General features: G+C 41.4%; 1 protein-coding gene across 1 annotated transcript; it reads left to right on the top strand.

Annotated features, from left to right (window-relative positions):
• The first annotated feature begins 25790 nt into the window (after positions 1-25790).
• PIK3R4 (phosphoinositide-3-kinase regulatory subunit 4) lies at positions 25791-53028 on the top strand. The gene is made up of 19 exons (XM_009979084.2): positions 25791-26520; positions 27840-27973; positions 28149-28731; positions 31002-31136; positions 33139-33360; positions 36164-36337; positions 37484-37629; positions 39732-39935; positions 40761-40962; positions 42505-42704; positions 43490-43700; positions 45599-45764; positions 46564-46728; positions 47859-48070; positions 48351-48482; positions 49852-49952; positions 50831-50919; positions 51353-51461; positions 52411-53028. The coding sequence occupies exons 1-19, from the start codon at positions 25791-25793 to the stop codon at positions 52579-52581; spliced, it is 4086 nt and encodes a 1361-aa protein (XP_009977386.1). The 3' UTR covers positions 52582-53028.
• Positions 53029-72089: the final 19061 nt, after the last annotated feature.

Raw genomic sequence — 72089 nt, 5'->3', positions numbered from 1 at the left:
GGGAAACTGTGGACTGGGGTGATATGGACTTGCCAGTCAGGGCCCATCCTGCTGTCCGCATGGAGGGAGCAGGGCAGGCTGGAAGGGGGCAAGCCAGGCACAGCCTGGAGCCTAGGTCATTGGGCAAGTCCATGGGTGATGAGGCAGGTCCAGGGTCAGGCTAGGAAGCCAGTCTATGCGTCAGGGTCAGTGTGTGCACCAGCAGGGTCTGCAGCCAAGCAAAGGAATAGGCTGTAATGTAGATTTGTTAGGACCCAAGGAGCCAGAGCCTGAGCTTAAAACCAGATCCTGGGTGAACAGGGTGTCGGGAGAGACCTCACTGAGTCCTCCCACCTCTCTCCCTGAGACCACCAGTGCACCACAGGGCACAAGACTGGCCCTGAGCCCAGGCAGCCAAACTGTCAGAAGGGATGGGGGCTGCTCTTAGGGCCCTGACACGAGGTGAGAGACTGTCCTCGGCCATTTCTGCCAAACAGAAGGAGTATTGTTGTGTTCTTGTATCACAAGTTACAGCAGAAGAAGATCTGGGGGTTCTCTTTCTAGGTCCTACTGTGTGCCTTAAGCAATTCGTAAGAGCCCAGTCACAGTACATGTCCATTGAGACCTTCATCCTGCCCGACAAAGAGCAGAGCAGGCACACAGTGTCGCAATCTGCAAGACAAGGATTTCCTGCACCAGAAGTGGTGTCTTTAGGTGTAACAGCCCGGACAAACTTTTCATGTGTGCATTTGTCTAATTCCTCTAAGAGTCCATATAAACTGCCGGAGCCCACAGCATCCTGTAGCAATGAGTCCCCCTTCTTAGCTTTCCTTTGTCTGTTGAATTCCTTTATGAATCACTCTAAAAAGCAAAAAAATCTACGTATGTGTAGATAAATTACTGCTAAATTCTTTTGGGTAACTGAGAACAGACCTTGATCTGGTATAGCTATAGAAGTATCATTTGCTTCTAATGGTTCAATACTACTGGGTTCACAGGCAAACATAAAATTTAAGGCTTAGAGATACTAGTAAAAGGACTCTTGGGAAGAAATGATACAGTGTGTTTGGTTTTTGTAAAATCTGGCAGTCAAAATGTTGAGCTGATTAAAAAGGAAGGTAAAGGGCATGTTAGTAAAAATTGTATTGCATAGAGATACCTTCAGAGACTAAACGAGCAGAGCCATCACAGAGTCAGTGCAATTTATCACCGAGAAGACTTGGCGTTCCCACTGTAACCTAGCATTTCTATGGAGAAGGCCTTATCTTGGCTTTTCCCCCATTATGATCAATACGATACACTGAATATGCACAAATGCTGTTTCCAGACTGAGTCGAGTTTTCAGGACAGAGAAACAGCACACAATTTGTCAGTCAGAAAAGAAAATTACTGTACAAATACCATATTTCAGTTATTCAGTGCAGCATCTAACTGGGAAATGCTCACTAACTCCATGAGTTATGGAGAAAATTTGAGATGTAATGTTGCAGAAATGGGACAGATCAGGACATTAGCAGAATGACACCATCCACTGCTGGTATCAAACATAAGGACTTTTCCCTGTGTTTCTGCAACAGGAACGTGCAGGCATGGAACTAGGATACTGCGCTGTTATACCTTTGTCATGTTGCCTTTTGAAGTGCAGGAAAACATGCTTCATCTCTGAACATTTTTAATTTGCACAATGTGCATTCAATTGAAGAAGTGGTTTTCAAACAGCTCTCTCTCTGGAGAGCTCGTTGCCAAAGCCAGCTGGGTGTATATGCCCCAGGGCCCAGCTTAAGGCGTAGCATACAGCGCACTTCCAGCCTATCTTGAGTTGCTCCATGCAACTTCAAGATTTCGCTGCTCTCCAACAGCAACTTACCTTGTAAGAGAAGACACCGCTTCCCATTTCTGATGCAGAGAGCTGATGCCAGTAGCGCTCTGCTGGCTTTACAACAGTGATGAAAAAGGAAGCCTCCATTTCCCTCATGCCTCCATTTCAGGGTTTTCCTTGCAAGAGTCACCTCAAGGACTTCCCATACACAGAACAATCAACTTACTGAATGCTCTTGAGGAGCTGTGATTTTTGGGTGGGAAAATAAAGAGTTATGTTTCATGCTCTCAGAAGATCATTTCAAGATAGGGTTTCTAGTGGAGTTAGTGGTATCACTACTGGAGTTAACAGGGCATCTCGCCCTTCTCTTGCCCTCATTTTTCTATTTAAAGCCCATCTTCAGCACACGAGTCACTCTATCACTCTATAGATGCTTACAGTGCATGTGTAAGACATACTAATATTCTCCTTCCATCTGTTTTTCCAGGGCGTTCTACGAAATAACGTGATGCCATTACTCTGAGATTTACTACTGTTCCCATTTGCTTCTCATATCTATCCATTCCAGAGCACAGGAAGCTAACCTCCTGCTCTGTTGACTCAATGTAATTTCCTTTATCACCCCGTGGGAGCTAAGTCCATATCTTCTTTGTAAGTCTTTGATTCTGCTTTAAATAATGGTCTCCAGGCTGACTTTATAAAAAGTGCAATGTACTCCCTGCAGTCAATACAATGTTAGATTCTGTAAATAAATGTATTATGACACATTTAACAAAAAATTATAAACAGTGCAAGAAAATAACATTAGCCTAAACTGTCAGTTAACCACTTGGGAAGCCTATGTATAGGAAATATCTGCATTTATTTTTACTGTATCAGAATTTGATTTAAAAATACTGGGTTATTTCATTCCCTTGATTAAATGGGCACACAGAGTGCCCATTAGTGGAAATAAAATAAAGGTACTGTGAGAGACAGGATAAGGTTGTAGGGATAAAACAAGCACTTTTGGTGAAAAGGAAAGCAGTCTTTAATATCCACTTTTGTATGTCAGGCAAAGTATTTGTGTATAATTTACCCAATGCATTTGCAAGGAGTTCTCACAAGACATGAAGCTCAGGCAGCTGGAAATACAGGCCAACTCTCACTCAAGGGTGAAAGCTTCTTGTCGTGGTTTTAGGCTGATCCAGCAACTAAAACTCACACAGTCTCTCCTTCTCCAATAAAGTAGAGAGGAGAGGAAAAAAAACAAAAGGACTGAGGGTTGAGGCAAGAACAGAGGGAGCACCCACCAACCATGGTCCTGGGCAAAACAGGCAGCGCTTTTCTCAAAGCAAAACAGTTTATTAATGATTACTTAGAAGGACAAAGGGAAATAAAAACCGATTACTTGAGAGGACAGAAAGAAACAAAACCAGATCTTAAAACCGACACCTTCCCCCCCCCCCACCTTCCTTTTCCTCCCGGCTCTACCTCCTCCCCCCAGCAGCACAGGGGGCAGGGACTGGGGGAGTGCAGGTCAGTTCATTCCGTGCTGTTACTGCTGCTTCTTTCTTAAAGGAGAAGGAGTCCTTACACCCTTTTCCCCTGCTCCAATGGATCCCCTACCCACGAGGAAAAAAATCCACAAATTTCTCCAACGTGAGTCCAGCCCACTGGAAACAATCCTTCCCCACAGATTGCTCCGGTGTGGGCTTTACCACAGTCTCGGGTACTTAGGGAGCTGTAGCCACTCGCTCCGGCGTGGATCGTCACGAAGACTCCAGATGCCTTTCTGCCTTGCCGTGCCCCCAACACGACCATCCTCAGGCTCAGGCATCTTCTCCCCACGGGCTGCGAGTGGGTTGCTGCTCCACCGAGGCTGTCCTGGTTGCAGGGGGGCAGCCTGCTATCTCACCATCAGCCGCAGGGGAAACTCGGCTCCGGCACACCTCCTCCCGCTCCATCCTCACTGACCTGCTGTCGATGCAGCTGTTTCTCTCAGATCTCAGTCCTCTCCAGGTGAACTCAGCCCAGTGGGCACCCCGGGAGTGGGGTGCCCCCGAGTTCCCCAGCTGGCTCCGCCGCCGCCATTCTCCGTGGGCGGCGCCGGCCCGACGCAGGCAGCCGCCCGGCCGGGAGCCAGGGAGCGGGGGCAGTGCCCTCCTCCCTTCTCTGGTCGATCCTGGGCGAAGCACCTTTTCCGGTTCCCTTGTCCTGACTTAAATAGGGCAATTCGCAGAGGCGCCCTATTGGCTCAACCCCGAGGGGGATGGCAATCTGATCCGGTGGCCAGAACTAAGCCTAACCCGGATCCAAAACCGGGGAGGTCGCAGGGAGCAAAATCCCTCTCCTGCCACCAGAACCACCCCCCCCTCCACATCAAACCATGACATTCCACCCCTCGCCTCTGCGAATTCCATATTTAGGCACAACTTTAGTTACAGAAAGAGAACACAGAGTTACAGAAAAAGAACACAGTATCAACAACAACATTGAAGAAGAAGAAGAACACACATTTTACAAACAATCCACCCCTTGTCCCTTCACCAGTCACAACAATCAAAGTTTCCCAAGGTCCTTCTGTTTTTCAGCACTGTGAAGTCCATGTTTTGCCCGTTACCTCTCCCAGTCACTATTCTTATCTCAAATTCCTCGAGCCCCACGTTGGGCGCCAAAAAGGACTGTCGTGGTTTTAGGCTGATCCAGCAACTAAAACTCACACAGTCTCTCCTTCTCCAATAAAGTAGAGAGGAGAGGAAAAAAAACAAAAGGACTGAGGGTTGAGGCAAGAACAGAGGGAGCACCCACCAATCATGGTCCTGGGCAAAACAGGCAGCGCTTTTCTCAAAGCAAAACAGTTTATTAATGATTACTTAGAAGGACAAAGGGAAATAAAAACCGATTACTTGAGAGGACAGAAAGAAACAAAACCAGATCTTAAAACCGACACCTTCCCCCCCCCCCACCTTCCTTTTCCTCCCGGCTCTACCTCCTCCCCCCAGCAGCACAGGGGGCAGGGACTGGGGGAGTGCAGGTCAGTTCATTCTGTGCTGTTACTGCTGCTTCTTTCTTAAAGGAGAAGGAGTCCTTACACCCTTTTCCCCTGCTCCAATGGATCCCCTACCCACGAGGAAAAAAATCCACAAATTTCTCCAACGTGAGTCCAGCCCACTGGAAACAATCCTTCCCCACAGATTGCTCCGGTGTGGGCTTTACCACAGTCTCGGGTACTTAGGGAGCTGTAGCCACTCGCTCCGGCGTGGATCGTCACGAAGACTCCAGATGCCTTTCTGCCTTGCCGTGCCCCCAACACGACCATCCTCAGGCTCAGGCATCTTCTCCCCACGGGCTGCGAGTGGGTTGCTGCTCCACCGAGGCTGTCCTGGTTGCAGGGGGGCAGCCTGCTATCTCACCATCAGCCGCAGGGGAAACTCGGCTCCGGCACACCTCCTCCCCCTCCATCCTCACTGACCTGCTGTCGATGCAGCTGTTTCTCTCAGATCTCAGTCCTCTCCAGGTGAACTCAGCCCAGTGGGCACCCCGGGAGTGGGGTGCCCCCGAGTTCCCCAGCTGGCTCCGCCGCCGCCATTCTCCGTGGGCGGCGCCGGCCCGACGCAGGCAGCCGCCCGGCCGGGAGCCAGGGAGCGGGGGCAGTGCCCTCCTCCCTTCTCTGGTCGATCCTGGGCGAAGCACCTTTTCCGGTTCCCTTGTCCTGACTTAAATAGGGCAATTCGCAGAGGCGCCCTATTGGCTCAACCCCGAGGGGGATGGCAGTCTGATCCGGTGGCCAGAACTAAGCCTAACCCGGATCCAAAACCGGGGAGGTCGCAGGGAGCAAAATCCCTCTCCTGCCACCAGAACCACCCCCCCCCTCCACATCAAACCATGACACTTCTTTAAGTCTCGTCACGGCCGCTATGATGAAGTGAACATTAGTGTTCTATAAAGTGGATTTTGCCACCACTAATTCATTGCATCCTGATCACAGAATAGCCATATATAAAAACATGCTCTGTCCACTGGCCTAGATTCTAACTTTCAACTATTAAAGGCTGAATAACCTCGGGTAACTGAGCTATTGGAGCATTTCCTACATCTGGTGTAGGATGTAGCCAAACCTATTACCAGGGCTCTCGTTCTTCTGGTTGCCTCCCCATCTTCCCAGTAAATAATGGCTCCGTAACCTCAAAATGGTGACACTGACAAGCCAAAATATTAAACAAACCTGCAGTGCTCTAAGGATCTAATAAATAGTTGCAAGTTGCATCCATTATTAAGCACTTAAAACAAACCATTCTAGATCTCTGGTATTAAATTACAGGATGTGCTTTGGCCACTTGCTTATCCACTGCAAAATTACCTCATGTATTTTGTCCAGTGATGAGCACATACATACAGGTAGCACAGGTGAAGCACAGTTGTAAGAGGAGTGTTTACCACACGCATTTTCTGTGAAAAGCATGAAAACCAAGCCTTACCTCCATTCTTAGATTCAGCTGTGATCCTCTCTACCAAAAGCTGACGGGACACTAGAAGGCAAAGCAGGCATTTTATAACAGTTCTGCATATGTTACATCTCATCTGCAAATAAAAGGCTTTAGTTTCTACAGCTGACGCTAAAGCCCCTTTGTATATCTACCATATTGAATTATAAAATAACATGAAAGTTCAAACTGGAAGCATCAGAGGACAATTTACAGTGAATTTGCTCTGATGTAAATCTAGAGTATCTCCAATAAAGCCATGTTAAGCTTCTAAGGGTTTACACTGGCATACTGTAAGATGCCATTTACGAACATGGCCATAAATTCACAGGAAAACACTTGTCACTCCTGTGATATCATTTTCAAGGTCACAAAACACTGATACAAGAGTTCACTTACAATACTATCCTTTTTTCACTCAAAAACATATGTATTTTCAGAAATGAAGTTCGCCCTCAGTACCTTTTAAGTTCTAAAACGGCCACAATGAATAACGATCAGTAACACTCATGCTCTTCCAGCCAAAGGACAATTGAAATATTTTACCCTAAATATCATTTACCAATGGCACAATTGTCCCACTGAGTCACTTCTGTCAGGTAAATACAACAAACAAAGACTATCCTATAGAGCAATGTGTCATGAAAAAATATTCTTGATGCATACAGAGTAATTTCAGCTGCAATGAAAAACAGAAATTCCCAAGCACTAGAAAAATAACTTCCTAGGTAAATCTCGGGCATATGGTCTCTACTGTCAGTGATGTCACTCTGAAGTTACACTCCTCCCTCTTCAGCATGAAATTCTGATTGTACTGAAAGTAATGGAAATGGCCTTATCAATTTTACTGAGAGAAGGTTTTCAGCCTGGTCTTTTTAAAGCGTTAGTCTAGAATAGTATATACCAAGTTACTCTGCTTACAGCCTCCCTTCGAAGCCTGCAGATGGTGGGAAGTGCTTTGCCCTCACTTCACCTGCAGCTCCCCAGGTTGTGAGTTGGCGTTTCCATCTGGAGCAACTAAGCTATTCATATAAATTAGCAAATCACAAAATTCAGCCCAGCATTAAAAAAGTGGTCTTGCTTCCAGTGAAATGAGTTGTCTTCTCACTTCATGTGAAATGGTGGGCTAAGGTCCGACCTCTTATCAGCTGTGAAACCACTCGTGAATTTTTCCAAGTCTTCTCAAACTCTCTGACCAATTTAAAGCATTAACCTTCCACTAGGAAAAAGAAGGGACAAACCAATTTCAGCATGCATCATGACAAGTTCCCCTGAGAGCTTTATCAGCTGTTTATTAATGCTTGAGGAGAATGTTGATAAAAAACAGCTGTGTGGAAAGATTAAATATATTTCCCATGCTAGCATTCACACTGACTCGGAGTTCACAAAAACCTCATAAAATATTAGCTGTAAAGCAGTATCTATCTAGGCCGGTCTTTAAACAGGGTACACTTCATTTTGTCAATCAGGACCTTTCATCGGAAATAAAACAAGTAGAAGTAAATGAGAATGTATAGACAAATCCCTTGCCTCAAAATTTGCTGCTTTTACAAACATTACACACAGCTACTACAAGAAAGGTCATGGCAAAAATGAAATTTGGATGAATGGGCTGCAGACAGCAGCAGTAAACATTTCTGTTTGCCCTGGTAGCTTAACAGTGTGTGTACAAGGACCAGAAGAATGCAGGGGAAGATCTCACATCCTCACTTTTACTACTCTAGAGTGAATGGTGCAAGTTGTGTGCCAGGAAATACCTACTCGCAAATGCCTACATGTCAAAGCGCTGTAAAGCAAATGGATGGAAAGGACCTGCAGATGTTACCTAGTTGAAGCTTCTCAGCAGTTTTTCACCAATGGCTCATCAGTCTTCAATGGCATATTTACCGAATGACTGAAAACCCCATGACAGCGAAATATACAGCCAAATATAAGCAAACAAATGAATGAAAATGACAGTAAAAAACCTAAAGCATGAATAATCCCATTTCAACTGACGTGTTGTTTAGTTATGCAAGAAAACAATTATGACAAAACTAAGTAAGATATAGTTTTCTTTGCTTAAAGTTTAGCTTGTTCTTCAACTAAAAAAGCCTGAGAAACATTGACATAGACTATTGCTCTGTCCTAAATTTTGTGTATGTTACTCCTCACAGCCTTTGTTTGCTCTGTAACCAAACACTTTCAGGGATGGAAATTACACAACTTCCATGGTCCACACATGGACCAATCTAGTGGTCGGTTCAGTTGACTGAGTAATCTGTTGGTCAAAATGTGTCCCCTGTGATTCGTTCATGCAGTAATTTCTTAAGAAAATGAAAATAAGAATACCCATGTATAACCCATGTTCTTTCATTCTTTGCTGGAAAATAGCACTCATTTTAAGAGAGAATTAAACAAGGTATAGTTAAAAATTAAACATAAAAGAATGAAATATTGAAAGTCATTATCTCCTGAGACAATTTTAATGACCTCACTCAAAACTGCCCTGAAAGTCTATAGAAATGTTGTGGTACAAATGCCCAGGAACTAGCACTATATGATGCTATGGAATTAGAAGATATTATGATACTAGTCTTTCACACTTGCAGATCCTTCTTTACTTACAAGAGCTGAAGGTTGTTTGACAGTATTATTCTAGTCCCTATCTATAGGTATCAGAGACAACTGACTGTTGTTGACTTTTGTGGTTGCAAAGCTGGCTGAGCCTGTTCAGAAAAGGCTTGGCATGGGAGTAGGAGTGATGCTGTACCTCAAGAATTAGGAATCACATGCTCCTGTTACTAGCACATGAAAACGTGCAGCAAAATGTTACAAAACCTGCCTTCTAGTCTTAAGCACAAGCCAAGGCGTCCCATCTGGTATGCCAGGCCAACATGGGGACCTGCGTGCTGCTGCACAAGAGCTGCCAAGAAGTGCAAATGAAGGTGTGGTACGTGGGAGGTAGGCGCTGATGGTGAAAAAGCAATTTGCTATATGGTAATATTATTCCTGTAACAATGCAGCAAAAGTGGCATAAATGGTCATCTCTGTGAGGCAATATTGTGCTATAAAACCAAATCTCTTATGAGAATACAGCTCATCTTGCCTGATTACCTGAGAAAGTCCATCCCTCTTTTTGCTTAATTGTCAAAATCAGCTGCGAAGTTCTGGGTTGCAGGTATCTGGGTTTGAATGTCCAGAGGCTGGGAAGGGGCAAGATCAGTGGAGATTCCTCCTTCTGGAATTCATTCTTCCTTCCCGTCTAACACAGTCCTGGTGCTTTGACTGAAGCAAACTGTGAAAGATCAATTATATCAATATAGTTTCAAAATGAATGTTTGTTTGTTGTATGCACACAATTATGAATGAAATATACTTTAACAAGCTTCAGCACTAGTGGAAGCAATGATTTGTCACTCAAAGATTCTCTGTAGGTAAGGACCTTCCTTATCTAAAAAAGGAAGACAATTTTCTGTCAGTTTAGCTTACTGAACATGAGATGAAACATACTCAAAAGGCTAGTAATTAAGGATGGTTAAGAGGCAAACTATTATATATGAACAACATTTTTTCAAATAATCCTCTGAAACACCCTTCAGTGCAAGGCTTCAAGGTTGAACTGAAGGTTACTCTGCATTCTGTGTAATCTTAGTTTGTGAACCTCAATTAACCGAAAATCCTCCTTAAGCAAACAGAGTAATGTCCCCAGATGCTGATTAATTATATTGAAATTTCCCTTAAGCATCAAATCACTTGGTTATCTGAAATTGTTCTTTGGCCACTTTCTGCATACAGGTAACCTAGCACATGACACAGTACAGATGTCAGCTTGTTATTTTACCTAGTAAAATAACTCCAGAAACAAACACTGAATTGGAAGGAATATTGCAGCACAATTATCTGAAGCTATAGATAAAGTGAAAAGAATTTCTATTTTCAAGACCATGCAGCTCCTAATGACCATTTTAAATTATTCCTTACTCCTCGAGAGAAATGTCTGGCCTACAGAATTATCATGTTAGCCTTGACACTGAGGGCGAATTAGATGCTAAGCATAACAGCTCAAAAAGGAAAAAGCCTTCTTCCAACATTAATTCTTAAGAGGATCATTTGAAGAATTTGTACGGCAAACTGTTGTCCTGCACAGTGCTCAGAGTAAGCCAGAGAAACACCAGCATTGCAGATAATTTCCACCCAAGAAGAGAGCTGAGCACTCTGAAAATCAGGATTCTGCCAAATCTCGGTCTGCAATGGTCATGCATCTCTTTTAGAGAAACACCCGTATCAAATAGCAATGCCCAGGGATCATGACCATTTTGCTGACGCAGCTAAGAAAAGCAATCTTCTCTGCCCCAGGAGCTGCTGGTGTGGAGATGCTTCCCTGCCTGCTGTTCTGAAGAGCAACTACAAATTCCTTCTCTTACCTATTGCTCAGGTTTTTTTCTGTCAGAATTATAGTATTTGTAAACAACCGCTGGTATAGTACAAGCCTTTTAACCAGGATAGTCTTAACCAGGACATCTCCATGGTTGCTAATTTAGCACAATTATACTTAATGACAGTGAAACTGCTTAACAGGGATATAGTCATTCAGTAACACAGGGAGTGAAGTATTAGCAAGCTCTTAAATCAGTGTGAAATGCCAAACTTCACTTCCATCACAGAGATTCCAGTAATAATAAGGAAATAAATGCCAAAGAAAAATGAAACGCTGTGAATAATCTCCTTACTGCTGTAGTTTTACTTTGGTGGGTCCTTTACACCATGGCAAGTCTTTTCAGAAGCTTTTGTCTCTCCTTATCAGGATAGCTGTTTAATTGAGTTGGCTGTCTACCAGTTCAAGGGATTCCACTCAATTAACATTCAGATCTGGGTAGCTTTAGCTAATGAGATGTGCAGGTGTGGCATTCCTGCAGGTCTTTCAATTAGAAAAACAAAGCTTATATGTTGAAGAGTATAGGTCAGAGCAATGAAGATGATAAGTTGCAGATATTATATGTTCCTTAGTGTACCAGACTACTTTTCTTTTTCACTGTTACAAATCACTACTGGAAGAAATCTGTATTTTTTTTACATTGAATGATTATATACATGTAAACTGGATATGAAGATTAAGAAAAATAAAATAGTAAAAAAAAAAAGAAATTACAAACCGAGAAAAGAAATCCAAAAGAAATAAGGGAAAAGTGTCTAAATCATTATTAAAAATGCCTAGCAGCTCAGACAACTATTTTTTTCCAGCAATATAACATCAATCCAAATTGCTCTAGAAAAAGGGGCACAAACCCAATTTCCATTTGTCCCTGCAGGTCATCTTCATGTCACAAAAACAGAGGAAGAGATGTCTACTGGAGGGGAAAAAAAAAAAAAAAGGAAGAAGAATAAATTTCTTCTAGAAAGGAACTAATGAGCAGTTAATGAGCAGCTTTACTTTCAGCAGCCCACATGCAATTTCAAGACCTAAAGCCAAACCTGGCTGTTCCTGTGAAGATTTCTAGGGTGTGCAAGAACGGGATGTTCCTCATCTTTCTTGAAACACGTACACGTGCCCCAGGGTGCTCAGGACCCTGGCTTTTGTACCGAAAGCGTGAGGTGAGAGGGTTTCCTCTGTTACAGACAAAGGTGAAGCAGACGTAGCACAATAAAACCCTGCCTGTCTCATTGTCCCACCCTCCCCATGCACGCTACAGCCCCAAGAAAAAGGCACGAGGTCTGTTCCTGAACACAAACCCTTTCCTGCTGAGTTTTCTCCCTGTCCCAGCAACCCTCTGTATTCCCCACTTCTCCGTTCTTGGAGCAAGTGGCTGTGCTGCATGCTCTGCCCTGCATACACTTGGGCGGCCCAGGACAACAAATAACAGAATAAAACCTGAAAACTTGTTAGTTTCTGTTACGCAGAAAAAAAAGTCATTACTAGCAAAGCTTCTAGTTTGTGAAGGTGCATTTCAGATAACAAAAAGGACTGGAGAAAGAGGTACAGCATAAAGACTTTGTTTTGTGCTTCTTGAACCTGAGAGTTCTTTTCTCCTTTCATGGTAGATATTTTGTTTTCCTCTTTTTGGCCACTAAACTCTTCCAGTGAAGATATGGAATTTCCTTCCTACACAAGGACATCCTGTCTTTTGGCATTTTTGGAGTAAACATGCAGGCCCAGCTCTGCATCACCCAGTGAGGCTCTTAAGGTACCACTGCCTTCATCAGATAATGGCCTGTTATTGTTGGTGACATCATAGAAATAATCTTTTGATGCATGTTGAGGCTAGAAAGTAATCAGCTTTAGCTATAAAGACAGATTTCTGTGTGCTACTGTCTTCAGAGGAGGAATGGGATTATTTTGTACTCAAGGTCTCCAGTCAGGAGTTGGCTATATGTTCTTCACATCTGAGCCTTTCATCTTTCTTCCCTTGTTTTGCCATGGCTTCTTTAAGGACCCATGTTGCGCCAGACTTCTCCTGAGAAAAATTTTACACCTTGGCACATCAGCTCCAGAAGGTGTAAAAGTGTAACAGCACTGATGGAAATGTCTTACTTTCTAAAGTACCCAGCAAACTGTACACATTACTTTTGAGTGAAAAAACAGACTCCAGTCTTCCTGTAGTGACAGGACAAGGGGCAATGGTTTTCAACTGAAAAAGGGTAGATTTAGATTGGTTGTAAGAAAGAAATTTTTCATGATGAGGGTGGTGAGATACTGGAACAGGTTGCCCAGAGAAGTCATGGATGCCCCATCCCTGGAAGTGTTCAAGGCCAGGTTGGATGAGGCTTTGAGCAACCTGATCTAGGGGAAGGTGTCCCTGCCCAAGGCAGGGGGACTGGAACTAGATGATCTTCCAAGGTCCCTTCCAACTTCTATGATTCTCATTACTCAAATCATATATCAGAGTGCTTACAGTATGGAAATGCCCCAAAGAAGCAGAAAAGCATTACCTTCCTTTCTAATACAAAATCATGGAAACTTTCTAGTAAAATAGGAAGGCATATGTATAAAAGATCAGCACGGAATCTTAATAGATATATAGGATCTCCCGAATATTTTCTTCAGCTGAGTTTCTGAACTCCCTGCCAAGCTGTTAATAACGTAAAGAATCTTAAACAATGAACACGGTTCATGTTGCTTGCAGAAAGAAAAAGTGATTTATTATTTACAAGAAGATCCAGCAAATAAGTACTAGATGTCACTCCATGGGTAGTTTTGTTCGTACCAACAGGATGCTGAGGGTATATACACCAGTTTTGTTCTTCAGTTTATCCTGGTTGAATTTAATTCATAACTGACAAGTGCATTTGCCTTTTTGTATTTGCAATAAAATATTGCACAAACAAAATTTGGGAGTATATGTGCAGTAAATCTTGTATCAACGCTGACTGGCTGACAGATTTGGAATTGATTCACTGATTAGTTTGAGAGTGATTCATGTGAGTGCTTAATTTAAATCCCTAATTTAAAAACATTCATGGAAAGAGAATTGACAGCATAAATAGCACTTCAAAGTGCTACAACTGTTCCTTCCACGGAATTCCGCTTTTGTGAAGTGTGTGGGTAAGTTTCTGCTCAGGTATAACATGCCATAAGGTGATGATGTTCAGATGCCAAATTTTTCAGCCCTTCTTGCAATAAGAAATTATAATTATTAACAGGTTTTCTGAGGAAAAAGTGGAAGAAAACCTACTTTTTTTCAACTGAGAGGAACACCAAGAGACGGCTGAATAGGGTACAACAGTTAAATTTTTGATATACCCACATTTGGAATTTCGGGGTGGTGTATGTACACTACTTCTAGTCAGGACATGACAAGTAAAATTGCATTTTGTGTTCAGATAATAAAAGAAGTCCCTGTAGAGAGTCCAACGGTTTGCTGGTGCAAGCGTTAACTAGCTTAGAACCTCCTCCCAGCACTGTCATGCCAGACCTGGTGCTTTCCCTCCCTGCACACCTCTGCCCAATATGCATGGGAAACTCTTAGTCCAGGTCCAGCCATGGCCTTCCAGGCTGGTCTGCTGTCCCAACTGCTTTGCAGTTCTCCAGGAGCAGTACATGAGGGATCCTATGTAATGAACACACTAACAGCCAAATGTCAGCAGGGGTTCTTGACACTAGGCCTTTTTTTGAAACACATTATGAAAAAAAGAAGTCACAGCATTAAAAATGCTCTCTTGCATCAATTGTGAAGGAAACAGCCCTAGGAGATCAAACAGATTCAATTATTTCTTTTTATTAGGACACAGCTGCATGCTCCCCCTTGAACAGACTGAATACATATCCTCTTGCATCTTTGAACTCATCCACTTTTGTTTTTTTGCCATGGGATACTGTCTTCTGATCCTTCTAAGGCACTTCCTTTCTCAAAGTCAAAATCACAGCAGCATTTTAATAGATAAAATAAATTACTGGAAGCTCTCATGCCTTAATTTATGTACATATACAATTACTGTTTAGTTGACCTTTTCATCTGTTTAAATCTGCCTGGACATGCTGGAAGCAGCCGGTTTTTAACGGAAAATGGCAAATGCCCAACAGCGTTACATTTTTTTTCCCTTCTCCAGCTCCTTTGGGAAGGATTTAAAAGTAAAATCCAACATGCATGTAACACTGTACACTGAGATCCAACATACTGTGCTGCCTAGGAAGATTTCCCAGAGATGTGGAAGGTACAGAGTTCAAAACTGATGTTCTCCTTGGCAAATTTATTTTTGTGAAGTACTTTTGCAGCCCATAGCAAATTCCATTCTATTTCTTATGGGCATATGTAACATGAGTAACAGTACAAATTAGTTGTGATGCTCTGCCTATATCCTTCTAGGTAAGAAAAGAAAATTGCCTCTTTTTCCTATTCAGTACTTCAGGCTGCCAATAAAAGTGAAAAGTTGCAGTAACCATCCATCACAATTTAGAAGAGATTTTAATTGTTTAACAGAAGTCAGGCATCACAGAGCTGACCTAAAGTGGTCAACATTGACCTGGATTATATTCAAATTAACAACTGAAGGGAGAAATCCTCCAGACCTCGTTATTAGTCCTTCCAAAGCAGCTCCACCTTGGTTTGGAGTGAATTGAACCCTATGGAGCTGGTATGTAGAATTAGGGGGAATGGATTCTGGCCCTTTACTGCCTTCTGCCAAGGGAAAAAAAATGATTATAATGTTAATACTTGACTAGTGGGCACATACAATAGTGTAATTTTGCTGGTCTTATTCACTGTTCTTCAAAAACACAAAAAAGCACAAGTTCTTGTTCCTTAAAAATAGGAGGGGGGGAGAAGAAATTACTCTGCAAAAACTTTTTCTTCATCTTTTGAAATAAGCTCATGGCAATCTGTCTTCATTTAAACTGTAAGGGATCTGGCTTGCATCCTGGAATAGACTCTGGTTCCTTTCAAAACAGGGAAATAGCTTCTAAATACACTGAGCTGCTTTTTGGAATTTATGAAGCAGAACACAAATCTAAGAGCTGGCAACATTTAATGGTAATGAGGCGATTCTTACATGAGAGAGTTCATTACAGGATCCGCTCACAATGTTTTCCAGCAGCTGGAAAATGGAATCTTTTGCAGGCTGAGAATGAAAAATCTTGCTTTAAAATTATCTTGTGTATACCCCTACATGCATTTAGTTTAAAATGGAAGCATAGCAGAATTCATCCTGCTGCTTCTAATGCAATGGGCTTTTAACTGAAGGAAGAAAATAGGTTTTCCTCGTACAGTGCTGCTGTGCCAGCTGAGCTGCAGCACATGGTGGACAGTGGGTCTTGCCTGTGCTTTGCTCCTCTGCAAATGTTTTGAGATAGTCAGCCCTGCTTTAGTACAAGGCCTTGTATTCAAAGAGCACAAGGACAAGGATTGTGCCTGGCTCTGTGGTGCAAAATAGAGGCATTTCCTTACAAAGGCACATTTGTTCCTAATCTGCCATAACTTCCCAAGTGGTCCTTCCTCCTATATTTTTGCCATCAGTTGGCATCACAGCAAAAGTATGGCCCAAGAGGAGCCTGAAGTCTCTTTCTCCCCTCCTAGCTGGAGCAAGGTTGCCAGCACTGAGCCATGTGCTGCACGCTAGGATGCGATTCCTACTCCCAGCTCACTCTCACTATTCTTTCACTACTCAGATTTTGACCAGGATGAGTTGCGATACGCTATTTTTCGCAGTGACTCTATTGGTCAGCCAGTGGATGCTACTGCAGTAGAAAATCCAGTTGGTTAGCTTTTCATTTCGCATTTTTTTTCTGGTGGTCTGCAGAGTGCAGGCTGAGAGATTCTCTAAATGATCCAGGGCTACCAACGCACTTACCTCAAAATGTGGAAGTCCCACAGGAAATATGTTCCCTCTAGATTGCTCTCTGCGGCTCTTAAGTCTTATTTTCCAAAGATGCTAAGAGGACTATTCCACTTCCTTTGCCACCCGAATACTGTCCCCAAGTTTAAAAGAGACATAAACTAGTTAAAAGCAACAGAAGCACGACAAAACATCCCACTCAGCCTTTTTAGGGAATGCAGAAGCCCAGAGGACACCTAGAATTGAACCTCTCTAGAGGTATCAAGTCAGTCCAAGTCAGCTGCAGTTTCTCACCAGTTACTGAGCTGGCTCCCACAGTCGATGCTGGTGCAGAAGGGGATGGTGGAGACCAAGGACAAAAGCTGATTCCCCCTCTTAAGTTGAGCCCTCAGTTTCCCAGCCAGCTGAGGGAACTGGCTGTCACCACTATTTCCCTCCTCTCCAGTTAGGCATTATGCAAGGCTCAAATACGCCTTAGGCATGAGGCCACAGAAAACACAGTTGGGGAATCAGGAGGGGTAGGGGGAGAGAACAGGGATGAACAGTAACCTACAGGGATTTTTAGAAGAAGGACCTCTACAAGAAGGAGCTGTGCATGCCTTCTTGTAGAGGCTTGCAAATCTTACAGAGCAGCCTCACTGAAGTCAACAATAGGCAGGCTGGGCACAAACAGCACCGTGACTCAATGACAGCAGTTATCATCATGCTCTTATTTGTTGTCTCAGAAAAATGAATTACAGACAATCACATAATTTAGGTAATAGGTAGTATTTTTTTAAAAGCAGTGGATCGCACCAGCAGAAGTCAAAGCAGCTTGAAAACTCCTGACTGGAAATAATGTTGAGGAATCACAAAGTAAGATGTTAGACTGCTGAACCAAGATATTTTTGGATTCAGACAGAAGATGTAAAAGGAAAAAAAACCCACAAAACAAAACAAAACATTAAAAAACCTGGCAGGAAAAAAAAACAGGTACCCCAGCTGCAAAGAAGGCCAAACTGTGAGCTAGAAACAGATTGTTGAAGGAAGATACCCAATAAGTTAGCCAAGTATTTATTCTGATTTATACCAATGCTTGGCCCAAAGCCCTAAACACTTTAAAATATACAAGATGAACAGTAAAAGTATGAATGAAAATGCAACTTCAGCTTCAGACTAATTTTATAGCAACTTAAAATTACTGTTGTCCTTTAAAGAGCAATCACTAAAGGTTTGAATTTCAGAGACAAGTGAAGTAAGGAACAGTAAGCTCTGAATGAGACATGAGAGAGACAGAGAGAGAAAATATCCTCCAATAAACCAACACCAGTAGCTTTCTTCGTAAATCTTTTTGTTATTGAGACAAAGAGACTGAAATTCTTAGCCTACAACTGGACCAGGAGGCAGAGGTTTCCAGCAAGTTCCTGGCTGGATTTTTGCCCTTCTTTACAAGAATTCAAACTAGCTGGTAGGAGCAATTTCTGTCCTGAAATCCAATCTATAGCTCTAAGAGACTATCATGTTGTCCTGGCTCAGTGAGACAAAAAAAGAATTTCACTGGTGTTTGCAAATAGAGTGATATGGCTGAAAGCCTGGGTATGCTCTTCTATGCTGGAGAAGATAAAATTTAACACTCTTGGACCCAATTTTACCCTCATTACAGGCAACTTCCCAGTGAAGTTGGGCAGAAATCAGACCTCTTATTGTGCGTTGACAGACAAATAATAATCTGCTACATAGGAAAATGTAATGTACCCTGCATGTTAAAAAAGTCATTTTTAATAGCTTTATAATATCAAGGATTCTTAAAAAATATAGGATTGGTGTATAAGATTGGTGTATAAATGACAATGCATCAATATGAAAAAAGCCAAGAGCTCAGAAAAGTTGCAAAATCTTTTGGTGAACACCCTTCCAAGAAAAGCATTAGAGGTGCTTTTCTTGAAGCAGCAGAGAGCATAGAGCGAAGGAGAAAAGACTGAAAATGGAGGAAGGCAAGTAGGAGAAGGAAATTCTCCAATGATGAATCTGCTATTATTTTTAAGACTTCTTCATTATTGCCAGCTTAATTATAACTGGATTTGCTAGAAAGGATTCTGTCGAGCATTGTAGCTTTTTCTTACTCTCTTGCTGTACCCAGAAATGGCAGCCATGTTGCAATCCTTGAAGTACGTGCTCATAAAAGCAAAATCCACAGGGAAGCCCGGTGTGTTTCTTTCCACGGGCTTTGTGTGCAAGGAATGAAACTGTGGTTAATTACCTGCCTCCAGCCACTCCTTAAAAGCTGAAGAGCTTTTCTTTGTATTTGTATGACCACAGTAGCTGTGGCAGCTGCTCATTTATTAGTTGCAGCATACATTAAAGATTGTGTGGAAGGTAAAGATGCGTGCAAATTTCTATTAAAAAATAAGCCAACAATCTATTTACTGAGAGCAGGTAATGGAGATGCTACTAAAACCAAAAAGTGCCTTGTCTTTCGCCACAAAGCAAGAATGACTAACAACCTAATATTGCACTGATATACGTAATTATGCATCTGATGTATCTAAGTATCCCACTCATCTGATAATAGATCATTCACCCAAGGTGGGCTTGAATCAACTGTTTTTCTCTCCAATTTGAATAGCCAAAATGCTTGACAATATTACATGTTGTATTCAGACTGGGATTTAGAGCTAAACATAATCGCTGACTCCAGCGAGACAGAAGACTCTAGGAGTGGATTTCCCTGATATTTTAGTGTTTTGGTGAGGAAGGGTAAGAGTGGAGGAGAAAAGGGACTGTGTGGTACCACAGTATAAACATTACCGCCTCTGTCTCCACCACGAAGTTGCCACTGAAAGAGCAAGAAGCAACTGTTTTTCATACTGCGTGTCCACGAGGAGATCACGAAGAGCAGCGGTTCTGTTCTCGCCCTTTTCTCATGGGGACAAACCCAGTGTCGCAGTGATTGCTCTCACATATGCGTCTGGGGGGCAATTGTTATATCACGGAACTGGCCATAACTATTTCACCACCCTCCTCCCTGACATTCCCAAAACTAACATGACTGGCCAACCAGATGTTTCCAGCCCTGCATCACTTCCCCAGATGTTGCCTTTCCAATTCTCCTGCCAGTTGTGTACCAGGCAAGCTGACTCTGCTTAACAACTGAGTTATCTCAGTAGTTTTTCTCCGAACCGTATCTGTTCTCAAAGAGTTCACACTCATATCATCATCTTCCTTGCAAGGGAGGAACCACCTTTTATTTGATCCAGATTTCACAGCAACCCGGGCCTGCTTGCTGTTCTTTGCTTGGAAACAGGGCAGTTCTGCCCTATCTTTTGCCTCTAAAATTCCCGCAAAGGGTGGTTAAATAAGCACACGCATTTACCACGCAATACTCGGCCTTCTGTCGGCAGATGCTCGAACAGTCCCCCGTGTCTCTCGGTGAAAGACACCCCGCTCCGCTCGGGCGGAGGGGAGCGCTGCCGCCCGGCGGCCACCGCGGGGCCGCGCTCAGCGCCGGCGCTCGGCGCGCCCCGAAGCTGAGCCTGCAGACTCGGATCTTGCTGAGATCAGCTCCTTTAGCGGAGGGCTGGTCTTTTTATGGAAGAACACGTCAAATACGTACTCAAGGAGGCGCTGCCTGAAAGCACCACTGTGGTTTTTTACGCAGGATTTCTAAGGAAGACTAAAGAGTCGTAGTCTTGGGGAAGAAAAAAAAAAAAAAAATAAAAAAGGGCCTAAGATGTTTGGCATTGAGGCTGACTTAGGCCAAGAAAAGATGGCCATTATCTGACTTGTGGCTACTACAGAAGAGCCATTTTGGAGTCTCAGGCAGAGGAATCAAATGTAGGAAGGGAGAAATTCACATAGGTTAGCCCTTGAGGTTAAAGTTACCAAACTTCCACTTGAACCTCAAAATGGGCTGAATTCTCTACCCGTGAATTTCCATATTCCTGTCAAATAAAAAGCAAAACTTTCTTCCTGCTCTGCTCTCGCTGCAAGGTTGGTAAGCACTATCAACAGCTTGCAAGTATGTTTAAAGCTTAGTTTTACAATTTCCTGCTTCCTCTCTCTAATCCCCAAAGTTGAAAGTAGTCGCAGATGCAGAACAAAATTGCACTGGTATAACCTAACAGCTGGAATGTATGCTAGTACAATTTAACTTATTATGTGGCTTGTGGAGATTTATATCAGAAGTATTGAACCTGGCCTGAATGAAACATTAACAGAAAAGTGCATGTGAAACTATCACACACATCTTAATGTTTCCAAGTACTCGGTGTGGGAGTGCAAGGGAGTGACATCTGTAACACAATGTGTTAGTGACTGAAATCAACTTTATTTAAAAGGAATATCACTTTCCTCTTCCATATGGTCTCTCACAATTAATTTTGTACATGCTGCTTTGGTAGAAGCATCCAGGAGCAAGTGATTCTCATTCCAAAACAATTAGCACATGACTAGGGAGCAAATCTGTCAGTACATCAGTCTGGAGACTAAACTTCAGGCAATTCTACTGCTTTAGGTGCTTTTAAAGGAAGTATTCTGTAAGCCGTTTCTTTCATCCATTTACGTCCCTGGCATCACTGCCATATCGCATGTGGTGGAGCCGTGCTAAATCAGGAGGATAGACTGTCAGAAGCTTTAACAGAGCAGAACGGTGCTGCAGAAGGTTTTAAAATGTTTACACGAAGTAATCACGGGTGAGACACACAAATCTTGAATCCCTTTACAAATTAGTAATGAAAAAAGCACCATTCAGATAAAGTCAACTGATATATTAATAAACCTTTTAAAAGCAAAAAATTATCCAAAACACTGACATAAAAAAAACATTTAAATGGAAACCTCCCAAGCCCTTTTCAGCAAAACACACAAATTTGAGAGTTTCAAAAGCTTTGTTCTTATTCCAAGATGCTTTGGAGTGAAGATTCATTAAATCTACTTTTTCCTTCCAAAGCAGTTTTGGTTTCAGACAACACGAATACGTCCATAAGCCCTGGCATTAGCGAAATACAGTTTCCCACAGAGTTGTCTCTCCAGGTTGATCAACTCTGGTGTCCAGCAAGAGCTCATGCTTCCCTGAAGCTCTTCCCACAGATGAGATGTGGAAAAGATGCGTCTGCCCTGGGGATTCTCTGTCAGCAAAAAACTGGGAAGTCAGAGCAGGTGCCCAGCCAGGACGCCTACAGTGATGGTTTTTGTCTTCCTCCCCCATTTTAAGAAAATTGATTTTTAGAAACTGCATTTCGCTCAACTGGGGCAGAAATCAGCTAGCAGGTTCGAGAGTTGGAAGAGACATACACACAAACATTCCAAAGCACAATCTGGCTGAGTGTGATTAATTTGAGCCTTTCATCTACAGGAGAGTAGGTTAAATAATAATTGCTTTAGGCATTCTTGGTCAGTTCTATGCTCCAGAATTACAAAGATTTTAAGCTTGCCAAACAACAGCCCCTCTGTTTTTTTCAGTATCTTTTCCTCCATTGACTAATCTTGCACTAGCACTTTTTGTGGCTCACAGACGTAATTCTTCCCACTGCTACAGACAACCTGCTGTTTTTAAAGAATGTGCATGTTGACCCCTTCCCACTCATTTCCATGTATGAGGTAAATTCTTGGTACTGCGGCAGGAGGTCCATAGGACACAGCACTGAACACAATGAGTTTCCAGAGTATTTCCAGTCCTCATCCATGATTTAAGTGAGATTACTGGTACCATAATGTTTTTGCTTTTCTGTATCTAAGCTCAGCTCCATAGAAGCAGCAGAGTTCTGACATATTCAAGCCATGATGAAAGACAAAACAGTTTGCATAGGTACCCATGGATGTTTGCTTTAGAAGGGAATCAGATTTGGACAACAGGGAAAAAGATGACAATGCATTTGGTAGCTTATTTCATTTCCATTGACTTCAGCATGGTCAACAGCCACCGCTGAGTGTCTCTTTTTACTTCTTGCGTACATCTGAATAAATGCAGACCAAAGATGCAACAATGAAATGATAGGTTTTCTCTTCTATTAGTTTTCAATTTGGAGGAGCAGCTAAACAGCACATAACTTAGGAAGGGGAAGAACAGCAGGAGAAGAGCATACACACGAGACACTCTTTTTTCTGTTTTATTGCCATGAAGCCACGAATGTATCCTCTCCATTTGTTATGGTCAGTTCAGCTCAACTAGAATTAACTCCAATTACAGTGCATAAAAACGTGCCACTGTTTTTGTCTCAGCACCTCTGCCCACTCATGCTGTATGCCTGGCAGTACTGCAGAAGCTCTCACCGTAAGACAAGTGCTTGAAAAACTGGCTTGAGCTGTGACTCTAGCCCAGCGTGACCACGCGCACAGACAATACATCTTAGCTAGGAGACAGTAACTAACGGCTTAGCTGGGCACAATGCCTGGCTATAGGACTTACAAAAAAGGCCTCGATATTAAAAAGCCTTACCCTCTTACCTTTGAAAATTGAACTTACCTCCTACAAACAAAGGGAGAGCACAGCTAAGCCGCAGGGGTTAACAGATGCTCCTCTCCAGCTGAGTCTGGAGCTTGACTACGTCATCTCTGGCATCCATTCACAACTGAGATGAATGCTCAGGTCCCAGGGGAAGCACTCGGTTATACTCTGTTCTGGGAGGTGTAGGCTCTTACATTGTTAATGTTTCCTGTTCAAAGAGCAGGAAAGGCACATTATCAGGGTGGGCTGGCCTTCTTCTGGCCAAACTCTGAGATTCAAAACCTTAACTAGAGGCTGCTGCAGCTACAGTCATAGTTCAGTAATTTGTGCAGGAAGTAAGCTGCAGCATGAGTACAGGTTCTGTTCTTAGAATCATAGAATTATAGAATGGTTAGGGCTGGAAGGGACCTTCAAAGGTCATCTAGTCCAACCCCCCTGCAAGGAACAGGGATATCTCCAACTAGATCAGGTTGCTCAGGGCCTCGTCCAACCTGGCCTTGAATGTCTCCAGGGATGGAGCATCCACCACCTCTCTGGGCAACCTGTTCCAGTGTTCTACAACTCTCATGGTAAAAAATTTTTTCCTAATATCCAATCTGAATCTACCTCCCTCTATTTTAAAACCATTACCCCTTGTCCTATCACAACAGGCCCTCCTGAACAGCCTCTCCCCATTTTTCTTGTAGGCCCCCTTGAGGTACTGGAAGACCGCTATAAGGTCACCCTGGAGCCTCCTCTTCTCCAGGCTGAACAGCCCCAACTCTTTCAGCCTGTCCTCATAGGAAAGGTGCTCCAGCCCTCTTATCATCTTCGTGGCCCTCCTCTGGACCCTCTCCAACTGGTCCATGTCCTTCTTATGTTGGGGGCTCCAGAACTGGACGCAGTACTCCAGGTGAGGTCTCACGAGGGCAGAGTAGAGGGGGAGAATCACCTCTCTCGACCTGCTGGCCACATTGAACAACACATCTTCACTGAACACACAGCCAGAGCATAATTAAAGTTGCTTTCATGGGATTTATGCTTACTAAACAGCCTCAGATACGTTCTTCTGAACTTGTACTCCATGCACCTGATTTGACTGAGAAAATCTGTCTGCTTTAAATCCATTAACTTTTTCCATTAGAGAGAGCAACCTCTATATAACTGTTTTGCAGACAAGCCAATGGAGATTTTCTGATTACCCACTTACTGACTTACACGACAATTAATGTCCAACTTAGCCATCGACTTTCAGCAACCACTCTGTTTTCTCCCTACACAGCTGTCTCCACCCACGTTATGGGTTTAGGGGACCAGGAGCAATCAGGACAGGGTACCATTAGCTTACTGTCTATTTCAAAGTCAAAAAGGGAGTGCAGGAGTCACAACTCCACATTCCTCTCTCTACCCACTATGACAGGAGCTAGACAGTGGTGGTCAAGAGCATCAGTGTTACAGCATGAAGCCAACCTGCCAAGCCACAAGCAGAGCAGAAAACTGACTCTATTTTCTTTCTCTTCCAGATGCCCTTTGGCAGCACTTGATGCATACCCTGCCTGTCGCTCTGCCTGTGATCTAAGTAAAGGTGTTGTGAGTGGAACGGTTATGTCCAGATCATGGCATCCCAAGGTGGACAAAAAGGCCACAACAGCAAGCTATAACTCTAGAAGTAACGGTGCCTAGGCACCGATCTAACATCTATAGGTTTCCTACTTCTCACTCTCCTCAAGCTAGTCCTAGTCTAAACCATATAATCCCAGGCATGGGCTGAGACTTCTGCTCTGGGACGTGTTGAATCTCCAGGTGTCCATGGCTGGTGGGAAGAGTCCTATGGGTGGGAAGCCCTTGCTAGAACAACCCCAACCACTATGGAGACAACGTGATTAAGTGGCCTCATGCACGGCTGGTGGAAATCACGCATTTGGGTGAGTTTCGATTGTACGGCCACTGGTGTAGCGGACGCAAACATCACTTCTTTAGTAATTAGTGCTACAGGCAGCAAAGAAACAACGCGGCAAAAGCAAAAGCAAAGGGAAGGATGAGCAAACTCCGCTCTGGGCTTCTCCTTGCTCTCCAGCACTTCCAGATCAAACAGTAAGAAAGGCTCCCTTTTTGTTTCACCCCGAGTTTGCTACGAAAAGCCTTTTTCTCGTATTTCAGATACATGAACCCCGTCAGGGCAGACCTAGTAGCGAAGCCATCTAAAAATCCCTTCTCCCCACAGGCGCCTCACACCAAGCATCAGGAGCAGGGAGCACCGCAGCTGCGCTCCTGTCCGCTCGGCCGACAGCAGGCCCCGGCCGGCGCCCCTCAGACTGCTTGTGCCGACATGTCCGCTCCCCTCCCAGCACTTCCCGATCCCCGCGGCTGGCGCAGCACGGGACGCCGCAGCCCGTCCCGCCAGCCAGTCCGGCGGGAGCGCGGGCGGGCGGCGCAGGATGTGAGCTCACGGCGCCGCCCCTTCCCCCGCCCGCCTCGCGGTGCCGGTTCCGCCGCCCGCAGTCCCGCCTCGCTCCATCCCGTCGCCGGGGCTGGCGGGTCCCGGCTCTGCCTGGGCGGGGCGGGGCGAGTCGGGTCGGGTCGCGCCGCGCCGCGCCGGTGAGTGCGGCGGAGGGGACCGGCCGCCCCGCCGCCCCGCTCCCCTGGGCGCGGCGCCGCGCAGCGCAGCGCTGCCTCGGCGGCGGGGCCTGGGCAGGGGCGGGCGCCGCGGTGGCGGGGCCCGCTGCGGGCGGGGGGAGCGGGGGCTGCGCTGCGCGGGGCCGGGGCGGGGAGCGGAGTGAGCCCGAATGAAATCGGTGTTGTGTTTTCGCCCAGGCTGAGGCGGGAGAGCGCAGGTGCCGCGCCCGCGGGCGGCAGGGCGGGAGGAGGTGCCGCCATGGGGAACCAGCTGGCCGGCATCGCCCCCTCGCAGATCCTTTCGGTGGACAGCTACTTCTCGGACATCCACGACTTCGAGTACGACAAGAGCCTGGGGAGCACCCGCTTCTTCAAGGTGGCCCGAGCCAAGCACCGGGAGGGGCTGGTGGTCGTGAAGGTGTTTGCCATTCAGGATCCAACCCTACCCCTGACGAGCTACAAGCAGGAGCTGGAGGAGCTGAAGATAAGGTTACACTCGGCGCAGAACTGCCTTCCCTTCCAGAAAGCCACCCTGTCCGAGAAGGCCGCCATGCTTTTCAGACAGTACGTACGGGACAACCTTTATGATCGCATTAGTACCAGGCCGTTCCTGAACAACATTGAGAAAAGGTGGATCGCTTTCCAGATCCTTACTGCGGTGGACCAAGCGCACAAATCTGGAGTCCGCCACGGGGACATTAAAACAGAGAACATCATGGTGACCAGCTGGAACTGGGTTCTTCTAACTGACTTTGCCAGTTTTAAACCAACTTATCTTCCCGAAGACAATCCTGCTGACTTTAATTATTTCTTTGACACATCACGGAGGAGAACGTGTTACATCGCTCCCGAGCGCTTTGTTGATGGCAGTATGTTTGCTACAGAGCTGGAAAACATGCGGGACCCTTCGACTCCCTTGGTAGACTTGGCAAATAGCAATCAGCGAACAAGAGGAGAGTTGAAACGTGCAATGGATATCTTTTCTGCAGGTACTTGGAGCTATCAGGAGAGACCAGTGTGTTGTTTAGGATTGCGTGTTGGAGTGCAAAAAAGCTTATTTGGGGTGGCTTTTCTTTTTTGGTTCTTTTTTTTTTCTTACAGTGGGCTTAGAGAACAGCATATGGAAAAACGTGCTTATTTTGATCATAAAACTCAACCCCAAACCTTTCATTCACAGAAAAAGTACAAACACAATGCAATAAGACATATAACTTAAGTGCATCTCCATGTTATCTGAGGAGAGAAATCACAAAACTGTTCTATTATGGCTCAACTCTAACCTGGGAAAGAGATGGTTCTGCAAGCCACAGACCATTATCTTCTTGTGGCTGAGGTTCTGGGGACACATAGCATATGCCTCATGGGACCTAAGAGGAGGAACCAGCCAGTAGTTCACCTAAAGGCCATCTGCCTGTGGACTGAGCCAGCTTTCAGGGCAATTTGGCAATACTGGGTTTAGAAGCCCCTTCTCATTTCATTTTCCCCACGGGCAGGAAGTTGGATAACTAAGTAAGCTCCTGTCATAGTTCTACTCGCAAATATGTGTTGGAGTCCGACTGTGGCAGCCTGTCTGGAGCAGTTTGAAAGCCATAAATTCGGCCTTTTTTTTTTTTTTCTTTTCTTAAAGCAATTGAAAATCTGAATCTAGAGGTAATGGTTACTTCGTTTTACACGCTGCTTTTATGGCTAAACTTCCAGGGCACTCCACTGATAAAGCGAGATGCTGACTGTTGGGAACAAACTGCAGGAGTGGGACATTTGACGAGAACGTGTGTCATGTATGCAACAGGGGGGGCTGTCTTTGGCGATGGTGTTATTTCTCACTGTGCTTGTGAGCGTGTATCAGTGAATATATGCAGTCTCCCAGTATCACTGTCGAAGTAGAGGTTATTTCTTTACCTTCTGTAAAAGAGCTGCGTAGTTTTGACCTACTGCCTGATCCGTGCTGACTTACTGGTGCTCTTTCACGTGACAGTGATGTGGGTTCCTTTTCTGGTGGTGTATTTTCCAGCTGGCAGGTGGCTGAAGGCACGGCCTCGTGTTTCCTAATTGCAAACTCCTCTGCTGTTGGCACGTTTGAAATAAAATACTTGGGAGATGTTTCAGGGATGAAGTGTAAAAGCCAGTTTTTGGAGCTTGAGATTCTGTCTCCTTTCTGCAAGTTAATTTGGCAACTCCTTTGCCTCGTTTTTAATCGAGCTAAGAGTCACCTAGAGTTTGTTCTTGTCTGCATACAGAAAGCGAAGTTAAAGTGTCTGTTTAGAATCCTCTGACATCTTTGACTTTTTTGTTTCGTTTTGTTCCCCAGGCTGTGTAATAGCAGAGCTCTTCACAGAAGGCGTACCCTTGTTTGACTTATCTCAGCTTTTGGCTTACAGAAACGGCCTGTTTTCCCCTGATCAAGTACTAAACAAAATTGAAGACCACAGTATCAGAGAACTGGTAAGGATGGACTACAGCATTAGAACCATTTGCATGGTCTGTTTGTAGTTTATTTCACCTATTTTGGTGACAAATTGCATATTGTTTGGGTTTGGGGTTGGTTTTTTTTTGTATTACAAACATCTAAACCTTTAATCTTTCTCTCCCGTTCCCTCCTACTTCTGCCTTTCTCAAGGTCACTCAGATGGTCCATCGCGAGCCAGATAAACGTTTAGCAGCTGAAGACTATTTGAAACAGCAACGTAACAATGCATTTCCTGAAATATTTTACACTTTCCTTCAGCCTTACATGGCCCAGTTTGCCAAGGAAACGTTTGTATCAGCAGATGAGCGTATATTGGTCATACGTAAAGATCTGGACAACATCATTCACAATCTCTGTGGGCATGATCACACAGAGAAAGCCGAGGGAGAGACAAAAGAGAATGGGCTGGTTATTCTAGTGTCTGTGATAACTTCCTGTTTACAGACTCTCAAATACTGTGATTCAAAACTGGCTGCTTTGGAACTGATTCTTCATTTAGCACCAAGATTAAGTGTAGAGATTCTTCTGGATCGTATTACTCCTTATCTGTTACATTTCAGCAACGACTCTGTGCCCAGGGTGAGGGCAGAATCTGTGAGGACACTAACTAAAGTTCTTGCTCTCGTCAAAGAGGTGCCACGCAATGATATAAACATTTACCCAGAATACATTCTGCCAGGCATTGCACATTTAGCCCAGGATGAAGCCACCATCGTCAGACTTGCATATGCCGGTAAGAGTCAAAACTCCAAATCTTGGGCTTTCCTGTGTTTCCTTAACTATTTTCTCCTCTGCTCAAAATCATCACAAGCTTGCTGTTTCTGTTTCAATAAGTCTCCTCAGAATTCTCAGAAATGACTGCAGGTAAAGACAGCTGTATTCACTGTAGCTAACTGATGCAGGTGGTGGCAGCAACTCAATGAGTTGACTTACACTAACAGATGAGTTTCCAGTGTAGCTCTGTACGCAAGGTAAATAATTACATTTTAAAAAGTTGACAAAATGTGTTTGCTCTCTGCTAGATGAATTAACTTTTCAAAATTAACATTCATCCTTCTCTGTAGTTCTGCATGTAAAAGCAACTTGCAGAATGCGTACATGTGCTTTGGGCTAGGGCCTGGATGTAGCACACAGCAGCTCTGCCTACAGCTAAGGTAAGGGGTCAGAGATTAGAGCTTTCTGTTTAGAGAAGCAGCCCTGGCTTTATTCCCCGGATAAGCAAGAGCATAACAAAGAAAAGTGCTTGGCCGAGTGATCTTTGTGTAGCTAAGTATGTGATCAGCCCACCCTTTGGGGAGCTTGCCCACCCTTTGCTGCTTTTATTAATTTACCTATTTGACGTTTCATTAGCTCAGGGTGTTTGCTTAGAATGGCCTGATTGAACTGGATGAATATGAAACTCACTTTAAGCATCAGTGTGTTGCTATGCTTCTGAGTTATTTTCCCACAAAATGAAATTTGATTTTCAGGGGCTGAAATGATGTTATTTGCTATGTAATATACTGGCTTATGCCATGGCAGATGTTTTCTTTGTACGTTATTCAGATATATGAGCTCTGCCTGATTCAGGAAGAAGTTTTGTAGTCACGCCCATATTTGCATTTACTGAGTACCCTTATTTGCTATGACTAGCATATTTTTAAATATGTTGTATTGGGTTTTGTTTGTTGTGTTTTTTTAAAGTTATAAATGCAGAATTCAGTTGAAAATGTCCCAAGTGATGTTTTTCTTTTTCATACAAAGTAAGCTGATAAAACTAATTATTGAAGACAACGTGGAATTAATGAATAGAACCAATTGCTTTTGGTCACCTTGATCTTTCACATTTAGGGCTTTATGAAAGAACGATGTTTTCATGCCTCACTTTTATTTGTAGATTAGAAAAAAACCCCTACAAATCTTGTAAAATTACAGTCTCTTCATAATTATTTTTAAAATGAATTAATATGAAGCTGAACTTGTTGAATAAGCTGAAATGGAAGAAACAAAATGCAGTCTCCTTTTCTGCAAGTGCTAAAAGGCTACAGGTCTCAGTACCCATAGACTTCAGTCGCATCTGCTTTTACAGAGGCTCCATCTGTGGTCAGTGGTTTGACTATTTTCAAACTGAATATAGCTAGAATATTTTCTGAAATTTGAAAAGGTTATTTGAACTGTAGGTAGTTAAGTTGCCTTAATTTCAAATAGCTTTTCTTTCAAGAAAGCAATTTATATTTCAAATAAATAAATATATATATACTTCAAGGTAGTCTAATACCTGAGTTAACTTGTGTTACTACAGCACGCTTTTTGGAAGTGGTCAGACTGGTGGCTTACAGGATTTGATCTGGGCTGTGGACAGGCTCCGTTGGCATGCTGCTGTAGTCTTGGACAACACTCTGATCGGCTGCTTAAGTGGGACTTCTGCCTCAACGGGATTATTTCTGTGCCAACAGTGTCCTGACTGACCATATAATATAGCCTGAGTTGTTTCAGCAGCTTCCAAACAGTGCAGAATGGTGTCAAATCGTGTGGACAGATACAGGGACAAATGTTCTAGAAATGGAATCCAGCCCTCAAGGGTAGCCCTGTTGTTATTCCATAGGACACATATCCTGGAGTGGTGGTGGTTGTTTTGTTGCAGTCTGCCACATGGGCAGGTTAGTTAATTTAGGTTAATTTGCCTTTAAGTTCCATTAAGTTATGTAGTCATTAGCCTGAGATTAAGTGGCATTTAGGGCTAGTTCTAGAAGACTGAGATTAGTCCTTGTTACACTTGATACTCTTACAATTTTCCCACTTGTTTACATGTCAAAAGTACCATGTGATTTGATGTACTTGGTAGCTTCATTGGGGTCAAGGTCAACAAAAGTACGTTGACTAGAGCATGTTGTGTAATTTCCATCTCATTTGCCCATCATGACTGGTATTGCCAGTGGTTATAATATCTCATCAGGGGGATCATCAGACTGATGTAAATTGGCAAAGTAGAACAATTCTTAACCGAAATGTTTTCCTTTGCAGAGAACATAGCATTGTTGGCAGAAACAGCTCTGAGATTTCTGGAGTTAGTACAGCTGAAAAATCTGAATATGGAAAATGAACCAAATGGTGAAGAAATGGATGAAACGTCTCACCCTAGTGACAACTATGACACGGGTAATGTCAGTTCTACTTACTTTGCCTGCTTATAATAACAAATCATGGGCCAAAGCTCCTAGTTAGCAGTGATCTTCCTCATCTCTTAGAGCTTAGCCTTCCAATTAAATGGAAAGAATGCTTTGCCTCAACCAGTATCAAAGTGTGTGTGTGTGTGTGTGTGTGTTACAGATTCATGCAGAAACAGACGCCTCTGTTCTGAACATTGTGAAAGTATATAAATGAGCACGCTCTTCTTCTCCAAAAGTTCTCAAGGCATCTCACTGTGGTACTGGCTGCCTGATTGCATATCCAGCTTCACTCACAGTTCCGTAAACAAGTCGGCTGCGAAAACATGGCTGTATTCCAAATACCGCTTCCGTTGAAGTGGAAGGCAGAGTTAGCTTTGAAAAACCTGAGGAATGCTAGCATAGTCATAGCACTGTATTTTTCGGTTGTTCTTCCTTTTCTGTTCCTATGCCTGGCAAATCTTGATGATGTTTTTGCCTGAAGATGCTGAATGTACGGATGCCATTGGGCAGTAACACTGCTATCTGTGCTATTTTAACTGTAGCACAGAGAATGAGTTAAAAATCCTAAGGATGGCTTCCCTTGGGAAGGAGGGATGGTAATTAGTCACCTGTTTGTCAGCTCCAGTGCCTTGTAGTGATACGTAGATTTCTAAAACAATGCCAGGCAAGTCTTCTAACCTGGGAAGAGTTTGTGGTTAAAAACTGTTTCTCTTTTGGCCTAAGTAGATCAGTCTATGACTAATTGTAATTGGTAAACATCCCACACATATTCCATTTGGTAGGGAAAAAGGCATGTTTCAATTATCTCTTAACTAGTTGCAGGAGGGTACTTTAAAAAAAACCAAAACCACAACAAACCAACCTACCAAACCCAAACATAAAAAAATCCCCTTCAAATTCATTCACATGAGGCATGGAGTGCTCAGAATTGCTGGGGACTGAGAGAGGAAGCCCCATTGTACAGGCTGTATTTCAAAGAAATACTGTCCCCTGTCCCTCCAAATAGCTTGGAGATGAAAGAAGTGATACCAGGAAGAAAGAAGTTTTGAATAGTTCTATTCTTTTTACCCTTTTAGAAACCAAGCATGAGAATTTTGAACCCAGAGGGCAACTTTGTTATATGATTGACCGATAGTCATGATAGAAAGCAAATTAGCTGGTCTTCTGACTGCAGGCAATTACCCCTGCAAAGCTGGGACAGCAGTAGCTGAAACTGTTGTGCTACTTGTATAAGAACCTCCCTTGTACAGCTTTCAATAATAGGCAGTGCATTAATAATTCTGTTATTTTCATTTAATAGAAATATTTTTTTAGTTGCATTGTGGAGTAGAAGCCATGGGCAAGGTCATTGTCAAATTTTTTGTTGGTATCATTAGGGTAACTGCTGATATTTAATGAAATGAGAAGTACTCACTTTTTCAAGTATTGTTTATTCTTCTCTGTATTCTTAATGAAGCTAATCTATCTACCTAACTAAAAATATACTCTTGATCTGTTAGTTCACAAATTTTGAATTCACAATTTTTAGTTCAATTTTTGAATTCACAAATTCAAGTTTTGAATTCACAAATTTTAGTTCACAAAATTTGATAGACAAATAAACATATCAAACCCAAATTGCCTTGAAGCATTTTGTTTACTGTTGTAACATTGCTGCTGACTCATTCTGATGCTTCTTCACATCTGCATTTCACCTATATGTCTAAGCAGCTGGATCATCCTAGTTGAGGTTATGACAAGTTTAGAATATATTGATCTGGTAAGATTGTTTCACATTTCTACACTCTTTGGCTTTGCCACCACCTCATGTTTAGTCTGAAGTCTTTGGAAAGCCAGTTGTTGGAATTGTTGAGGTTCTTTTGTGTTGCCCGTCTTACTGAGTCAGATGTTCTTCAGGATGACCTATCAGTGAAACTCCTTTAGCAGCAGGTCGTACACATGCGTGTATTGTTTCTCGCCAACCCAAATGTTCATCCTTTTGTCTCTTGCAGAGTTGCAAGCCTTGCATGAAATGGTCCAGCAGAAAGTTGTGACTTTGCTAAGTGACCCGGAGAATATTGTGAAACAAACACTGATGGAAAATGGAATAACACGTCTCTGTGTCTTTTTTGGACGTCAGAAGGCTAATGATGTTCTTCTGTCTCATATGATCACTTTCTTAAATGATAAGAATGACTGGCATCTTCGAGGAGCTTTCTTTGACAGCATTGTGGGTAAGCGTTTAGTTTCAGCCAAACAGAGTAGAGAGATACTAATGTAAATAAATTAATTTTTGCATATCCTAGAAACTGTTAATAGTCATATAAAAGTCCTTTCTTAGAAAGATTCCTATAATTTGTAGGAAAAGACTTTGCTGAATTATTTGGAGTAAATATTTCCTTAGAGAGTGAAGATGAAACAATGTAAATACAAATGTATTTTTTCTTTTAGTCCAAATATTTAATACTAATGAGTCTGAGGAATTTAAGTCTAGGTTAGATTAATATAAAAAATAAACTTTAAATACTTTTTTTTTTTGAGTCTTTGCTAAAGCCACTAACTCAAAAAGCTAAATTATGACAAGTAAATACTACGATTTCTGCAAGCTGTCTAGTAGATTCATCACTTCACATGTGCGTATGGTCCCATTAACTTCAGTAGATCTGTTCACATGATGAAAACTATGCACTGGTATAGGCTGAAATTATAGTTTGAAATTTTTTTTTAGCGCCTTAAAACCTCCCTTAAAGATTCCTGTCAGCTCAGAAAACTTAATGCCAATTTAAAAGATCTTACCAGTGACGACATCAGCTGATAAGTATGTCTAATGTTCCTTGTATGTTGGAAATTATTCCACATGACTATTGCTGAGAGTCAGTGCTGGGGATTTGTGGGTCAAGAAAACTTTCCCATTGCAGTACCTGGGGGGAAAAACAGTACTTCAGGTGCATGGCAAGAAATATGAGCATGATCAAACTTCCAGCAGGGCCTTTGTGGTAGGCACACGTTCCGTTATGACTGGAAGCCACCAAATGCTATGCTGGCAAACCCTGCCAAAATGTGGTACTAGTAACTTGTCAGAATTTTTTTAGGAGGAGCAATGGTGTAGCCAAAGCACAGGTCACAGTTACCTGGCTTCTTGCAAAAGATGTCTAGAGAGATGTGAGGCAATTAAGTGTAAAAGTCAAGACATGTAACCTATACTTCTAACTCCTCCTCCTCTCCCAGTATCTATTGAAAACCTCCACAGAAGAATTCAGATAAAGTTCAAAATTTACGTTTTTGTTTTACTTTAAGTTTTTGCACATCTTTAAAACTGAGCTGTCTAACTCGTGTTTATGTGCAGGCACCGCTGCCTGTGGCTTTGGGCAGATGACCTTCCGTAACTGGCACTGAGGGGATGTCACTTACCTCTGCTGTATCTCCCTTCTTCCTCTCTTCCTTTTAGCAGCTAGTCACAAAGCCTAGCGTTAATATGTGAGCAAGTATATTGATTATTACCTTATTAGAGTAAAAGTGATAAAGTTATTTTATGTTTAATCTCGATTCTGATGGGAAGACGTTGAATTTTCTGGTATTTATCAACCTCAACAGGGTTAGAAGCAGAGGCAGTTGCGGTCCATGCTGTGTACCACATGTGACAGTAGCAACGATAAGCCTGAGCTATTCAATGAAAAACTATTTTTCTCTTTAGAAGGATCAGAGGACTTGCCCAGTTGATTGTGGGAAGGAATGTTAGCTTGATGGATGTAAAGCTAGAGGAAAGATCAGAAATCCAGCAAGGTCCATCTCCCTGACTGTTGCCAGAGATGAATTATTATAGATGGGTTACCTAATCCAAACAAGCAATTCCAGATGACAGTTTCATGTGGCCAGTGGCTGGTTTTCACATGGGAAAGGAAAAAGAACAGGAAAGCAGTTTCTTTTACTGCAATGCAGTTGATACAATTTGTCCAGCAGCTTCAAAGGCATTACTTTCATTTTGCTTTTGATCTTGACTTCTTTCTAAGATTTTGAAATATATTTTAAATTGGATTTATTTTTGAAACTAGGGTCAAGGTGGTTTCGTGATGGCAAATAATTTGAGACTAGTTAACATAACAACAAATCTTGCAGCCATTTCAAGCTGGAAGAGTTTCAGGAGATAGTTTTAAAAGTTCCTTTTTGACTATTAGTGATTCTTTCTTTTGTGGCTGAGTGTATGTTATAGACTTTCCTTGCTGATTATTAGTCCAGCATTCAGGTCAGTCTTTTCAGGAGCCTGAATGATACTCAAATTACAATCACTGCTTGTAATGTAACAAGCACACAGACTCTGTAAGTGCCAGGACAGAATCGAAGCTTATTTTCCCTTTACCATATTTATAGCATACAGAGCCCCTTCCCGTGCTCCAGTCAACAATGGAATTGTGTATTTCTGCATTCTTAAGTTTTAGGCAGCAGTCCAAGCAAATACACAGCTCCCTGTTTTGTTCCAGATGTTTTTGTCACAGGACGTGCACGGCCTTGATGCATGTTTTGCTTTCTTGAATAACAACAATGTCCTTTGTTTGATCTCGGGAGCGTCTTGATATTATTGCAGGGCTCGGAGAGGAACAGCAGTAGGGAGAAACCCTGTCTTTTCCCACAGCTCAGAATCCTCTTCTCTATCCACAGTTGCTAAGTTAAAAGGCAAAATCCTGCTAAGGGAACCTTTCATTGTTGCTCGCTTGTCCTTTCCATGTACAAATGCAGGTGCTGCATCCCCACCCCTTAGGAGCACTGCTGGTTTTGCCTTGGCTGTTTCAGACTTCTGCTGGCCAGCTGTGTGCTGACATCTGTGCCTGGCATCTGGAAGTACCTCTGCAGGCACAGGGATCTGCTTTTATCAAACAGCTTTCAGAATATTGGCTTAACTTTGAACGGAAAGCGGCTTCCTTTTTTTAATTACTAACGATCTGCTTTGAGATGTCTCCATGGGATAGCAATTTTAAACTTTGGTGAGGACAGGCAAGGAAGTGCTACTTTGGATTTTTATGTGTTCTTTTTATGTTTCAGGTGTTGCTGCTTACGTTGGCTGGCAGAGCTCATCGATACTGAAACCTCTGCTCCAGCAAGGTCTCAGTGATGCTGAAGAATTCGTCATTTATAAAGCCCTCAATGCTCTTACTTGTATGTGCCAGTTGGGGCTCTTGCAAAAGCCCCATATTTATGAATTTGCTTGTGATATCGGTAAGTTGGAATATTGTAGAATACCTTGTTTTCCTAGTTAAGAAAAGGAATCTTAGTACTACAAAAAGCTTCATCATCAGCTTAGCTGTCCAATATGCAAACCTATAGTACTGTTTTAGAAACTACATGATTGTGTTAATGAACTATTGCTAGTTGGACCATATTAGTGCTCAGAACTCTAAAATAATAATTTTGGTGAAACAAATTGGAAGCATCTTCTCTGGTTTTGTATAGGACAGTAGCAAACAACACTTAGTCTAAAACTTTGCTTTAATATCTTTCCTTGTTCTTCATGCCAACCTCCTATAAAGAAGAACTCCTAGTTACTTCTGGAAGTTGATCAGGCACGTAACTTGCAAACTCTTACCCATTGGCCTTTGAGGAAAGGGGGAATCCAGTCCTTCAGACAGTACACAATCCTTTCTTATCCTATTTCTACCACCATAAAAACCTATTTAACTGAGTAGAACCTTGAATACAGAGTTGGGCTCTCCTTCCTCATTAGACTTACCAGATGTGCCCAAGATTTGCCAGCTATTTATGGAAAAGAAAATACCAACTGATCTTTTGAGATGTAGTCTGCTTCTTCCTAACGTTATGGCTTTTCACATGTGCTCAGAATTTGGGGCAGATGATCTGTGATTACATCTCATGACTAGATACAGTCACTTGATTACAATGTCTTAAAACCCACATAATTGAGATGAACTTCTGAGTCTGATAATCTTACGATCTAAGTAGTGACTATTCAAGGAAGAGAGGGAAAGAAGGAAGTAATCATTTATTTACTTAAAAAAATAAATCACAGGTATTAGGATTCTCCATAATTGTCCAGAATAAGGTTGAGATTTATTTTTGCATTAGTCTCCTTTGCAAATCTGGAGTTGACAATTAGAGATTGAAATGAATAAATAGGAGAAATATGCTTTTTAGCAACAGCAAGGCAGCTGAGCAGTACAGGTACAGTGAAGTCCTTGAAGTAAAACACTCATACTGAGGAAAATTAACCTTGGTGCTCTGCAGGAGGGAAGGCTCAGTTTGAGGGTAATTCCAGGGGAAGGAAATGGCATCACAGGCTGCCATATACCGGATGATGCCGTTTCTTTATTAAGAATGGTATGTTTTAACAGCCCAAATTTCTTTCAGCGCCTTTCCTGTGTCATCCTAATCTTTGGATACGTTATGGTGCAGTTGGATTTATTACTGTGGTAGCACAGTATTTGAATATTGCTGATGTCTACTGCAAGCTGATGCCATACCTCCATCCTTTTATCACACAACCAATAATACAGGTAATACTTCAAATACTATTAATGTGAATATATCTTGACTAGTTGTAATTCTGAAGTCTGTCTTCACCATGGTCCTGGCTATAAGAATATTAGATTTATTTTACTTTTTTTTCAGTTAAGGTTAGAGACAATATAGTTTTTTGATCTCTGCTAGCAGACATTAACAGAATGGCCTTTGCCTTCCATGTTTGAAAAACTGTTATCTCAAATTTTTTGCAAATTGTAGCACGTTTTACAAACCCTAAAATCAACAGGTACGTCTTTGGTTCAAGCCCTTCTCTGCCTTGTCTACAATCAAACTCTTGCAATATTGTGCTGGTTTATAGGAGCCTAAAAGGCGTGAAAGGTTGGCTTTGAAAAAAGTGTTTGTGTTCTATGTTTTCATCTGCAAGACTGAGTATTCCAGCCCTGCCCCACTAACACATTTGACTGTGGGCCTGACCCTCTGAAAACATGACCAGTCTGTTAGGTAGTGATCACCATGCTTGGGATTTCAGCAGTGCTAATTCTGTGTTTCAGCACTTTGCCAAGGGTGAGGGCAGAGTGCTCAGCATGAATAAGTCACGTCACTTCATAGCAGCATGTGTCTAGGAATGACCTGCATGATGCTGGTAATGTGATCATATGGGCATCTTTGCATATAACTTTAGGACCAGTAGAATGCATCTCTCAGATGTTTCAGTAGATAAAATATAATTGCAGTACTTAGATTGAAAAGTGCATCACATGTTTAGTGTTTTCTTGTAAACCATGCAGGTGATAGATAACGTCACTAAAGTAATATTTTCCCTTGTTTATATCTCCCTGGACATCTTGTGCTGTGTTTTAGGCATTGATTGATAAACTTCTGTCTTGATCACTTCCTGATTCATTTCCGTATATAAATCTTTCCTTTGCTATGCGATGCTAAATATAATAAGCAAGTAGTGGGTAAGATTGAGTTGGACTCTTTTTCTTCGGATTGATCTTTTTCTTCGATAAAGAAGTCTTTACTTTGGACTCATTTTGAAGTTGTTCTACATGGAGGCGGCTATGAGAAATGTGTTATAGGAATGAGGTCTTCTGACACTGATGTGAAGGAGGAATTGCAGTTCCAACCCCACCATCTCCCATTAATTGAGTATTCTAACTTTTATGCAAGCATTTATGTCGTAATTTTGGGCTGAAATAGGTTTGGCCATTATGTAACCGGGGGCCTATTTCATGAATATGGCTTGACCTCCCCCTGCCATCTTAAGACCTACTCTTGAAACATCAAAGACCAAGTACTAAAATAAAAGTATAAACTCACAGGAATGTTTGGACTACAAGTAATCTGGATTGCATACAAGACTTTTTGTCCAGATATGTTTTCTGGACACAAACAGACATTGAATCTGCACCTGGGAGGACAGAAACTTGTTTGGGTTTTTTCTGTTTTAACAGTAATGAACAATCTTTATAAAGACTGCCCCAGTTAATGATTCTAAAGTATGCCTTAACTCATCAGTTTCTTATGACTATTTACTAATGTCCCAAAATGCTTTTAAATATTACTTAATTACATGCTTGTCCATCCTTTCATACATAGGAGGAAACTTGGTAATCTGACTGACATGGAGAAAGAGCTCTTCTAGTTGGTGTTCTTACAGGGTAAATGTAGGACAAAGACGGACAAAGTTTGAAATATTCTACTAGTAGTAGAATTTTTAACCCTATCTAGCAATGTCAAGTTAATGTTCTGAGACTGCTGCAAGAACAGTGAAAGAGAACAGAGAAAATCTGATATGACCAACACAGGGAAAGATAATATTTTTACAAAAGGAGAAAAGTTGAATCATGTGCAATAATTTTTAAGTCCTACGTGATTTTTTGTTATTGTAAGTTCGAAAGCATCTCTTCAGGACCGAGCTGGAAAATGGTTTTTAGAACACGCTTTCAGGGGAAGAGATTGATTTTTATATTAATATTTGCAGTTGTCCAGTTACTGACTTTCAGGATAGGAAGAAAAAAAAGTGCAAACATTGTAGACATGAGATGACAGCATTTACTGCTAGATTTCTCCATGTTTATATAGATATCATCTTCCTCCATGTTGACTGGTCTCTCTTTTTGAATTGCAGATAGATAAAGAAATAGTCCTGCTAAGTGTACTTAAAGAGCCTGTCAGCCGTTCCATATTTGATTATGTCTTAAGATCAAAGGATATCACAAGCCTCTTCCGACACCTTCATATGCGTCAGAAGAAAAGGAACGGTGCTCTCCCTGACTGCCCACCCCCAGAGGACCCTGCCATTGCACAGCTGTTGAAGAAGCTGCTTTCACAAGTGATTGTTTTTTATTTCTACTTTGAAAGTCAGATTTGAGATCCTTGGGCTTTGTATGTCCCCACAGACCCTAATCATGTAGGTGCTGCTCTGAGGTACTCCCAGTCTGAGGTTCTGATCCTGTAAACCATTGACATCATTGATTTCAGTATATGCTTGTAGGACGAAGAGTTCAGCAGTTAAGGAAGATTCTGAAAAGATCTGCCAGAAATAGGGCAACCTTACGTTTGGATTTCCCAATTACATCCACATGTTAAAGACTTCAGTTGTCTGTCTCAGATTTCTGACATGTCTGTGATGGTATCATGGTTGGAGAGAAGAGTGGGCATTTGTTGGAGAGAGACATGCAAGTAACAGTGCAAAACCCAAAGGGAGCTGGAAGGTGTTGAATATATTTGAAGAGGGGAACACTAAGAACCACCCCCTCAAAGTAGTGAGAACTGGGAAGAGGAGGGACTGCAGCTGAGTGTGTGAGGGAGGGTTTTCAGGTGGTGTTTTCTCCTTTTTCTTCCTATGGCTTGTGGGCTGGAAGCATGGCCTAGGTGGCAGTGAAGCAGATCGCACCAGACAGTGATCCAACACTAAATGCTATTCTGCCCTTTCACTACTCCTAGCCTTGTTCCTGAGGAGGAAAGATATTCTTATACTACAGCAGCTTACCCAAAGTCTTGTATGAGTGACAGACTGATGTCTTGAATTCTGGGGATGTGCTCTCTCCTTCCGCTTCTGAGCCAGTCATTAGTCTTACTGCTGGTTACATCTTCATGCCTTGATGCATGTTCTTGTTCAAAAGCAAATAACAATATCTTTTCTTTCATTCTGTAGGGGATGACTGAGGAGGAGGAAGACAAACTGTTAGCACTGAAAGACTTTATGTTAAAATCAAATAAAGCTAAAGCCAATATAGTGGATCAGAGCCACCTGCATGACAGCAGTCAGAAAGGAGTGATTGACTTGTCAGCTCTCGGAATAACTGGGAGACAAGTGGATCTTGTTAAAACAAAGCAGGAGCCTGATGACAAACGTGGTTGGTATATTTTGTGGTCAGAGGATCAGAGAATTAAGTCTTTTAATTTATTCAGCAAGTGTTCTCAGTAATTCAGCCTACGTAACTATCACCATCCTCACTGAGTTTGCAGTAAGAAAATTACTGCTGCTATTTGAAACGTGAGGTGCTGGAACGCTCTCTGGATCAGTGAAAGATAGGGATATTTTGCCCCTGAGAGTATTTAAATTAGTTTGACTGCATTTGCAGTGTTAATATGCACAGGTTGTTTAGCTGATTGTAACAAACAGGACTCTACTGACTCATGGTAACAGTGTAAATTATGAAGGCTACATTTCTGCTACCTGTTTCCTCTCAAGAAGCCATGAGCTCTTTAACTGAAAATCCAGGACTGTTTCTTGAAGGAGCCTGGAGGAAACTGAGGCCTAGGTGCCTAAACCATGACAGGTGTGATGCTGAAACAGGCTGGCACTGAGAAGTGCCAACTGTTGCTCACTCACCAAGTACATGCTTTTTGACCTTAGGGTTCTTCAGCTGCTCATCCACCCGTTTTACTTTGTTGCCTGCTCTTCTTCAGCTTGAAAAACCTGTTATTTCCTTGTTCAGCTTTGAAATCTGCTTGCTGCCGACTCTGTTCCAGTTCTCTGTATCCTCAAAATTTTCTCTTCCAGACAGTGAGCTTCCTCTTTGCTCTGTCAAGCTTGTAAGGTTCTGTGCACCATGATAGGTTCTGTGTTTTCAGATGTGAAAATAAAGAAATACCTGTAAATCAGGTAGCTATTCCTTTCTTATTTACAGAATTAAGAGGCTAGTCTGCAAATGTTTTACATATCATTTTAAAGGGGAGTACAAAAGTACAGGATTTTTCAGTTTTTTACATCCTGTGGAGTCAGGAGTGGACAGGATTTAAAAGTTAGTATATGAAGACTATATTTGAACTGAAAGACTTCACCAAAAACTATCCCCTGCAAAGTCTTCACGCTTTTAACTTTTTCACTGACTTTGTCCACATTTAACTTGTCCCATGTTTTCATTTTGCTTTCTATATTTTACAGTTTTAAATGACTCTAGAGGAATGCTGACAATAAATAAATTTCCTATTTAAGATAACATTCTTGAATCTACAGGTGATGTTGCGATTGTGATGGAAAACATTGTATTTGACACTGACAATGATTTGCATACTGTGCTATTAGAAATTTATCTTGGTCTTATGCCAGTAATGGAGTACTCTTGTAAGAAAAAATTATCATGTGAAGGCTAATCTTGCAGCCTTCTAGATACAAAATTTCCCTATAATGGAATGATTTATTGCATGAGTCAACTGTAAGATTACGAAGGCGTAAAGAGAGCACTTGCCACGTGTGTTCTGTTTGCCTCATAAATCCCTGTCAGTTGGCTTAAACAACCTAGCAGTACGTTTTTCTCTGTTAACTATGCAAATAATACATTGGCATGTAAACGTTGGACTTGCATTTAGTCTGAAAGTAATGACCAGCCTGAGTGAATGTTGTCCTGATTGTGGATGTGTTTTTCTCCCTCCTCCGTCTTGATTGCTTATAGCTAGAAAACACGTAAAGCAAGATTCAAATGTAAATGAAGAATGGAAAAGCATGTTTGGGTCTCTGGAGCCAACTAACATCTCCCAGCCAATACCCAAAGGACATGGGCAAACTACTGATCCTGAAGCCATCCAGGCTGGGAAACCACTTCGTTCAGAGTCCTCAGCTGGCATTTGTGCCACTTTGTCATCCTCCCCACAGGTACTGCTGAAAAATACTATCTTCACATCTAAACTGAAATGATTCAATTGTTTTAAAGCCAAGTGACACTGTAGGGATGTGGTGGTCTTGTTTTGTTTGGAGGTTATTTTACACTGGTGCTATTCCCTGGCATCTTCTCCAGCAGAGTAGCTGATAAGTGTTGTGAGGAAGAGATGTCATGATTTTAACTTGGAACTAGTGTATCACATTGTAGCTGCATTTGGACATCTCATACCTGTAATACTTAGTACTGGCTACAGCAGGATGGGCTGGGAGCCCTGCGGGCTGTGGAGGCATCTCTTGGCACTGACCACTTCTTTCTATTCTGTTTCCATTTGGAGATTAACTTCTGCTAGCTTTAAATGAGTATCCACTCTGAGCTAAAAGGGAAACACTTCATACTTTTATTTTTAAAGCCCAATATAAACAAATAATGGTTCAAGAGCTAACCTGTAATTCTGTCAGTCTTGAGAACAATAACTGCTTCTGCAATAATCACATTGAGGTGTGCACGGCACATTACTGTTTCTACAAATAGAATACAGAACAGACTAGGCAAACAGTGCAGAAAAAGTGAATGGTTAAGCTCTTCTATAAATAATAGTTTTGACTAATTTTAATTGTTTCCATGCAAGTATGATTTTTTTAAATGCTAATTCATTGCTAATTGATTCAATTAAAAAAGTTTTTCCACTTTTCTTCAGTGTGACCCAGTAATCTTAAGAGCAGGTTTTATCTGTGTGTAAAACATAAGGCATATATTTTTAAGTGCTTATCTCTTACAGACATCTGATGGAACAGTTGTTCAACCCAGGAAACCGACCATACAGGTACTGAGCAGTACAGCATCCCCATCTGCACACCAGTTACGCATCACCACTTGCAAAACTGAACTTCAGCAGCTGATCCAGCAGAAGCGTGAACAGTGTAATGCAGAGAGACTTGCCAAACAGATGATGGAGAATGCTGAGTGGGAGAGCAAGCCCCCACCTCCAGGTAAATCACAGGCCACTGAGGTTATACAAAAAAAAAGGTGTATATAATCTGAGTCAGAACATCATCATCTCAAGGGAAAAAGTGCAAAAGATGAGGAAATTATTAGTTTAAGAAATATGCCTACTATGCAGAACACTTATTTGGCAAGATAATTGCATGACCTATGAAAGAGGGTCTGGAACTGAGATCTTTACCTTTGCAGTAACGGACCCAAAGCACTGATCTGAGTCCAGGTTGTGTGCTTTGTTCCAGTGAATTTTGTGAAGCGAGTTCTTTATAACTGGGTGTGTGGCAGATGACTTGCCATCCTGTAACTTGGTTTGGGTATGGGGAGAAACACTGTGTTGGGAGATGAGAAACATGAGTATTTTGCCAGGTTTTCTTACCCAGTGGCACACATACTGGGGTGGATTGTTTGAGCTGCCCTTGTTTACAAAAGAGCCTGTCCCCACCAGCAGTGGTGACAGCAACACACTGCCCCACCACAAAGAGAAGATGTGTGTTCCCATACTACACTGTTGCTTTCAGAGAAGAAGGAGAGACATTTTTGCCTCTTGTTCCCTTTTCTTCACTAGAAAGGAGCAACACCCAGGTTTTGGGAATTAGGGCTCTGGGAGCCACGCTGGGAGAAAACACATGGTTTTAAATAACGACCATCTTCCTGTGACCCCAACTTAAATTTTGAAGCTCCAAATTGAGATGGGACTTATCCAGATTAGTTCTCAGCATTTTATGCTGGTGTTCTCCACTCCATGCACTTGCTGCTGGGTATCCCATGTGGAGTTCCCGACTGTCCTCTGCTAATGGCAGTTGGTGTGTTTAAATTCCAAATGTTGGGAGCAGAATCTGTACCAGCTAGGCTTGCAGTAATTAACATGGTGATGCTTAAGTCTTTTGGTAAATCTACCATAAACACACACACCTGGGCATATATAGCTACCGTGCCAATTCAAGGGAAGAAGGAGAAAATCATCAGGAAAATGGTCCAACCAGACAGTGTCTGAACATAGCTAACCTTGACTGAGCTTGGCTAAGCTGCATCTTTGTCTTCTGAAGAGAGTTTTACAACCTAGAAATAACATGTCCCAATACAAGCAACTGGCCTGCTCTGCCACACAAGTGAGTGAGTGCCAGAAAAATGTTCATGTTTAAAGTTTGTGTCTTATTCTGAAATTTGCTCTGGTCTGTCCTTCATTATCTGCTGTTAATCCTTCGCTGTAGTAGATGCTTGTTACAAGTGCAGCCAGATACCTCTGCTTTGCTTATTTCAGAGGAGGAAACATGTCATACAAACAATGGCAATTTTTTGGCAAGAGTTACTGCGTGGCAGCTCAACTCCTCTATTTTTGAGGTTCTGGAATAAATTTTCCATGGTATTTAGAAGAGCTGTTATTTCATTTTATTAGGTACATAAGGCTGTTAATGTAGCATGTAGTGCCACACTGAGCCTGTCACTTCAGGCACTCTACAGCCAATCCAGGAACTTAAGTCTGTTCAAATGTGTTGCTCGTTGTATGTGTTTTGGGCACTGGGCAATGGGATGGCCGTTTGCAGCACAGCAATCTGCACAGGCCAACAGCAGGAGAACTGTGCACTAGTATCTCTGCAAAGTCGACGAAGAAGGGCTCTTTGTAATTTGACTGAATTTACATGGAACCTATCTAAAAGAAAACTCTTACCCAGATCTGCCAGTAGTGTTTAGTTTAGAAATGAGCAAATAGGCTTTGCTTTTAATATGTAAAATGCGTTAGCTCTGTGTTTTCAGTGCCTTCTGTGCTTTGCAGCTGTAATTATGGTATCTTGATATAGCTGTTGGTGGACGGGATCAGGAGGATTTTCATGTTCCTATTAAGTTATAAAATCAACGCCAAACTTTATGGTTTTGTTTTTTCCTACAGGATGGCGTCCCAAAGGATTATTGGTAGCTCACCTTCATGAACACAAGTCTGCGGTGAACCGCATTCGGGTCTCTGATGAACACTCCATTTTTGCCACTTGCTCAAACGATGGCACAGTGAAAATCTGGAACAGCCAAAAAATGGAAGGAAAAACCACTACCACCAGGTAGATTCAAAACCCATAGGATTTTAGGGCTGCTGTTTTAGAGCGTGAAATAAATTAGAGCAGGGAGCAAAATATGAATCACTTGTGGGTGTGCTGGAGATTTCAGTAATGAAATATACTGGTGTTCCTCTTTGCATGCAACTATAAAATATTAGATTGCTATTTCAATTAGTTAATAAAAGAAAAAAAATGCTAGCAGACGCAAAGGGACTGCTTTGCAGTTGTAGTAATTGCAGGCTTTTTGATTTCATTTCTGTAAAGACATAAATTTATTCTGTTGCTGCTGCTTAAAGCCATCTGAGGTTTTTGGAACAAATTAGCTTTATGCTTAACTGTCTTATCCACTGGTATTTGATGCAGAAAAGCTGTATTGCTGGTTGAAACATGGGTGATAGGGGGCTGATCGCCTCTGAGAGAGATACCTTTGGGAGAAGAGGATGTCTGTCTCAAAATACTTGGAAAAAGTGTAGTTTACTGCAGTGTCAGTTAAATAACAGTAACTACAGTGTGCTCCTTAGATACAGATCTAGGTTAGACTTTTATTTTACTGGTAGACAAATGTAGGCATCTACAGTTTGAGACTGTCATAGCCTACAGGCTCAAAGATGAGGAGTTCAGCTTGCTGAGGTAACTTAGGCTGTGTTGCTTTCTGATTTTGGAACACTTAGAAAATGTTACTTCGAGAGCTCTCTCAAGAGTCATTGGTTTTGAGTAGGTGTTTGAGAGAAGTAATGTTTTTTGTTTTTTTTTAATGTGCCACAAAAAATGTCCTCTTTTCCTCTCCCTCTCTCCTGTTTAGATCAATTTTGACATACTCTCGGATTGGAGGACATGTGAAGACACTTACATTCTGCCAAGGCTCACATTACTTGGCTATAGCTTCAGATAATGGTGCCATCCAGCTTCTTGGTATTGAAGCTTCCAAGCTGCCTAAATCTCCTAAAATTCATCCAATTCAAAGCAGGTGTGTACTTAGAGCAGTTAAATCTCACCACAGAGCTCAAGCTGTTAGTATATCCCCTGATTAGATCTCTTGATTTGCTCCAGGCTTCCTGCTGGCTCAGCCCAGGCTGTACTGGAAGGCTGTAACCCATGATCTTACCCTGCTTCATAAAGAAGGGCTGAAAGACAACCATGCAGGGCTGAGGACTGGTGCCTCCTGTGTCACTGGAATTATGAGCTTGAAACAATCTGTCAGTCTGAATAGTTCCCAATTATTTTATTTATGCGCTGGGATTGGTAGATTCTTACCTCCCCTATTATGATATTAATACTTATAAAGTAATTTTGGAGATTCTTTTACAGGTCACTCAGGTCTGCAATTTTTTCTTGCAAGCTTTTAATGTGAGTAAGGTGGCAAAGATGCGAGAGATGGGATATTATTTAGGGGAGTATTTGGGGATGGTTTCGCTCTTTCTTACCTATCTCCATATGAGCAGTTTTTGAATATTTGGCACTGATTCAACACCTTAATCTTCCAGCTTGAGTGAGGGACATGTCCACGCCCCAGCCAATCTAGCAACCATCTCAAAGACCTCTTTTCTGCCCAAAGTAAAAGTAAAATATCTGTTTCAAATGTCCTCTCTTATTGGAGATTAAGTTCAGAAACAAAGTAAGCCAAATCTAATGGAGATGGAAACTACAAACCAGATTTTCCCTTTGGTACACTCTGCATTTGTGCCTGAAGAAGATGTCCATTTGCACACACAGTAGGTGATTGACATTGTTGGCAGTAAAACATGGAGAAGGGTGTTCCTGCTCATAAACTCCGGGTAGATGAATATCTGATAGATATGGAGCATGAATTGGAGAGAAATATCAAACATACTGGGAGACCCAGAGCACAGAGCTATGTTTGTTTGCAAAGAGCTGCTGACAGCATTTTACTAGCCTGTAGAAGGCGTGCAGGTCCTATTGACAGAGAGATTTGGGAGAGCATAAGCATCTGTTGTACTGAAATTGGAAAGTTGTTACTAGCGGATGCCTTGCAGTGACATGAAGAGGAAAATGCTGCTCAGCATTAGCTATTAGGAGAAGTCTTAAACTCGGAGGGAGTCATATCTGTTTCTAAATTACTTCATTCTTTTAACCAAGGTCCTTAGATATGAAGGATGATGGCTGTGTGGTAGATATGCATCACTTCAATTCAGGAGCCCAGTCAGTACTGGCTTACGGTACTGTTAATGGATCTCTGGTTGGATGGGATTTGCGATCTAGCAGCAACGCTTGGACACTGAAACATGATTTGAAGTTAGGCCTCATAACTTCATTTGCTGTGGACATACACCAATGCTGGCTGTGTATTGGTAAGCCTGTATTTCGTGTTAGCTTCTCTCCCTCTCACCTCTTCTGTTTTGTTTTTTTTTTTTTGCAATAACTGTAGATCACACTTTTGCTTGATCCGATTTGACTAGAATGTGCGTTTTTCAAACAAAAGGAGAGAAAAACCTCCTGATCTATTTGTGGGAAGTAATCTGCCCTCTAAGTACTTGAGGCTGAAGTCCACCTCCCTAGCGACAGAGCACAAGGATATGGGAAAAACCCCATATATTTACCCCTCTGACTATGGGGACCTTTCTCTTACAGGAACAAGCAATGGTACCATGGCGTGCTGGGACATGAGGTTTCAGTTACCTATCTCCAGCCATTCTCATCCTTCCAAGGCCCGAATCAGACGCCTGCTCATGCATCCCGTCTATCAGTCCTGGGTAATTGCAGGTAAAAGATATCTTAAGCTTACCTCACAGATGCCAGAGGTTGTGATTAAAGGAGCTTCTGTTTCAGCTTCTGCTTCAAGCCATGGAGGGAGTTGCGTGTTTGTTTTTTCTTCCTTCCTTGTAGTTTTTCTTGTGCTTTGCTCAGGAAGAGGAAAAAAGGGAAGATTCATACTTGTGTTCTGCCACTATGCTCTTCCTGGCTTTTTGAAACTAAAAAAAGAGTTGTGGGGGGAAGAGGAGTGTTAAGCCATTATGAAAATGACAGACAGCCTGTTCAGTTCTTATCTTCTGAGCATTACAGCTCTCATGAGGATCCCTCCCTGTGTGCTATTACATCGCTTTTTAAGGACAAAATATTATAAGAGATAAAAAACAAACTCATGACATAAATTGAAGTTGATGGGACTTTTGCCACTGCCTTCAGTACCTATGTAGAGCAGAGACTGAAAGGTTGTCCCATTCCAATTCCCACTTGAATCTAACCCAGATGTGCAATGGGTTAGAGCCTTTCAAAGTCCCCCAAGATTCTCATCTGGTATGCTTACAGCTGCTTCATCCTTACTGCATGTCACACTGTCATATACTTCTAAGTGTTTGTGTCAGGAACACATTCTGAAATGGACAAGGAGCTTAAACTAATCCTACAATAACAAAATTGATAAAGTGGCTGTAAAATGAGAGTAATTTGAGTTTCATATCTTACTTGCTTCTTAAGATTCACTTCTTATTTTAGTTGTTAACCACCCTGGGAAATAAAACAGATTTCTTGAAAAAACATACAAATAAAGCAAGCTTCTCTGTGCTTTCTAGTTCATTTTCTCTCTGCTAAAGAATAAATGAGTGACAAAGTTAATAATTTTGGAATGTTATGAGAAAGTCCTTGCCTGCTAGTGTTGCTGCCAGGCATGTAAACAATCCCTTGGACAGAATTATTTGCCTGTCCATACTAAACATGGGTGTGGAACTTGATTGTAGCTACTAAACTCTATAACTCTGGATTGCTGTCTTACCTGTCCAGGAGTAGTCTCCGAAGTCCCTGATGACCATGCTGAATCCATTCTTCTCAAAGAATGATGAGAAGTTATCTAGGGAAGAAAAGGATATTTTAATACCTTTTAAAAGGTTTGGAGATTAAAGTAGGTTTCATTTAAACTCTTAAATTAGGCACTTTTAACTATAGTGAAGCTGCTTCTAAGTGGTAAGCTGAACAAAATGCATGGCTTTACTGCTAAAGCAAGACTAACACTAACTGCAGAGAGAAGTGGAGAGTGTCTCTATGTCATGCTTGTTATGTCATGTCAGTAGAACAGGTGGCAAAAGCTAACCAACCTGTTTCATATTTTTTTGCATTGACAATATCTTTCCTGTAGCTGTTCAAGGCAATAATGAAGTCTCCATGTGGGATATGGAAACTGGCGATCGACGCTTCACTTTGTGGGCCAGCAGTGCACCGCCTCTTTCAGAACTGCAGGTCTGGTCTCTTTCTTTTCCAGTTTCTGTTGGGTAGCCAGGGCTAGAACATCCTCAGACTCTATGCTGTGCATTAGTACAGTTACGTGTCTCCAAGGCTGTGACAATTTGGCACCAGAACTTGCCCTGGGATTTATTTTGACATCATAATTGTTTTACTGTAAAAATTAAATCCTCTTGGTAAAATAGTAGTGTAACCTGAATCTTCACTGGTATCTTCCACTATCTGTGGAACGTACTTGTAATGCTTGCTTGCTATAGCCAGTCATGTTCTTAGAAAACTAGTGAGCTGCTCAAGCCTGTAAAGATTAGGGCAAAACCAAAATTCATGGTGTGGTATCTTGGACTTACTTTTACTTGCTGTTTCTGGGGTTGTGCTTACTTCTGTAAGCATCTGCTCTTTTGCACGTTCTTTCTGTAATATAATGCCACTACTACATTTAAGTGCTAGTTTAAAGTTGCTCTCTTTCAAGGAGTTAATTGAGGAAGGAGCAACCTGGGATATCATTCTTAAAACACAAATACATACACAAAAATAACCACCATCTCTTAATGCCTTCATAGCATAAAAATTTGAGCAGCCATGTGCTTTTCAGCATGATTTCTCTGCCTGATTCTTTTAGAAATAATGTTTCTCATTTGCCATCATTGAGAACGTAATTTCCAAGATTCCAGAAAAGCATTATGGAAACTTAAATCTGTTGCGTTGCTCTGTGAAATGTAAGGAAGCAAGTTACCTTAATATATTAATATGTGGCCTGTTAAAGTAACTTGGCATTTGTCAGAAAGATTTGGAAATTGGGTGGATGAAGGTAATAAAGAATTCATTCCCTTTCTGAAACATGTTAACAGCTCTTCTATATCCCTTTTCCCTACTAGCCTTCTCCTCACAGCATCCATGGAATATACTGTAGTCCAGCATCTGGTAATCCCATATTACTGACAGCAGGCTCAGATATGAAAATAAGGTAATAAAACTGACAACTCTTGTTTGACACCCTCTCCTCTGCCCCTGCTAGTGTACTATACGTTGCCAAGCACTGCCTAAGTAAGCTCCAAGAAGTCAAAACAACAATGCTGAAGTGTTCATTAGTAAGCATCCGTGAGCAGAGAGCATAGTTCTCAGCAAAAGTAGTGCAAAACTCTGTGCTTCTCTGAAGCACAGTGTGTACCCGCCTGTAAAGTGCCTGATAAGCTGCATGACAAGAAACAAACCAGTAACTCGTGTGTAAGCGTGATATGAATGTTGATTTCTCTGCATCGCTCTCTTCCACTAAGTGCAGAAAACATATAGCATTTGTGCCCACTCATCTTCACTGTAAGAACAAGATGGCTTTTAAACAGCTGTATTAGGTTGATAAAATCGAACATCTCGGCTTGATTTTGTTTCTTTGTGTGTAGATTTTGGGATCTAGCCTACCCGGAGAGATCGTATGTTGTTGCCGGAAGTTCTAATTACCCGTCTGTTTCCTACTACAGGAAGATAATTGAGGGCACGGAGGTGGTTCAGGTACTTTGCTTTGTTTGATAGACACCTCTTCTGCTTGCCTTTTGGATGGTCCCATGGGTTATATTAATTATGTGATGGCTTTAATTATAACTATCTCACTCTTACCTTCTATGGATGGTGTCAGCATTGTTTTTTTTCAGGCAGTTAAGAAGAAGTTATTTTAAAAGAAAAAAGTCATTTTTTTTTGACAGAATCAGACTTACCAAATACTACTTACACGCCAAAGCCCGAATCACGTTTCTTTTGGGATATTGAAATTTAGTATTTTAACAGTTTTGACTTTGATCAATTTTAGAATGTCTTTTGTGTAGAATCTTCGCAGGACCATGTGAGATGTATTGGCACCAAAACAAGACAGTAGCAGAACTCTGCAGTGTTTATTACATCCTTCAGAGTGACTTTTGGAACTGGCAGTGTTGCTGGTTGTTGAATAGCACAGTGTTTTGTTTCAGTTCAATTAAACGAATGCTAGTTCAAAGGTGACTGAAAAAAGAAGCCACTGAGGGTCTACCTATGCACTATGATGTTTTAGTGTTTCATCTGAAGTTCTTAAAAAATTACATTCATGCTATTGAACCAGTTTTTATAGAACTCTTGGGGAGCTAAGATGTATATGTTGCTTTAGCTTTTTTTTCCCCCCTATAGGAATATCAAATGTTAGTAGCTAGTGTCATTGAAATAAATAAGAGAAAAAAACATTCTTTCCCTAATCAGAGAGCTCTAATGTAGTTCAGATTAAGTCTTAGGTTGTGTGTGATGAAAAGAAATGAACTAAGGAGTAATCCTAAGAAAACTATCAAAGGGTGGGATGTTTTGTGTTTGGGTTTTTGTTTGTTTGTTTGAAGAGGTTTTTGGTCTTTTTACACCGACAACCTAATACGTGTGACAGTTCCCCTTTGCAAATGCTCACCTTTCTGTAAATAATATTTCTTTCTTTGGTTTTCTATAGGAAATTCAAAACAAGCAAAAACTGGGGCCCACTGATGAGACCCCTCGGAAGGGTCCAGAGTCTCTCCCCGTTGGACATCATGATATTATCACAGATATCGCAACTTTCCAGACCACGCAAGGGTTTATAGTAACTGCATCAAGGGATGGAATCGTTAAGGTGTGGAAATAGGAGTTGTACAGTATGTAAATATTTGTAATAAAGAAATAGGTTATAATGAAGTTTTCAAGGACTGTTTCCAGATCATGGAATAGAATGGACTTTAAAGCCTATAAAGGTGATGATAAGATCCATTATCTGTATCGTACCACCCTGTTAGCACTTCTTAATCACTTGTTTTATTAAAGATGTTTGGTATCTACAGCGCTTCCTTGAAATACCAAGCAGTCTATGAAGAAATGGTTTAGCCTGGTTGTGACTACATTGTTCTTCAAGGATCTTTCAGAAAACGATTTAAAGATGTCCCACATTACAAATTCTAAACGTGCAAAAAGCAAAGAGCTGGTACAAGTACTTCAGTGTCTGACTGCTCCTATGTTGAACCAGAAATGAAATAAGAACCAGTGCACTAATGTCCCTGTACATTCTAATAACTATAATAAAGTCTCCTTGAGCTTCTCTGTTTGGTACTTGTTTTTTTTTTATATCCATTATTCCTCTGCAGTGATTCTGAAGTCTCAGCTGCCAGAGCCATTGGGCTCTTAACTGTGGTTTGAGATGAGCTTAACCTTGTGTTGGATCCTCAATTGTACTTTGTGTCTTGCATCCAGCTTGCTTTAAACTTGAGTTTAATGCTAAGCTCTGCTGTCCTGGGAACCTAAAGCAGCAGCACCAGGATGGTATTCTTTGTCATTCAGTATGGATATCAGAAATAGCCAAAACATGAGGAAGCATTTTTTCATCATGCAATGTTCATGTGAGAGGCAGTTCTGGATGTCAGATAGGGGCAGTAAACTTTCTCCCCACTCTTCTGCTGTCTGATCCGGATATTCAGATTTCCAAATCCTTTTCAGTCTCCCTGTCTTAAGCTTTGTGCTATGAGGTAACTTATTCCTTATCTGCATTTCCAGGTTCTGCTTTATAGGGAGAGAAGGCTATTTACCCCTAAACCAGGTGATTCACCCCCTCTTCATGAATGAACTGAGAAGGTCACTGACAACAAACAGGACTAATTTGGCATATATTTTTTGAGTGTAGCTGGAAAAAAAAATGGAAGCCTACTGCTCTTCAGAGTGTCTGCTGGAAGCAGAGAATGCTCTTAACCTGTGAATTGGGTTCTCTGAAAAGACAGCACATGAAATAATGTGACTTGTTTAAAAAGAGTCTCAGAATTCACTGGAAAAGAAACCTGACTGAGGACAACTGATTTTAGACACTCCCACCTGCTTTTTGTTAGAGACTGCATTACTTGGATAATTTAGTGTAGCAGATAGACCTTGCCCCAAGTTTAAAGTTCCTTTAAAAGAGGAAGCAAAGAACAAACTGAAGAACAGCGTGACATTTCTTTGCAGATTTCTCATGATTTCTGCTCTGTTATGCTAAATGAAGTTTTTCTTTGCTTCTATAGACAAGCTGATACTGTACATGAGATTAAATATTTTGCCTCTTTTACATTGTGTGAATTCAGGAATAAGGTAGGTTTTCTCAGTCTGCTTGTATCGCAGAGTAGCAAGGAAAAGAATGGTAAGTCAAGCTTGTACTACTGTTTTATCTGTGCAGTTCTAAGCAAGTCCTTATACACCTGAAAGGAACCACCTCTTCAGCTGCATTGGTTGGTTAATAGGTTTGCTCATTGACAAAATAGTTTGATGAAAGCAGCAGAACAGGTTTTATTTTCAGGTATTGTAATGCACTGACACCATACGAAGCTTATGAGATATTTTAAGTGGTATCAAACACAGGACTGTTTTGTATGGTGGCAATAGTATAAAAAGAATTTGCATTATAATCTTATCTCTACAATGTTAAAATATTTTCTGTTGATCATTAAAAAAGGTTATAAACTGTGGCAAGCAGTGAAGCTTCATAACCAGTAAACTGTATGTCTGAGTATGGCTTTTATCCATATATAGTAATGTCATGGAATAAAAATATCATTATGTCCATTTGTGTAAGAAATCTTGTTGGCCTTCAGTGGGACCACTTGTAGGGAAATGAGCTTCGGCCCAGCCTTGAGAAATGTCGGTATGGTTAGGCAGCACCACGATTACAGTTTCAGTAGTTCCTCTTTTTAGGATGATATAATACGTCTTTTATAGCCTTTTGAGTCTTCCTTTTTCTTTCATTATTTATAAACAGTTCAGAGGCATTTTGTTTAAGAGATGGCAGTCTGTTAATAATATCTAGATCACATATGAAAGGGTTTTTTTTGTATTTTAGGTGAATGTAGACATTGTTGATTTGAATACATGATGTTAGGCATGCTCTGCCATCATGAACTAGCCTGTTGGCTCCAGTAAAACAATTCATACCATTAAAACCAGTCACAAGTATTTGGAAAACTGGGTCAATGCACTTAAAGCCTATGTCCTCTGAAGGTGATAGTTTTTATCCCTAGTGATTTTGTGGTAATCTTTCAACACATTCTGTCTAGAGCACAAATACACATAAGGGAAGAAATTCAGTCTCCCAGAAAGCACAGTTAAGAAACTTTTGGTGACTTCGTCAACTATGCAATGAAGTGAGACAGGAGTTTTAATTATTTCCTATCCATTTGCACTATCTTGTCTTGTTCAGTTCACAAACTGCTATGAAGAAATATTTGCCTCTTCCTTTTTTTTTTGTATATTTACCAAAATAGATTATGTTGCATGATATTTTAACCACTTGAACTCAGAGTCTTTGTCTTACTAGAGAGGGAGAGGTGTGTATAAAATTTCACTAACCTATTTCAATAAAAGACTGCATTAAAAAAGTCCAACTAACTAGAAGCCCCAAAGCAGCTCCCAAGGGGTTATGTAGATCAAAACTCCCATGATGTCATAAGACTATTGAGCTATATTTCAAGAACAAAAACTCATACATGTTTGATAGTGTAAATTACCAAGTGCTTTCTCCATCCACTGAAGTGAAAAGGGCTTCCTATGGCTACATCTCGATGTATATATTTAAAAACAAAACAGTGTATTGACTGTGTTATACCAAACAGAGAAGAACAGGAAAGCTCACACCCACAGTACTTTTGTTGAATGTGCAAACAGTGTGCCACCTTAAGCCATTATTTCATCCACTCTGAGTCACTTTGCTGAATTTCTAGTCATCCTTAACAGAAAAGAGAAAACACACCATTGAGAGACGATTCACAGAGAAGATTCAAATGCCTGCAAAACTCCTTTCAGATAGCAGAAAGTTATGTCTCTGGCCAGAGGCAACACAAGGTTTTTCAATAGTGTGGGAAAGCACCAATTATGCAGAGGTGATTTGGGAACTGAAGGTAGTATTAGGCAGGTTAAAGGCACCTCTTTCTCTCTCCCTCACCAAGTCAGGCCTCATCCTCCTCCTCTTCCTCTCCTTTAAGGTTGTGTCCTGGTGGGGCTTCCTCTCCAGCCCACCTCCATTCCTGTGACTCAGAGTCTGCCTCTTGTCCTTTCTCCCTGGCACTAGGAAGGGTTTTACAGCTCCTAGGATGCTGGTGGGGAGAAGAGGGGAAGGATGAAGGCTTGCTGATGTTGTACGGGCAGAGAGGGAAAGGAGAGGAGCGTGGCTTTCTCATGCCTGCTGTCCAAGAGCAGGGTCAAAGACGCCATCAACTGCTACTGGGAGAGGTGGCCTTGATAGGGTTAAAAGCTGCTCCAAACACCCTGGCCCCCTTCCTGGCAGTGGCTAAAGCAGGGACAAGTCAGCAGATGATGTTTACACAACAGAGCCTGCCTCCTCTGCCACCAGCAATAGGGCTGCTTGGCACATAACAGTGCTTTCCCCCCACAGGCAACCACTCACTTTACCCACGGTCTTAATGGGACTTTAATGGGTTTCCTGTTGTGTTTTCTACCATCCGGACTATACGGAACTCACCATAAAGGTCCCCAGTGTAACAGGATCAGTGCCAATATGAAAGGTAAAGTGTGTGTGTGCACACGCACAAGTGTACACACCCGCGAGTGCACATGCACATGAGCACCCACGTTGACGCTCGCAGTCTGGTGCACCGGCTCCACTCTGCCTGCCTGCGTCAAATCAAAAAGATGAGCGTCCGGACTCACAAAAGCCTTGGGTCTGTTGGATAGAGGTTGGGTCCCTGGAGGCTGCGTGTGCTGTGCCTCTCATCAAGATTTTCTGTCGGGTGACTGTTGAAAGAGCCTGTCAAAAAAGCAGAACAAAGAAATCAACTTTACTATCAAATGTATCATCAGAATTTGAACTCGCTTTCAAAGTTTTTTATTTTCTGCTGTTGACAAAATTGATGCACTTAAGCTTGAGCAATAATAAGGGTCCATTTCTCCATTATTTGTTATTACATTGCCCAAATTGCTCTCTTTCTAAACATTATCTTCCCGGTAGATTTAAAAGCATCTTTTTTATCTTCATACACAGCATCCCTAACACAAGTTACGTATAACCATGGGAAGCAATGGTTAGCAGAGCTGCAGTTAAATTTTTAATGTGTGCCTAGAGATAAAAGCTTTTTTTTTTAATCAAAAAATTCTTTTTTTTCAATATCCATTTGCTGGGCATAGTGGAGAGCCAAGGTGTTGGGACAGTTACAGTATGTTATTTCCTCTGAACTTATTCTATCAAGAATGTGCTGAGCAGTAGAGATTAAAGAAAAGAGTATATCTCCCATGTACACATCCTTCACATGTCTCTGTGGCTCATGCCATGAGAAGTCTTCCCTGAGATCTTTTTATGGACACGTTACAGGGTCAGCAGTTTCTGTTCCTTAATTAAAAACAAATACAAAACCTAAATACGAAGAGCTACCCCAGGAAAATGGCAATGGAAAAGAAAAATTACAGTTTTAACTGAATTTCACTGGATTCTCCAGCAGACAGAACAATGATGACTTTGCGGTTCCTCTGACTGGTAGCTTTAGGGAAAATATTTTTAACTGTCCGTTTTATGGCAAAGCCAACAGCAGCCTCTCCATTCAGCTGTTGAAGAGATTCTGTAATGTGCGCTCTCATTAATTCTTTAGCATTGCACCTTACAAGAGCAAATTTCTAATTCCACTTGATTGCTCTTTGCTCCTGGAAGACCATGATGGCTCACCATAGCTACTCTATCTCCATAATGCTGATGTGAGATCACCAAAGCATCAAGTGTTTTGTTAAGGAGGTCTCTAACTTTTTGGAGTTAAGTGCTGGTAATTTTCCATGAACTAACCAAGATGTTTGGGATGGAAAACACCTATGATGTTTACAAGAACAAAGATCCGGGTTGCACTTGTCTGTAAAACAACATAAAGTAATTAGCACCACCCTGTATAAAGAAAACTAAAGTACATTAAAATAAAACAATGAAGAATGTGATCTTGCACATGCTTAGTTTCTGACAAAGTTTTACTACATTCAGATCCACCCCTGCAAACTAATCCTAGGGAATTAACTACATTCTGGGCTATGTCCCCCCCTTAAAGTTGATGGAGGGCTAGAAGCAACACCCACTGAAATTAATGTAGAAAACTCTCTCTGAGGCAGTGAACACTGGATGGGCAATTAAACAATAAGACATTGCAATTAATAGAAGTACCATACGATGCTCTAACAGCAACCCTTACCATAGCACAGAGGATCATTTCAGGAATTGCTCAGAATCCACTGTAACAAAACATCTGCTGCAGTTTTGGAATCAGTTGTGTTCGTGGGCTTATTGGCTGGGAAACAGCATATTTAATAGCATGAAGTAACTCTGAGAACTGAGTATGTCTCATCTCCCTTAACTTCAGCAACACAAAAGTTATGGGTCTAGGCTGAGAATCTGCAGTTAATGGAGGGTTCTTTAGTGGATGACAAATCTGTACTGAATATACATGGAGAATATACAAGTATATACTTCATGTTTAGACAGGTAGGAGAAGATAAGACCTACTCCTGATCTACACTGGCTCTTTTTTTTGCTCCCCACAGAGGTACTGTCTGAGATTTATATTTGCAAAGGAAATGCTCAGCCAGAACCTCCACAAAACTGAATGCTCTACAAAGTGATGGGGCCCATTAATTTGATGCCTCCTTGCATGGAAACCACATCAGCTTCACTGAAGGTTTAACATGTGCAGTGGTTGTGGAATGAGCAGTCTTGTATGGCAGGTATTGTACCTCACTAAAACTATACTTCTTCTGTCAGTGCATTTAACACCTTCAGATAATCACTACTCTGTAATCACATCGCACTGCTGACAACAAAGCAAACTCTTTACCACCATATCAGCGTGTAAATGCTGATATTAAAATTCCCTATGAATAAGCTTGTTTTGTCTTTCACAGCTAGGAGTTAACTAGCACTGAAATGAGTTGTGATAGATGAAGTTTTCAATAATCTATACTCAGACGGTTGAGAAATAATTAAGATGTAATTGAAGTGATGATTAAGAAGTAATTGAATTTCTGTTAAGTGAGCTACTAGAACTACCACAAAAGATAGAAGCTTGAAACAGTTCAGTTCTTCTGGAGAAAATCTACTATTTCTGCATGTCTTTGCAGGAAAATACTATGTGCAATACATATTCTAATACAGTATTCTGCTCAGTTTCAGCCTTATTTGGTAATCTGTCAGTCTTATATTTGGGGGTTTATCATATAAAATGTTTTACCTAAGAAATTCTGATCCCAAAACCACACACAATGGACCCATTTCATCTTTAGGCAAACCCCATGTTACACCAGTCACACCTAGGATGAATATGGTCCCCAAAGTTTATAAATGATATTTTAAAATAAAGCATTCTAACCGGATGTTAAACAACCTTTCACAGGAGCTTACACGGATAGGAAAAACAGAAAAGAAAGTAATAATGTGGAATTACTCCATGGAGGCAGAGCTCAAGATTCAAAGAGAAACAAATATAGGAAAAGTCAGAAATACAATCACCTGGGGAGCAGCCATGAATTCCTGCAGCGCTCAGCACAGCCAGCAGTTCAAATTCGAGTTACAAGAGGCAGTCAGAGGTCACAGGGGTTTACACAAACCTGTAACAATTGGCAGGAAGTTGTTAAAGGCATGGCCTGCAAAAAGCCTTGTAAACACTGCTGTTCATCCACTAACACCAGACTCGATCGGGTATGGAGAGAGAAGGCAGCAGGCAAGCATGAAAGGAAACAGTGGGAAAACCATGATGTATTTTTTGTGTGTGTTACAATTAAAACCTTGTTACGGACTTATGGTCTCAACTAACCACAAGGAGACAGACAGATTCAGGCTATTCTTTACCATATTCCTTTGGCACCTTAAGTTTTCTTAACTACCGATTTCCAGATTAAATAATTTTGATCCTGGTAACGCAATAAAAATAATTCTGAACAGAAACCTGTAGTTCTGCTTGTAGTCCCTCCCTTCTCACTTCCACATTGCTTTGTTAAACTGTCAGGCTGTCCTCTTCTACATCTTTCTTGCTTTTTTACTGATTGCAAGGAAAAAAGTTAGCAAATTTATTACCTCAAATGCTTTCTCATTACTGGGAATATCATCAAAAGCAAAAATGACAGGAAAAATATCCAATTCGGTATACTTCAGGACTGCAGTGCTTAACAGAAGACATATTTGTGGTGGGATGCGGCTGAAATACATGGCTTTTCTAGTAGGACCTCGGGTAATTCACTTGAAAAAGTTTCTGGCAGCAAGCTCAGTGCATTGCCAATATTATGCCCACTTGAGGATCTCTGATTGATAGTTCAGATTTTTACAACCTCTCAGGTGTTTATTCTGAAGAAGCAGACCAGGTTTTGGACAGCCAAGGTGTAGGAGACAACAATTACTCTGATTTTGGTGACATTGACTATTACAGTTATAATTTCTCTCATTCTTTCAAATATTTGAGATGTAACTTCCATGTGAAAGCCCGAAGCAAACACTATGTCAGTTGGAGGCACAGGGCATGCTGGCATACCTGAAACCAAGAGCAGAGAGTCACAAATCACAAGGATTAATAAAAGTAGGCATTTTCCTCACGTTTAATACCTTTTTGATCCACAGATATACTTGCACTGAGTTCTCATCACATGGAAAAATGCTGCAGTGTGCTGGGCCATGCTTCGGGAAGGCAACGAGGTCTCCTCTGCTGTTGCCTAGGTTTACTTGTAGTCCTGAACTTTTAAATTCAGAGCTGGCTTATTTGAGGTCGGGAATGCCTTCAGATGAGGGTAAGGAAAAAGCAATCATGCTGCACTGCTGCATCATAGACAGATGCAAAGGGGGAAGTCTGCGGCAGCACTTCATTTCTGAGGGTTCAGGGAAGGACAATTTCCTGGAAGCACAATAGCTTCTTAAACAGTAACATTATTCACCACACAGAACTGTGCTTATCAGCTTATAACACTTGTACAGTTCCTAGCAAAGAAGCTTTCAAGGTGCGCAGCTCATTTACTTGCCCAAATTCATGCCAGTGTTTTCAATGACTCCACTTACAGTATCCTGCAAGAGAGAACTGGGAGGGCATTAAGGACTGGCTAATTTAGCAGGAAAGGCAGGAGAGTCAGAAGCTGGGAATGAGGCAGCTTAAGGAAATACAGGGAGATCAGGAATCGTAAAACAAAAAGGAAAGAGCACATCCAGGGTGCCCCTTTGCCTGAAGCAGGATCAATATACCTATACTGTCCTAGGGACGCATTTACACAATACGTTCTTACAAGCCACCAGAAAAGGAAAGTCCACAGCCTCTCCAGCACTGATTTACTCTCCTTTATTGATGATGACCCTTGCCACTTTTCTTTCACGTCTGATTTATAGAAAATCATAGAATCATAGAATTGTTCGGGTTGGAAGGGACCTTAAAGATCACCCAGTTCCAATCCCCTTGCCATGGGCAGAGACACCTGCCACTAGATTAGGCTGCCCAAAGCCTCATCCAGCCTGTGCCTTAAACACTTCCAGGGATGGGGCATCCACAACTTCTCTGGGCAACCTGTTCCAGTGCCTCATCACCCTCAGAGTGAAGAAATTTCTTCCTTAGAGATAATCTAAATCTGCCCTCTTTCAGTTTAAAGCTATTGCCCCTTGTCCTATCACTACACGCCCTTGTAAAAAGTCCCTCTCCAGCTTTCCTGTAGGCCCCCTTTTAGTACTGGAAGGCTGCTATAAGATCACCCCAGAGCCTTCTCTTTTCCAGGCTGAACAGCCCCAACTCTCTCAGCCTGTCTTCATAGGAGAGGTGCTCCAGCCATCGGATCATCTTTGTAGCCCTCCTTGAGACTCACTCCAACAGCTCCATGTTCTTCTTGTGTTGGGGACTCCAGGGCTGAACACAGTATTCCGGGCGGGGGCGGAGGGAGGTGTCTCATGAGAGGAGGGTAGAGGGGCAGAATCACCTCCCGTGACCTGCTGGCCATGCTTCTTCTGATGCAGCCCAGGATATGGTTGGCTTTCTGGGCTGCCAGTGCACATTGCCGGCTCATGTTGAGCTTCTTATCCACCAGCACTCCCAAGTCCTTCTCCTCAGGGCTGCTCTCAATCCATTCTCCGCCCAGCCTGTATTTGTACTTGGGATTGCCCTGACCCATGTGCAAGACTTTGCACTTGGCCTTGTTGAATTTCATGAGGTTCTCACAGGCCCATCTCTCCAGCCTGTCAAGGTCCTTCCAGATGGCATCCCTTCCCTCTGATGTGTCAACCACACCACACAGCTTGGTGCCGTCAGCAAACTTGCTGAGGATGCACTCAATGACACTGTCTATGTCACTGACAATGATGTTAAACAGCACCAGTCCCAATACCGATCCCTGACGAACACCACTTGTCACTGGTCTCCACTTGGACAGCAAGCTGTTGATCACGGCTCTTTGAGTGCTTCTTTGCCCTAAATTATGCAGATTTCTTCTTGCTTTGCGCTGCAGATTTCTTCTTCAAGATACCGCCAAGAAGACTTCTATCATGCCTCCAGCTATTCCTTCCTATATCCTTTATCTTTAGGCTAAGTGAACTCAAATTATTCAGCACTTCCTTATGTTGCTTCTTCACTGCAAAACGGCTCTCAGTGCCAAGTACTCACTGCAATCTGTCTACATTTTCCATGGTGTGTGTGGCACCTAACAAACACCCGCCACCATGCTCCAGCTATACAAAGCTCCTTCTTGTGTCTTACATACAAGAGTTTGGTCAATGCACTGCATGGAGAGATCTGGAGCTTTCATCACTTTGTGCTGTTGAGACGGATTTGCTTCCTGACCACTGAAGCAAACAAATCCTTCTATATTGTTGCTGCTGCTATTCATCTTCATTCATACAATTCCTCCCTGTTAAGAGCAGTGACCTGTGTTCAACTCCTTTAAATTTAATTTTATTAATGTTAGGTCATTTTTTTGATTTATCAGAAAAACTAAATTTTGATGCACCTTCAGAATAGGGAACAGAGAGTCAGGTGATGATGGCAGGGAACTGCAAAAGGCTGAGAGGAAGACAGAGTTGGAGAGTGAAAGAAAACAAATCATTAATCCGCATTTCCCTAAGCAGCCTAGATGCAGAAGATGACAGAAGCAGGCAAAGCACGTATTTAAAAGAAACCCTCATTAACAGAGGTAAAGCAAGGCCAATGACTGTATTAAAATTTACAGTAGCAACAAAGGCAGCTGGGGGAGAGGCCATGAAATAGGAAATAAAGGAAGTTTCTAGCTCAGAAGAAATGTGTAATAAATTAACGAATGGTGAGATGACAGACAAGGAGTATAACGATTGATCTCCCTACACAACTGCTGTTACTAAGCTCTGCCTTCCACAGACCAGCTGTAGTGGATCTGTCAGGAGCTGGTGAAACCCAGGTACCAGCTTATGCAGGAGTGGGATTTAGTATGTTTAGCTTTGTTTAAAACACGTTACAATCAAATAAACCAACTTTAATTGTCAGAGGTGTTACTCGCTTGTCCAACAAGCTAACCAAAAGTGGAAAACAAAAATGGTGTTACTCAATAATACTTATTAACACTCTTATATCTTTAAATAGTACTACTCCATCAGTAACATATATTTTCCACCTGCTAACTCCCTATGTTCCCTATAACAGGGAAAGCTTCCGGCTAAAATAGAAGTGCTGACTTACATAATTCAGGATCTGTCTTTAATTTTAAGCTGTGTTGTGTTTTCACAGTAGCAACATTGATTCCGTCCATATTCTCCTTCCCAAGTCTACAGAAACAGCAGATACACCTCAGCAGATTTCATCAATATTTCATCAAAAGGACCTTAGAGCCCAGGAACTTGGTGTTTCACTCAGAGTTCAAAACACATCTACACATTTTAAGCAGGTGGCTAAACTAATCCCAAACCCTGAAGTACAACATTGGCTTAGGAATTTTGCACAAAAATATAGGACATTGTGACAGCCAATTAATCATCCTTAATTAAACACAAGCACTAACGGCTAATCAAGGAAAGCAGCCTTGTTATGTTATCTTTGGTACAGAAGTCCCGCTACACATACAAACGTGGGAGCCAGAAAATTCCCATGGTTCAGGTAAAGCACACAGTGAGCTAACGAGAAAAGGACAGTTTAGCAGCAGGACCAAGGAGCTGACATTCTCACTGTCCTTAAGAGCAGAGTTAAGTCAAAACAAGGGAAGTTAGACAGGTCTGGGGAGCAAAAAGACAAAAATCGAATGAAGCAGCATGGGATGAAGACCCCAGCTGACAGCATTTGGTAGGTGACAGCCAGGTTTGTAATGCCAAAGAATACTGGAGGGTGGCTTGTCTGGTCACTGTGAAAACATAATACAAGGTGTCCAGATGGGCTCTTAAGAAATGCAGAGAGGGCCCAGTGGTTGAATCATTGTGTGGACAGCTATGATAGATTAAACAACACGAAACACGTTATAGAGTCAAAATTTGGGCTTTTTAAAAGGAAGTAAAGGGCCAGAACTAGCATAATAATGTTTCCCAAAATAGTTTTCCAGAATCATGCATACTGCCAGAAAGAGTCCATGTCTTGATGGTGTAGGGAGGAAGAACTGTGATTCAGTGAGTACTAGAGGAAACTTCTGTAGGTTGTTCAGGAAACATGGTCTTCATTTAAACTAAAATGTTACCACATTGCCGACAGTTAAGTTTAGATGGGTTTTGGCAGAATATTCAAGGAAAAGAATATGGGAGTGGAGAATGGACGTTAACGAGTGTGATATTTGCAGTGATGTTTCCTCTGTGTTGATGTCAATAAAAGCTTTGTATCCTCAGATTAAGCCTGGGGCAGAAGTTGGAAAACTCAAAAGGGAGGCTGAAGAGAAAGAATCCCATCAAAAGAGGGCATGGATTTTCTTACCAGAAAGGCAATGCCGCCTGTGGTGTGTTAAAGGAAATTACAGAGGCTGCAAAGGTGGAATGTCCAATCATGAAAGACTCCATTTAACTGCCACAATGATGACATTCTACTGCTGTGTGACATTTAAACAAAGATAACATTTTTAGATAACACATTCACACCAGCACAAGAAAGGCTACTAGGAGGTAAAAGAAAACTTTCAAAAGGCATAAGTTACAGTAAAATGGAAAACAGAAAAAGAAACATTGGAAACCATATGTAAAAATGCAATAAAACAAGGCAAAATATATTCTCAGGAAAAACATCTCCAAGACATAAAAATAAATAATAAACCCTTTTTCAAATATACCAGCAATGAGAACCTAACAGACTCTGTACGGCCAGTAATTAATGAATGTGTAAAAGATTTCAAAGAAAACAAGGCCATGGCAGATAATTAAATGGGCATCTTACATTTAGGTTTACCATGGAGAGGTTCAGGGAGGTTCCTATGGTGGAATCCTTTTTCTGCACATGTAGGTGATGTGCCAGAGGATCTGCCTGCTTGAAACATCTGCAAAGCTGGTAGGAGGGGTTTCAAGCATTAGTAAATTACCAAGAGCAGAAAATACTCATATCAAGAGTGACATGTGTTAAAGGGTATCAGGAACGAAACAGCTGAACTGCTAACTACGGTTTGCAGCCTCTTGCTTAAAACTGTTCTAGTACCAGAAGGATGAAAATTGGCAGAATTGACATCAGATCTTACAGAAATATTCTGGGGAGTTTACAGACCAGCGTAACGTATACAGTAGGCAAACTAGTAGGAATTGTAAAAAGGAGCAGAATTGGTATAGATATCAGTAAACATGCTCTATCGAGGAAGAGTCAACATGTAGGGTCAAGTCTTTTATCATAAACCCATCTTTGAAAGAATTGCTAGCTATGTGAACAACACAAGTCTGCCTGATTGTCCTGGGTTTCCAGAAAGATTTTGACAAGTTCCCCAATGAACGTCTTCCTAAAATAATTAACATTGTCATTTGATATAAAATCTCTTCACAGGTTAACATTATTAAATACAGTTATTAGACACTACTTAATATTAGTTAAAATACAATAAGTGATATTGGGAACGGATCAGTTTTCCCAGTGGAGGAAAGCTATCAGTAGAGACCCATATGGATTTGTGCTTAGATCTGTGTTGTTCATAATGTTTATCACTGACTTAGAAAAAAAGGCAACAGTGATGTGCCCAAAGTGGCTGAAGACAGCAAGTTACTTGGGAAAGTAGGAATGAAAACTGACTGCAAAAATGTTACAGAAGGATTTCATGACAGTGGATGACTGAATGATCTGGTGTCAAATGAAATTCTTTGCAGGTAGAAGTGGTGCCTGTGGTAAACACAGCCAAGTCCTAACTTTTGTGTTTATAATGAGCAGTCCTGAATGAGTCCTGAATAGCTTAGTCCTATTTAGGGAAAAAAAATGTAGGAGTAGTAACAGACAGTCCTATAAAAACATGAACTCAGTGCTCGGTATTGATCCACGTGTTAAAATGAATGTCAGGAATTATCATGGAAATAATAGGATAATATACCAACTAACAAATCCATGGTGCCCTCTTACTGTGAATAATGTGTGCAGTACTTCCTCCTAATAATGAAAATAAATATAATACAACTATGGGAGGCACAAAGAAAGACTATTATGCATAAAGTATGGTTTCCATATAAAGAATAATTAACTAGACTAGAAGTCTGCATCTGGAAAATAGAAGCCCCAAAGAAAGACATGACAGAGATCTGTAAATAAGCAATGAAACAGGGAAAACTGAATAGGCAACTATTTTCTTGCTCTCATAATGTGAGAACTATAGATTATCAAATAAAAGATGAGATAAACACATACAAAGGAAGGTATTATTTCATAAAGCATGCAGTTAAGTGATGAAAGTCATTGTTTCAGGCTGCTGAGAACACCAAAGGTTTGCCTGTATTCAAATAATACTTAAATTCAGAGCAAAAAAAAATAATCCATTAAGGGCTATTAATCACAAAACTGCTATATACAAAAATGGCACTTTGAAAATTAAAGCTGTGTTTTAGGAAGAACTCTAGCATGAATTCTCTGACAGGGATAGCCTGTGAAAAAAATCATTTTACTTGTACGCACAGGTTCCTGTACAATGGGAGGGAAAATTATATTTCTATTTAAACAACTTCCAGAATGGAATTCAGTCTTCCATCAAAACCGAAGTGTTTCAATGTTAACAAGACTGTTATGAACTCCCCAACCACTCTGAGATTTTAAAAATCCAGCCAGGATCACAAATCCCCTTACCTTCCAAATTTAAACTCTCGTGGGGGAGTATATCCTGGCCACAGAGAAAGCAAAGAGGCAGCTTTGTTCAGGTAATTTACTTGTTAAGATTAGACCAGCTACCATAAAACAGTCAGGTGCCATCAATTCTGGAAGTAAGGGAAAACCATTAGCACTGCAAGTAAATTAAAGCTGGCAACAGCTCTGATTGACAGCAGAAGCAAAAGCTCTGTTTCTACCTGTGGAAATAATGGTCCAGCTTTTCTTCTCCACCAAGGAGGAGGAAAGTAAAGTGTTAAAAATCACTGGTTTTCATCCTCCACTGTGATGAGGCTGTGCTGTGCTGGTTGGAGTCTCCAAGACACTCTCCTATTCGAGCTGACACCATTTTGGCACTCATATTCTAGGCTGCAGGGTGAGCAGGTAATGACTGAAATGAAACCTGTTTTCTCACCTTATGATTTCCATTGCTGATTAATTTCTTTAAAGGGTCAGCTTCAAAGGAGATGATAATTAGGCATAAAACCATTATTGACATATAGCTATAAAAAATGGGTTTTGAAGGGAAGAATCAGACAGTGGAAGAAACTGAAATAGGATATTATTACAGTATATTCCATAGGTATTACGTGGAAAGGATTTGGTAAGAGAGACCAAGTATGGTCTCTTGCGAAGAGACTTTATCACAAGAGACTTTGCTAGCATAATTAAGAAGAAAGTTCTTGGGTATGCAGAAAAGAAAGGGACTGCCAAAGACAGTGGTCTTTCAAAGATATATGGAAAGAAAGAAGAGGACAAGAAGAGTATGGCTAAAAATCACAAGAGAGACTAAGAATTATGCAAGCAAGCTGAATTACAGACATAACTTTGCTCCCAAACCCCAAATCAAAATGGTTGATGTTATTGTTGCAGATGATCATAAGGAGAATATTATATCTTTGAAGCAACTGGGTCAGATGGGCTAAACTGAGAATAAAATTAACTTTACCCATGCACACACTATGTGAAAAGGTGGCATTGCACAAACAAAACATTTTTCTTTTATCTGCATTAATTTCTTCCCAGGCTTCTTATCACAAATTCTTTTTCTGCTAAATTAATGAGGTGACCAACGCAGAAGACAGTACTGGGCTGCTCGACACTGCTCCTACAGAAGTGCAGCAAAGATCCAGAACCACAAGCTTAGTAATATATGACAAAAATTGTGAAATAAAATTTCTGGGCTAACTTGTTTTGGACAGTTTAGTCAGATAAAATTAGCTGGAAATCACTTTCCTGCCTCAATCAGGTTTCATTTTTAGTTTAAAAATATGGGTTAGTTTAAAAGAAAGGTTTCCATATGTACAATGAAAACCTGGCCATTTTGAGAAGAGAGGGTGGAGTGTAGTGATCCTGGTTTTCTATGGTTCTTTTTAACCTTCTTTCCAGTGAAGGTTAATATTGTTACAGTGTCTGTCTTGCCACAGTAGAATTGTGAACACGTTGGCCAGTTTCAACTACATATGACAGACAGGTAGAGGTCTCAAAGTTGTGAAATTCCTGCAGACTTTACAAAGACGACCAGAAGTACAGAGGCTAGAAACAAATTTAATGCCCTATTGAGAGGAAGAGTTGGGAGTGAGCTCATTTGCAGCCTGTGCTGTCCAGGAGACACATTGCATATATGTAGCCATGGCAATGGAAAATTACATCCATCTATTTCATTTTAGAGATTCCTTAGGTTTTACAGTGCAATCATCACCAAGAAAGTCTACATGCTTCTATGCTAGACATGTCAAGACATGTGAAACGAGAATCAATGGCAAGCTTCACAAAGACAGGAGCAGAGGGATCAAACAGCTTAACTTCAGTTACGGCACAGAATTCATATGTCTCCGAGTAGCTTGTTGATTTTTTTATTTGTTTGTTGTGAAACAGTTAAAAATAGATGCCAATTTCTTACTACAAATGATCAGTCGTTTTCTGAATTATTTTCTTTGACTGTGGTAGAGGAAACAGAAGGGTTTTAAAGTACACGAACTGGTAGAACTATAAATTAAATAGATTTCAGTGTTCAACTGTGCTGTGAAAGAGCGAGGCGAGAGAAGAGAAAAGGATGCTGAGAAGGGCTTCTGCTGGGCAGAAGCAGGAGAGCTGGGGTGACGGCAGAGAGCAGAGTGGGAGAACCCCACTTTCCAGCCCCTTCCTCCTTACCCACCCAGCCCGGGCAAGGATGCAGCTCTTTCCAATTAGAGTATTAACTCTTTCGTTTTTTCATTTAAATGAACAAAGAACAAAACCAAGGAACTTTTCAAAGGAGACAGCATTTTTTCAAATGTCGCTGTGTTCATTGTCTACCCCATCTTCTTTAGAAAAGACTTCTTGAACAGTAGAATGGATAGTGTACTGTTTCCTTATTCCCCCATACTCACCTTACAGTTTCTTCTAGCTTAATAAAAGGAACAGTAACCAGTCCTTTATGAATATCCAGATATAATTATTTTTTACAGAAAAAACACAAAAAGAATCTCTTCTACAAAGTTAGCATTAGACTCCTTTTGTAAAACAGGTCTAGTAACTTATTTTTAAGAGAAGTTTTGATCAGCAAGAAACCCATTATTATGGACATATGACATATCTAAGGTATTTCTACTGGCAATTCTGATAGCTAGTATATTTTTTGGTTTGGAGCACAACCATTCTTCTGTGTCATATTGGGTATGCACAATTCCAAATGAAAGAATGTAATGTGTGAAGTAGTTGGTAATTTTAATGATATCAAAATGGACTCTTCATTTTCCTGAGATTTTTAGTTTTATCAAGAAAAAGAAGCTGATGTGTTGAACATGTTATAACTAACAAGCTATAAAGAGCTATGGCACAAGCTCATTTCTAGCTGTTAATTTATTAAAATCAGTATCTGAAGTTTCATGAAATGTGCAACCTTTGAGCAGTCATCATGTTTTTCATTTTTGTGATGACTTGAAATTACATAAATGCAACAAATGTGTTCTCTCTTTACAAATCTATTCTGTTTTTCTGTATTAGAACTTCAGCTCCTTGCAAGGAATCTTGGAAGAGAAAGAAAACTTTTTTCTTGCACTCTACCCTCACATTTCCCAGACTCCTGCACCTCTGAGGGACAATTACATTTTGTGAGGCATAAATGATGCTGTAAATTGCAAAAGGGATATATATACATGCTATCTCACAAAGACATAAAATTTAATTTTTACTTTGCAGTTCTCTTTAATCTGAAATAAATCGTTCTACGGATGCTTTTTGTGCAGAACATTTTAATAAGAAAGTGTATACATGTTATAGCATAGCCATCAAGATAAACGGAAATCCTGCAATGTAGCTTAAAAACAATAGAAAAAAAGTAAACCACAAAGATCATGGCACCTTGTGAACCAGTTAGCACCAGTTAAGAGCCCAGATGAACTGAATGCTGTGGTAGAATGCAGCTTCTCAATAGCCTCATCTGTGTCGTACAGAGGCTACGTATTAACATCAGACCTCAAGTACCTTTTCAGGTTTCTGCACGCAATGGAGATTTTTAAATTCTCTGAGGCATGAGAGGTATTGTAATTGCAAAACAAGTATCTTTCTAATGATCTTGTTCTCCGTAACTCTAGGAAACATTGAAGAGAAACACACATCTCTCTGGAATGCAGTGTACTTCCAGGGCAAAATCATGAACTGCTGCTGCCTGTCTTCAGGTTACTGTGTGCTTTCTAAGAGTGGCACATTCATTTTCCCCTTCCCAGACATCTGAGAAGCAAAATAAACAAAACCATCTCCTTATGAAGACATAAATTTATTTCTTCAGTTATTTCTCCCCATCTTCTGCAGGCTCTTTGTATTTAAGATAGCAAGTATTTTGCTGAGGAAATCTCTTCCCAACTCATGTGCTTGATCGAGCCCTCAGACTTACTGAGTGCTCCTGTAGGAGCACCCTGTAATGGAAAGAGACGGGAATAAAACATCTTTCATCACTATGGAGCATTGTAGTCTCTAGCAACAAAACACAACCCACTTTCCCCTCTTAAGGTTGAAAGAGAAAAGGAAAAATGAAAAAACTAAGGATATGGAAAGTGGAGAAGCCAGGAACGGCATTTGCAATTAATCTGATACAGTCTGGTATACGTTCTTCTAAATCTCTCTCTGAAGGATCCGAAATCCCTGTCTTTCGGCCTCCCACTGATCAAGTGTCTCTCCATATTCATCATCATTTTTCACACCAGATACTGCTAGAAATTACTTCTTATCTAGCAGCTTTTGAAAGAGCCATCATCAGATCATGATTTCAACAAATATTGCTAATGCATTCTCAAGGGACAATGAATAGCAGAAAATTGCATGGGAAAGCCTTTTCGTCTCTTCATGGTACCGATGATTTTCTTCTTACAACATGGTAACCGTGGGTGGTATTCACACCTCAGGAAGAGCAGGAAAGCTAGAAAGAATTCAGGAAAAAGATATGAAGCATGATTTAACATTTAATTGCAAAAACCCATTCTCAGGAAACTTGATTCAAGAAAAAGGTAAGGATTATTTGCAGGACTTCTTCCAGAATAAGGTCTGCTCCTTTCAGCTCTGCAGCTACTGACTACTCTGATATCTACTCTGCAGTCCAGTTCATATTCGCTTAAATCTTGGAAACTGCATGGAGCTGAGAGAAACCAAAACACAATTCTGTGCTTTAAAAGGCTTGCTGGGAAGAGACAGCAGGTGAGTAGAGAAAGCATCAGGCTTTTCATCCTACTTGAATGTCAGAAAATGGACAGAGGTTTATGTGAATCATTTGCTTGCAAATAGAGAAGGAGAAAAGCAATGCAAAGATCAGCTTGAAGCAGGGGTGAGGTTGAAGAAGAGGTCTCCTTCCTTCCACTTGATATTGTAAGGATGAATTAAGATCCATCTAGGGCTAATTGATCTAATGATGTTACTATTTTCCCTTTTTGCTTGGTTCTTTCAGATACAGATTGTACCTTCACCCACA

This window comes from Tauraco erythrolophus, chromosome 7 (genome assembly GCF_009769465.1).
Source record: "Tauraco erythrolophus isolate bTauEry1 chromosome 7, bTauEry1.pri, whole genome shotgun sequence".
Classification (NCBI taxonomy): Eukaryota; Metazoa; Chordata; class Aves; order Musophagiformes; family Musophagidae; genus Tauraco; species Tauraco erythrolophus.
Note: the sequence above shows the minus strand (reverse complement) of the source record. Positions and strands in the feature narration are given on the sequence as shown.

Excerpts from the sequence above, each read along its gene's own strand:
- PIK3R4 (XM_009979084.2), top strand. The coding sequence starts at position 25,791 with ATGGGGAACCAGCTGGCCGGCATCGCCCCCTCGCAGATCCTTTCGGTG. Across the intron at positions 49,953-50,830 it reads CGCCTCTTTCAGAACTGCAG|CCTTCTCCTCACAGCATCCA; the intron begins GTCTGGTCTCTT and ends TTTCCCTACTAG. Across the intron at positions 51,462-52,410 it reads AGGGCACGGAGGTGGTTCAG|GAAATTCAAAACAAGCAAAA; the intron begins GTACTTTGCTTT and ends GGTTTTCTATAG.